The 72,089-nt window shown below is 35.2% G+C and overlaps 1 protein-coding gene across 1 annotated transcript; it reads right to left on the bottom strand.

Annotated features, from left to right (window-relative positions):
* Positions 1-56,922: 56,922 nt before the first annotated feature.
* On the bottom strand, positions 56,923-63,280 carry LOC149544460 (potassium transporter 26-like). Its single transcript, XM_089796406.1, has 7 exons — positions 62,340-63,280; positions 61,981-62,214; positions 59,253-59,303; positions 58,873-59,133; positions 58,685-58,737; positions 58,228-58,597; positions 56,923-57,865 (listed from the first exon to the last, which is right to left on the bottom strand). The coding sequence occupies exons 1-7, from the start codon at positions 62,602-62,604 to the stop codon at positions 56,994-56,996; spliced, it is 2,106 nt and encodes a 701-aa protein (XP_089652532.1). The 5' UTR covers positions 62,605-63,280; the 3' UTR covers positions 56,923-56,993.
* Positions 63,281-72,089: the final 8,809 nt, after the last annotated feature.

Below are 72,089 nucleotides of genomic sequence, written 5' to 3'. Positions count from 1 at the left end.
GACCCTTATATAATTAGGGAACCTATTGTCAAGCCACAGGGTGAGCATGTCATTATTCCTTCAATTGTAAAGGAAAATGTAGAGACTACTTCTCTAGGGACTATCAATACTTTGACACAGACCCTCATTCATTACTCCAATCCATTAGTTGAGGAGGATACTTCTTTGTGCCATGGTCATGTGTGCACGTAATGTGGATCCTTATGCACGTTTGGTAGTCACATTGGAGACACTATGGATTATGGGCTAGTCATTGATGACTTCCTGATTGAGACATTTGGCATTGACACACAAGTAAATTACAACTATAAAAAACTAATTCGCTCACATTTTCTTATGTACAATGAACGACTAATAAATTAGCATGTCTTGACATTGTTCAAAATTCAAGGTAAGAGTGTTGATAGCCTTAGTACAAATTCCCTAATCCCATTTTACATCTTGTCAATGAGTTGGCAGGTATGTATAAATTTAATCATTTAAATTAAAATATATATCTATTAAGTAATCATATAAAGGATTGACAAAAAATTTATCCATGTGCATTTGTTCTCTACTAGACCATCGACATTCACAAGTGACTCTGAGCCTAGGCATGATATGAGCTTCGTAAAGGTACATTTGCTTCATGTTAATTTAATTTATTTGATTACATTATATTCTTTAAAAAAACATGTAAATTGTATTATATGATTTGTAGTTGTTGACATCAAAGGCTCCTCATCTTCATCAGTCTGGAACCGATTGTGGAGTTTTTGCCACGATGGCTAGTTCAGAGCCATTGACTGAGGCATGAAAGAGCTTTCATATTTTTAATTGTTATTTATAATAGTTAGTATTGAAATTTCAAATGGTATTTATAAGTATGATTTAGTTATTATATTGATTGAATTGTTGTAGGGCCTTGTTACTCCCGATCATCCGCGAACCTTTGAGGTGGATGTACAGAGTGACTATTTGATGGGGGTAAGAAAATAATTAATTTTGTGTGTCCATATATTTGATTTCAATGTATAATAATTATTTATTCATATATACTTTTTTTTTACCAGCTCCAATTAGAGAGGAGCCTAAATAAGAGGATGAGCGAGTGTATGAGGAAGACCACATCATCCCCATCATCTCCTCCCATGCAATGACCGAAGACCTCTAGGGATTTTTTTTCTTCCCCTCATGGGAAGGAGAAGATATAGGGATACACACATGTATAGGCATTAGTGGACATATATCTTGGATTTTATTTTAGTGGACATATTTGGCATACATTTGATGTATTTATGACATTTTTTATTTGATATATTATGTATATTTGATACATGAAATTATCAGACTTACAACTTTAATGCATTGGTTTGTTCATGTATGAAATTAATGGTTATCATGATATATATCTTGTTTTTATTTTTTACATTTTATGTATTTTATGTATTTCATTTTAATATAATTTGCATCCAAAATAATGGTAGGAATCATTATAATAAGCTTTGATAGTATCTTTTGACATGTGAATAAGGCTATGATATTAATTTATATTTAGATAGTACAAGTTATGAGTACTTTTGATTATGAGTAATTTAATTAGAGTTTTTGTTGGGATGAGAACAGTGAAACTTGAATTCTTATTACTATTATACAATTAACATTGAAGTTTGACTCTTGAGTGTTGTCACTTAGGTTTGCACCCTTGTCCAAGGCCTATGCGCGAGGACAACCTAGTGAAACATGGAAACAACCTCCAAGCTGTGGGACTTGAACTATGAGGTATAGTCTCCGGAGAAGGCCGGCTTCCTCTTACTGTCAGGGCACACCTATCTATTCTCAAAAGGGAAAGGGAGAAAGAGAGCGTTAAAGCAAATCTACCTAGTCTAATCTAAGGCGGTGATGCACCAAAACAGAGTGTTCAGACTCATTCCTGCCCATATATGCACTACAGAACTAGGGTAACATACAAAATTCATACACGTCCAGACTTATATTGATCAATAATCACATACAGATCAGAAAACCAACTGAATGACACTAGGAAAAGAAGATTTCACTTGTATATTATCCAATAGGCCAAAGATAGATACAGTATGTGGACCACTACTCTCAATAATGCATCAATGAGAGGAAAAATGAAGCACATACACATTGACCACTAAAGAGAATGACATAGGATGCTATGTAGCTTAGAGACACAGGGATTCTACACTGCAAGTCTGCAAGCAGTAGCAGAGAAAATCAAGAAGAGTCCCCCTAAGAACAAGTCACCAAATTGCCTTTATAGATTAGGCATAATTAAAGATTTTTGTGTCACACTCACTTCTTACCTACTGGCATTAACTTCCCATCTTGAGAATCCTATCGAAGATCTGATTGAATCCTGGCCTGCATACCAAGAAATCTCATATCTTTCTGAGAAAGAGCCTGGAGAAGATAGAAACGGCGCCACAACATTCCCTGACATGGTAGATGGATCGACTGGATAGATGGAGTGTCCCTCTGCACCTGATATTCACTCTGAGTTGGTGGCAACTGATTATGAAATTAGATCCACGACAAAAATAAATAAATGATTTCTATCCTTTCAGGTTCACGAAACAGCAGGGTCAAAAAGGTCAACCAGGTCCACATGCTGATTGGGCCACGCGGGGCAATCACTTTCCTCCCCTTTGCCACCCTGGCAGTCCTCTTCACGTGCTGACCACACCTTTATGTTTGACTGGGCGCTATGTCGCTATGGGTGCCATGCCCTGAAGTTCCTAATAGTGACATAGCACCCAACAGTTATCTCTATCCGTGGTGGTACCAAACTGTGACTGCGATGCCCCAACCAGACTGTATCATTGACTTGGCAACTTAACTGTCAATCGTAACTGTGATGTTTACTACGCATCCAAATCTAGGCCCACGAGGCCATGCGGCGCATGGGCGTTGAAGATCTAGTGCCACCTCATGTCTATGTTCTGATCTGGCATTTGTGGCAGTCCTTCATTGGCCTGACGTAGCACCATTCTAGCGAATTCCCTAACACTTGGCCCCACTGACCTGGCACATGGTACTAAGGCGCTATGTCGCTATGGGAAAATTGAGGCAACCTTCCCATAGTGAGATAGCACCCAACTGCCATATCACCCTTTGATGCAAACGTGGTGTATTCTAAAATGCCACCATGGTAGATGAGGTACCACCCTGACCAATCACAAGGCCACGATGTTAGATAGCTCATCCCACCTATCCCGTCCTTCGGTCCCACCAAGCCTAAGAGTCCATCATGATCAGTTTTCCGTTTGGGCACTATGTCGCCAATGGAAAACTCATGAGTTTTTCGAAGCCGCCATGGCGCCCCACCAGCATTTCTAAACTTTCTAGCTACCTGACCTCTTCCCACCGCAAAACTGGCCCGTCGTAAACTTGCTTGCCGTCACACTTCTCGGTCGGGTGCTATGTCGCCAACATAACCTTCGCACATCTCTACCATAGCGCGATGGCACCTACCGTCGATCGGCCTCGATCCAACGATCATGGAGTTCCGCAACTCCCTTCCCTTGTAAGTCACTGGACCCACGACACATGTGGCACTTCCCTATTGTTCCGACGATCACTTAATCCTTACCGTGCCAGCTGCGTGAAACCTGGTTCCATCAAGACACGTGGCGCCTGGGTGCTATGTCACCAACGTTAACTCTCGGGCAGTTCTTGATGGCGAGATAGCGCCAGCCATAGATCCCTGCAGATCCGATGATCGTGAAGACTCGCCATTCCTCCTGAAACTACTGGGCCTACTGAACGCATGTCGGCATTTGATTCATTCTCCTAACGCCGATGGGTAAGACCTGATTCCCGACGACACGTGGCGGATGGTGGCTATGTCGCCATGTTAAAACCTATGCATCTCTACCATAGCAAGATGGCGCCATTCGCTGATCTGGATCGATTTGATGGTGGAGATCCTACCCATCCATGTACTGGTGACGCTGACTGAACTCTGACTTGGAGGACGTGGTCGCTCCCTGGTCTGACAAAGCACCAACTCGGAGGGTCCATATCGCCTTGACCCCATTGATGAATACGTGGCTACATCACATTCACCATCTTGATGCCAGGCTGGCAAATTGCATTGCAGAGTACCGACGGGACCCATTTGTCTGACCCTTCCTCGCCACGTTGGATTTTCTGGTTGGGAGCTATGTTGCCATCAAAAAATGCATTGGTTTTCGATTGGCACCATGGCACCTTGCCGTGTTTTAAAATTTCCGGTCCGTGGAAACGTGTCGCCCACTGACGTGAGCATCTCCACTGGGCGCTATGTCACCATGGATATTTTTCGGCCAGCGTGCGATAGCGACATAGCACCTGCGGTGCCGAAAAACTTTCTTGACCCGCCCTTCGTTGTAGCCCGCTCGTCGGACCCACTAGACACGTGTCAAATGGGCGCGATGTCGCTGATGCTAACTCTCAGGCAGTTCTTCATGGTGAGATCGCACCGACCGTCGATCTTGCTAAAATTTGACGGAGAAGATCCTGCGGGCTGCGAAATAAATCATAAGGTCCGATCTTGGCATTAAAAATAATATTTCCGCAGCTAGCCATTGGATGAGCTGAGCATTTAAAATTTAAACCTTTGGCGGGTGAGTGAAAGGTAACATTGAGTTAGCTGCATTATGTAAATGTCTAATCTTGAATCTTAGTGTCATCATAAACATGTCAAGAGTTTATAAATGCTTTATCTTTAGAACACGAGAAGACTTGAAATAGATTTTTTAATTTATACATGGAATTTGTTATCAATATTGATTTCTTCTACATCTCTTCGAGAGCTTCATTCATGGAAACACATTATATGCTCTTCTTATGATTCCTATAGCTATAGTTGTTGCATTTTTTCTTGGATGTATTTTTTCTATGATTATCCTAGTGTAGGGCACCTAACAACCCTTGTTTTGGCTTTGTTTGTGTTGTTTCTTTGAGGCTTGTTGTGATTCTAGCCAAGTTAAGGTGGCGTGTTGGTGTTCTTAGATCAAGTTGGTTTGACTAAGCCTTGTTTAGGTATGTGCAAGCTAATAAATACTAAGGGGGACACTAGGTGGTCAAAGTGGGTCAAAGTCTATACTTGTCATTCGTAAGTGGGATATGACCCAAATAGGTCCTAAATAGTGATTTTGCATCTTCTTCAAGTGTTTGGAACTCATAAAATGTTATGTTGCTTGATTAGGATCCCAAATGCCAAAAGTTGCTAAGTTGTCAAGAAGTTGTTCAAATGGGACTAGGGGAAAAAAAGAGGCATATTGGTTACCAAGGGGCCACATTATATCTAAAAAAATTTATTGAACCTGTTTGGTTCCATTCAAAAAGGTTTGAAGGGTCTAGAAGTCAAAAATGCAAAAATTGCAATTTGGTCAGCAACTTCTAAAAGTTGCTCCACAACATTTTGTGCAACTTTTTAGTTATGGCATGGAAGGAAGGAAAGATGGTTGGGTTAACTAAATGCACACCTTGGGAGGTCCTATAAGACCTTGAAGAAGACAAATCTACTAGTTGGATGTTGGAAGAGTTCATTCTTGAATTTTAATACAAGTATTTTGTTACATTTCTTTTAACAGTTTTTGGATTTTGTAAAGCAAGTTTTCCAATAACATTTTTGTCTTTAGGTCTTGGCACTAGGGTACAAGTATTGTTCTTCTTAATCTATTCAATTTCCTCATTCATTTCCTAGATCCAATCTTCATTGTCTACAGAATCCTTTACTAATTTGGGCTCAAATTCACAAAGTAATCATGTATCATCTTTGAGTCTTTCTTTTTTCATAACACTTGATTCAACATCACGAATGATTTGTTTAGGTTTGTGATGTCTTCTCACAAATTTTGCTAGCATAGGTGGTTTCCTTCTCTGTTCTTCAATAGGTTCATCTTGAAAAATAATGTCAAGCTCATTTCCTCTTTCTTGTTCACGTTTTGGTCCAATTTTTGCATACTCAGCATACTCTCTTTGATGGTCGGCATTGCTTGTCTGTGACTTGGCATATCCATTCTATTTCTCGACACCCACTATCTACTGCTTCGAAACTTGTTGCACAAGTCATCATTTCCCATCTTCTAGGAAAATGCAACTTGGCTTGCTTGTTCATTTGGAGTTCTAGGAGCACCATCTTCAACATAGATGAATGTACTATAATCTTCAACTTCTTCATTGAATGTAATGTCACTTCTTTTTATAAACTTGTCAACTTTCACATTTTCACTTTCCACAACTTTTTTAGTGTTATAATTTAAACACTTGTAAGCTTTACTCTTGGTGAAATACCCTAGGAATATACCTTCATCACTCTTTGCATCAAGTTTTCCATTCCTATTATCTTTGAATATATAACATTTTCTTCCAAAGATTTTGAAATATTTCACATTATGAGCATATCCATACCATACTTCATAGGGTGTAGCATTTGTACCTTTTTTGACTTGTACTCTATTTAGGGTATAGACAACAATACTTACATCTTCTCTATAGTACTTCTTTGATACATTCTTGAACTCCATCATCAATGTTCTTGCACAATCCATTATTGATCAATTTCTTCTTTCAACTATTCCATTATGAGGAGGGGTCCTTGCTACTGACATCTACCTTTTGATTCCTCTATCATTGTAGAATGTATAGAACTCATTGGAAATGAATTCACCACCTCTGTCAAATCTCAGACACTTCAGACTCTTCCATGTTTCTTTTTCAACTCTGGCTAAATACCACTTGAATAACTAAAAAGCATTTGATTTAGCTTTAAGTAAAATCACAATCATCATCCTAGAATAGTCATCAACAAATAGAATTAAATACTTATCTTCACACTAGCTTTGAATATCAATAGGTCCATAGAGGTTAGTATGAACCAATTCCAAAATATCACTAGAAGTGTATGTTTTTCACTAGAATCTAGACTTGGTCATTTTTCCTAATTGACATTGTTTAGACATAGCATTTTTCAGGTTTCTTCAATTTAGGAAACCCTCTTACTTTCTTCATTTTACTAATGTTTATCAAATTGTCAAAATTCACATGACATAGCCTCTAGTGCCATAATTAAATATCTTCTTGCTGTGCAAACAAACATGTCTCATTAGATAAATCTAAATAGAACAAGTTACCTCTTTTCTGATCACCACTTCCAATTAGCTTACCATCAACATCATATATCTTGGCTTTCCTAAGATGGAATTAAACTATGTATTCTGATTTTTTCAGCTATTAAACACTCAACATATTATAGTTAAGTCCTTCAGCCCAGTAGACATTGTGACATTTGATCTTGCCAATCAATTGAACAATACACCTTTACCTTTTACAACACATGCAATATCACTACCAAATTTAACACATCTACCTTTGTAAGGACCAATATCATCAAATTTATCTCTATCACCAGTCATATGATTAGAACAACCACTATCAATTATCCATCTATCAATCTTGTTCACTTATGAGACTAATGCAGTTTTTTCATCTTCATCAGAATCTTCTTTTATAGAAACTTAGGAAACTTCATCATCATTACTTTCAGATTCAATGTCAATTTCTTCTTCATCAATGTAACAAGATTTGTTGCCTTTTCCATCCTTGTTTATCTTGTAGTCTTGGTCATCTCTTCTTCCTTTGTACTTGCTTTCCTTTCTCTCATCCTTGTCTTCTCTGTCAGGACACCTAGCATCAATATGACCAACTTTGTTGCATGAAAAATAAATAATAGGTAATTTACCTTTTCCTCTTCCAAATATTTTGCAATAAAAGCTTCAAGTTCATCAAGCTCGTCATCAAAGTTGTCACCGTCACTCTTCGCATGTTTTTCCTTCCTTTTTCTAAGAACTAGTTGTGACTTAAAAGCATATTCAATAGTAGTAGGTGTGTAGTTATCAAAGTTAGACATCTCAAAAGAAGCAAGTCTACTAATTACACCTTCCAAAGTCAAAGTCTTACCTAGAGTACATCGTAGTTCTTGAATTGCATAAACTCTAAGGGCCTATTTGATTCATGGATTTGAATAAGAATTGGCATTTGCAATACTAAAAAAAATTTAATCCACTGTTTGGGTGCATAAAATAAGAATTGGAATTGGAAAAATTCAGAATTTGGTATTCCCATTTATCCTCATATCCATGATTTGGTATTCCATCCAAATAGGTGGAATTGCTCCAATTCCCACTCTAATTCCAATTTGACAAAAAAAGAGTATTGGATATTAATTAAAATCAAAAAAAATTGAAGCCTTCTTTTAATCTTGAGAAGGTCAAGGTTCAATCTTGGGACGATTGGGGAGAAGGGATTCATACTGGGTGTCGATCTTCATTTTAGGTGATTGGGTTTTTCTTCTTTCATTTGAAGTGATTTCCTATTCTCTCAATATCATTATTAAAATTACTTTGTTTCACCTTTTCATGGATTTTTATTTTGAGTGGAAGTTGAGCATTCTGAAGACCGTGTGTAAAGCTCTAAAATGCATTCCTCAACTGCTCAGTGAAATTGAAAAACTATGCAGGAAATGCAAAAAATTGTTGATTATTAAATGAATTTCTAAGGCCTCAATGGTCATGTCAATTTTGAAAACAAGTAGCAATCATTTACATTTATATTTAAATGGTGGTTTCATGTGCTTTCCTCCCAATTTTTCTGTCAACTATGCAGCTACCCAATACTCAAAAGTGTTATGACAATTGATGCATGGAGAGATGCTCTTTTGGAGTATTCATTGGTATGGATAGTTCTTCATTTCTTTATCCCCACATAATTATAGAGGGTTAGTTTAAATCTATGTGCATTACTAATTGGGACAATTAAATTGTAGCTACAAAAATGGGTTCTTTCAAAACTTAGAAGAAAATAGTATGGTTAGATTTACTTGAACACCTGATGGTGAGAAAGCTTGAATTCCTTCTAGTAGACTGTTGCTTTCTTTTAAGGATTTTTTGTAGGGGATGGAATAATCTTTTGGAATGATTGGAGGAGTGGAAGGATGGTCTCCTACCTGAGTATTATTGGTTTTCACTCTATGACAAAGCAGCTTTATCTTTTTAGAAATACTATCTTGGATGTTTGAACTGTTCAGCTTTTTTTGGGTTTCAACCAAACATGTCTTGAATAAGAAATTCAGAATATCAATTTTTTTTGGGTTGGAACCAAATTATCCCAAATCAAATTCTCAAAACTGTAATCTAGATTTTAACTTCTAGAATCCCAAATCTAGGATTCTAAATGCCAATTCTCAAATTATTTTCCAATAACCAAAAGGGCCCTAATGACATATATATGGAGTAGAGTACTCAATACCTTTCTTATCACTATTGCATCTTCAATTGTTCCTTTTGCACCTCGAATAGCATTGACAACTTTCTTGATTCTTGTGTAGTATTGTACTATATTCTCACATTCCATCATTCTCATTTCACAAAAATCACCTCTTAGGCTCTCTGATTTGGCTCTCAAGATATTGTCATCACCTCCTTATAAAGTCTTTATTTTTTCCCACATTTTCTTTTCACTATAACATTCTTTTATATCATTAAACTTGACATAGCTTAGGGATGAGGCAATCTCCAACATTGCTTGATTGTGTTTTCTTTTTTGTTTCAGTTGTTCAGTTGTCAGAGGAGTAGTCATTACTTTCACATACTCATTGTCCACATAAATGATAGCAACATCACCTATACTACATATATGAAACCTCATCAAGGTTTTCCATGCAGAAAATTTCTCTTTGTTTAACTTTAGCGCCTCTCTTTTGTGAGTTGTGATCTTTAGCTTCAAGTACCTTCAAAATTTTCTCTATAAGCAACTAGCTCTGATACCAATTGTTAGAAATGTTTACAATAACTAAGAGCGGGGGGGGGGGGGGGGGGGGGGGGGGGGGGGAGGGGGGGGTGAATCAATTACTCAAGGTCCATAAGTACCATTTGAATATTTAAACATCAAAATATTCATTGTTCTACTTATCATGTTGTTGCTTGATCTCTACTGGACTAATCAAAAATTATTGTCCTAAGCATAACATACTATGCTGAATTAAACATCATCAAATATAAAACATATAAAAAAATTCAACCCAATTTGGGAAAAACTACCAACAACATGTCACCACTTTTTCACTCTTTCTAAGTGAGCTCTATTATGAGCCAACCTTGCTAAAGGTTACAATACACACTATTAAATGTGAGCTATTTAGAGGATTTAATCACCCTATTAGGAGTGGCCTTGTTAGAGGACTTTGATAATTCCATTTAGAATGTCACCTTCCTAAATGGATTTACATAGACTGTTAAGTCCTTCAAATGACTATTGAGTAAAGCTCTATTAAATGGATTTCAATACAAACTATTTACAATGATTAGAAAGAAAATAGTAGGGTTTTGATATGTATGTTTACAACTCACTTTTGGAGGTTTAGTTCATGTGGTAATTCACTGATAAGTCCCCGTTGTCATCTTTGTTCTTAATTCACTTGAAAACTCTTCAAGTAGTCACCCCCCTTAAAATGAAAACTTAATCCTTCTACTCAGATTCACTTATCAACTTCAACAACATATGGGCAAGCAATTCCTTTTTCTTTGTTCTCACTCTTACACACTTGTGTTCACCCTTGCGCATCTCTTTTCCACCTTTCTCTTTGCACATGTACCCCTTAAAGTCTTTCTCTATACTACCTTAAATAGGTAATTCTCTCTTTTCTATTTTCCATGATCATTATAGAGCTTAGAGTTTACAATCTAGTTCATCTAGAAACTCTAGATGAATTTAGTTTGTGAAACCACACTAGACACAAACAACCAAACCTAACCAACAAGGATAACAAAAAGGTTTTTGGCTCTGATAACACTTGAGGAAATGCCTTCCTAATGCAAATTTACAAGGGAAATAATAAAGAGTTTGAATCTACTTCAACATATTGATATAAGCAGAAGAAAGAAGTACATAGAAAATAACAAGCACACAAAATAAATACAAGAGACCAAATTTATATGGGAAACCCTTTTGGTAAAAACCTACCACCAAAAAGTCTGAATGTCTTCCTTGCAATACAATAACCAATGTTTCATAAAACAACAATGTATTTTTGCATAGGCTCATATTGCATTATAATTACCCTAATGTTACACTACTTTGACACTTTTCTCTTCACCACTTCAACCTATCATTTCTAAAAATTCCCAAAAACATTTATAGACTATGAAATTTGTTATGGAATTCAGTATGTCAAATGGTCAACCAACTATGGCTCACACCTTACCTCAAGTGTCACCATACCATAATTGCTATTTGAAACTAGCATCATACCAGAACTGCCACTATGCTAACATCATACTAGAAAATATCAATGTACTGTAACTATCATTGTACCAAAATTGTTACTATACCATACATACTAGTGTTGACATTGTACTTGTTTCAACATACTAGATTCATTGTACTAGTTCAACCCTCATCATACTGACCTTACCTTAGTACTATACCATCCTACCAATGTTTCCATACTGCTTCATTTTACTAATATAGAGCCATCATGCCCAACATCATATGGTCATACAAGGCAAGTATTGTACGATGTACCTTGTATAGGGTTTGGTAGACTCACCATACGATAGACTCTACCATAATTAAGCACCCAAAATACTATGCATTTTGATAGGGCCTGCATATCCTTTTACCATGTTTATTTTGTTTTATTAGTTGTCTACAAGAACCTTAAACTAATATCCCTATGAATCATAATTAAGAAAACCTTTCATGCCCATAACATTAGCTATGTCATCTACTAAAACTAGGGAAAGACAATACAATGTCACTAGAAACCTTTTTTTTCATGCATTCAACCATCTACATATGATAACCCATTATAAAAGTAAAAAACTAGATGCAAATTGACTCCTACTTCCCTGATAACCAAAAGAAGAGAACCCACCTTAGTAGGGTCTGACTCCATATCACTAGGAGTCATATAGAGAAGAAACTAGGAGAATAAAAACACCCCTATTGGAAGAGGTATATGAAACCACCAATAAACCATTGAATCCCACCAAGAGAGGGCAATAGGAAACCCCCAAATCTACAATCAAAGTTAGAAAGTGGCTAGCTAGCCAAAACTTTCATGTAAAACCCACCAAAGTCGCTAAAAAATATAGAGCTAAAAAGAGATAGGGACTCAACGAGTTAAGAGGAAGAAATATCCACCCCCAACCACCATTACTCACTATAAGAGAAGATTGTTGAGATCTATAAAGAAAATCTTGCAAATAAGCAAGAGAAATAAGAGTTGAGACAAAGAAGCATATAACTCAACTCCAAATGAGTACTAGACTAGAACCTCCTGCCCCACATGAAAATCAACAAAGAAGAGGAAATGACTTCACCCACCCTCCCCACAGCCTGCACAAAACCAATAGAACATATAGGATAAATACTACCACCAATAAAATGTAAAACCTAGTCATATTGTCACAAGGAAGAAGAGGAAATGACCCTAAGGTGGCAAGAAAAAAAGGTTCTAAAAAGTGGGGCCAACACTCAGCCACCATATTCCCTAGATCCAACAACCCACATAGTAAGAGCAGAAAACTAGAAGCATAAAAAAAAGGCCCTCCTCCTACAATGTACTAGAAGGACTCCAAAAAAGCTTGAGGAGGATAGAAAGGGAACTCATCCTCCCAAACACCTATTTGTATGGAAAAAAAGGAGTACCTACTCCACTTCTTCACACAAGCCAAGGCTCCAAACTCTACCCCAATTCCAAGTTTACAACAACAACCCAAGGCAGAAGAAACTAAACCCTCGCGAAAAGCACTACTCTCTTAAGTGAAAGGAAACCTCTCTCCATAGACTTTGAGTATGTTAAAGAAGTAATTGGCTTGAGTTTTTATTACAAAAATAATAAATTAATTTTATCTTGCATTTAATGTTTTACATATTCCCATTTCAATATCATGTAGACCCATCTAAATTATGATAGTTTGGTTTATATCATTTTCATGTTACATAAGACTAAGAATGATTAGATATGAATTTGGTCAATTGATGCATATAGGTGTAACCTAACATTCAAAACAACTTTTTCATTTCAGCTTTGATATGTGATGAAAACTAAATTGCATCTCATCTTTGTGCAAGACTTTATCACTACTTTGTAGTAAGGGAATTCATGTTACTAATTCTCATTTAGTAGGTGAGAAATTAGTGAGACTTATTCAATGTCATTTATAGGTAAAGAATTTATAAAAGATTTTAATTTTTTTTATTTAATGGAGGCCCCGCAGAAATTTATAAAAGATCTTGATTTGACTTAGGATAAAAATGGGATTTATGAGGTTGTTGAAATAGTTGAGTTACTATTCTGATTCTATTTATATAATGACTATGATAAGTTCTATTATTCTTTTTCAACTAAATCTACAATTAAATTGAATTGAATGTTCTAATATAGCACTCCAAAATAATTTTCTTTAACTAGAGAGATACATTTTTTTCCAAAATTATTATTTTATTTGAAATAATAAATTAGAAAAACTCAACTAATTCTAAATCCCAATTATTAAAAACAATTTAAGAAAATAAATGTTATAATTTAATCCCTTTCAAATATATATTTTTCATTAATTACTTATTTATTGATATAGAATTTGGGATTCATCTTGTGCTTAAATATCCCACTTGAAGAAGAAAACCCATTCTATTCAAAAAGATATAAATGTGGGCTGCATATCTTGTTATGTATATTATTCGTTAGAAAGTTTACAGAATGAGTGACAGGAATTTACGCTAGCCAAATACTAATAAAACCCTCCATACAATAGTATTACTTTCATCTATTCCCTCTTACTTACATATCTAATTATATTGCATATTATTCATTGAATTATTTACAGGATCAGAGGCAGGAATTCGCAGTAGCGGTATACTAATTAAACCCTCTACTTTCACCTAGGCCCTTTAATAAACATATCAACAGTTCAAATCATAGCATCATAAACACTGAAGACTCTCTTTCTGACCTCGCTATTGAATGTCAATATTCCAATCACAGTAGCGAATCCCAAACCATAACTCAATCCAAGTCCAACTGCCCATCCCACCATTTCATCATCTGAATTCTCAGTTTCACCATTTGTCTCAATACTGGTGCAGTTTCCATAATCAGCAAAGTTGTTGCAGAATGTTGCATTGCTAAATGGAATCCCACTTAGCTTAGGATTGCCAAAGTAGGATGACTGCCCAAAGGTTAGGAACTTCCCTCCAAGGGGTACTTTTCCTTCTAACATGTTGTAAGATAGATTCAATATCTCCAAATAGCTAAGCAACTGAAGTTCTAAAGGGACTTTTCCATTCAACCTGTTTAGCGAGAGGTCAAGAGACTCTAGCTGCTCCATGCCTCCCAATGTTTTGGGGATTTGATCGCTTAGATGATTCCTTGAAAGGTTAAGAGTTATCAAGCCTCGAAGAGATCCCATTTGGGAAGGAATGGTTCCTGATAAGTTGTTGCTGGAGAGATCAATACATTTAAGAATGAAAAGGATTTTGACGAAATCAGCATCTCGACCTTTCCAGGAAATATCAATCTTATTTATATACATTGTATTTACTATAAATACCTTTGAAGTATCTTCTTCAAGAAGGTTTGGATCACTCTGTGATGCATTGACTATTGCAACCAAGTTTGTAAGATTACTTAGAATGGGCCCTGAAAAGTTGTTTCTAGAAAGGTCCAGAATCTGAAGATTCCTTAGACCAGTTACTTGGGGTGGGATACTTCCATGAAATTTATTGGACCTCAGAATCAAGACGTGCAGCTATGATAACTTTCCAATCCAGCGGGGGATAGTTAACTTTCCAATATGCTGAAGATGTTCACCAATATCAGTGGGAATAGAACCATTGAACTGATTCATGCTCACGTCCAGCATCTTAACACCAGCAACAGGAAGAGGATAGTACTTGTCATTGCAAATTATAGTGATGGTTCAAGGAGAGCTTTAATATGTAATTATTAGACGAGAACTTTAATCTGTAATTTTTCAATGAGTGTTTTAGTCTAAACTTAATAATATTATAGTTACATTAATTACGAAAGTGATAACAATTTTTTTGATAATAAATATAATTATAATAATCATATTAATTGTAGTCTTAACCATAAAATATTATTATGTATGTTGTAAATAAGTATACTTTATTAAGATTTATAATTATAATTCTATTTTTATGATTGCAAGAATGAATTAATAATATGTAAATACTAAATCTATTTCTATTACCAAACTTAGTTAGACATGATTTATCTTATCATAAATTCATAATTGATTTTGTTGATAAAAGTTTTTTTTTTTTTAATAGGATGGAATGTGTTGCTTATGTTTCAAAATTAAGTATGGTAGAATATGTGCAATATTATAATTAATTTTATTGTTCTTGTTGATTTTATTTGTTAAAATTAATCAATAAGTATTTTATTAATCTATTCAACCATTAATCAAAATAATCTAAGTATATTTCAATATTTCAATTTTTATATTTAACAATTATTAGAGTCATTCTCTTTTGTGCATCCAACAAGGTTTGATTTTTCTTAAATGTAAACTAGTTTGCATAAAAGGTAATGTGAAATTTGAAAGATTATTGAAAAATTCTAAATTGTTAAATTTCATCAAAGTATCAATACAAATTCTTCCAAATCTAGCACTCTCAATGCAATCGCATTTAAAATCAATTTAAATATATAAAGAATCATACAATAAAAGTCCATAGCCTAAATTTTGAATAAATAAACAAAAACGAGTCTTTATTTTTTATTTAATTATTTAATTTGTTTGAATACTTTATTTTTCTAAATTAGTTTCTCATGTCACATTTTCTACTTATCAAATAAATGTTTCTATTATTGCCATTATTATTATTATGAAAATAAAATTTTCTCTTTAAAATGAATGATAAATCCATTTCTATTACCACATGATTTATCTTATTATATTCACATTCTCCTTTTACCAAATTAATTTCCACCCATTAAAGATAACTATTTTTGGATCATTTAAATTTTTGTAAATTTTATTTATTTATTTATCAATTTTACATGTTAAAGACATTATTTTCCTAAAATTTAATTGGTTGATATGATTTGGTCTTATAAGACCCCCTTTTCCTCAAGCTTCCTCCATCTTGATTTTCTTTAGGCAAGATTTTGAGGTAAATATTAGTTTAGGTTTTCCTTTTCTACTTTGATATTAATATTGATTTTATAAATATTAGTATAAAAAATCTATAAGATTAAAATTAATCTCCTAATATCTCTCAAATTCAACCAATGAAGCATTTTTTAGAATTTTGGTAGAATTAAAGAGGCAACAACAAATCTATTATTATTAAACTTTTGTGGTGAACTTAACATTTAAAAACCATATCAAATTTAAACCATGCCATAAATGAATTTGGTAAACCTTCTTTTAATCTATTTTTTTAATCCAACATTTATCCTAATAAGATATTTAGACTATTTCGTATGATAATTCTTGTACTAAGGTATTATAGAATGTATTTCAAGATGTTTATGTTTCACTTCAACCAATATCTATTTAATCTATTAGAATTAATTTAGAATTTTTTTTAAATTATTACAAAGACATAATATTATAACAAAAATACTAAATGTATTATTTATATTCTAATATTCAATTACTATAAAAATGATAACATCAAATACATGACACTATTTGGCATTTGTCATACATTCATAATTGATTTTGTTCATAAAGTTCAATTATTTAGTATGATGCAATGTGTTACTTATATTTTAAAACTATATATATATATATATATATATATATATATATATATATATATATATATATATATATATATAGTAAATTAAAGTCATGATATCTATAGACTTTCTCTATGTATATTATGTGACTTATAATATATATAGCTAGTAGCATCTAAGATAAGTGACTCCCAAAAATTAAAATTATAATTCATTATATAAATTTATTTTATTTTATTATAAATTATAAGTCTCTATCAATCAAAATTTATTTTCATGTTCTGATAAGATTTCATTTATGTTTAGAGCAATAAAGGATATTTTGGTAATGTTATATTTAGTTTGATGGTTAGGTTTAGATTATAATTTATCTTAATATTCAATTTTGAAAAGGGGTAGACTTCCTTTACATTTTCATGGTCATGTTTTGATAAAATTTAGGTTTTATTAAGATTTTTATTCAATGGAGTTTAGTTTAGGGTTGTGTTTAATTTTTAGTCAGGTCTAGAGAAACCTTCCATTTTAGTACTTAATGAGAATTGGATTTGTGCATAAGAGTGAATTGGATTCAATTTGTTTCAATGATATGGTCAAGATTAAGCTTTGGTTATCCTATATATCTTCTCTATGATGGTTAGCATTATGTTTGAATTGAATGCATGGATTGACTAAGTCAACCATAGTAGCTATCATATTGTCTCATCATTTGTTGCCATTTATTTACCCTCTCATTCCACCTCTCGTGTCTCACTCTCTCCTCCTTTTCCCAATCCTTCCAACAATATTTTATTGCGTGTGTGATAAAGGGTAAGTTAGTTTAGTATAAAGTTAATCTTAACATAAGAGTTCAGTTTGGTTTAATTCAATGTTATGAGTATAGTTTAATTTTGTTTAATTTTTTAAATATACGTTATTGGGTATTTGATAAAGGGTAAGTTACTTTAGTTTAAAGTCAATGTTAACATTAGATTTAAATTTGGTTTAATTCAATGTTAGGATTATACTTAAATTTTGTTTACTTTTTAATAAATAACTCTCTCTCTCTCTCTCTCTCTCTCTCTCTCTCTCTCTCTCTCTCTCTCTCTCTCTCTCTCTCTCTCTCTCTCTCTCTATCTATCTATCTATCTATCTATCTATCTATCTATCTATCTATCTATCTATCTATCTATCTATCTATCTATCTATCTATCTATCTATCTATCTATCTATCTATATATATATATATATATATATATATATATATATATATATATATATATATATATATATATATACATACATACATACATGTGTGTGCGTGCATGCACACGTGTGTGTGTGTGTGTGTGTGTGTGTGCGCGTGCGTTTATCTTGAACCCTAATTATCCATTATTGTTAGCTATATGTCATATCTCCATCACTTCTAATGTTTTCTCTACCTCGTCTATTCCCTGTCACTTCACCCTTTATTATGAGGTTATGAGAGAAGGGTGAAAGTTTGTAACTCTCTCTCTCTCTCTCTCTCTCTCTCTCTCTCTCTCTCTCTCTCTCTCTCTCTCTCTCCCTCCCTCTTTGTGTGTGTGTGTGTGAAACAATGTATCTAGTATTCAATTAAATTTAGTATTAGAGTTTGTTAGAATTATTAATCTTTCCTTGGATGTATTTATTTAATTTGGTATAAACCAAGGTATCCTTCATGTATTTTTTCCTTTAGTACACATGTGAGGACATGTCATTTACTTGTCCTCTTGTCTATGTGTGAGGACAATTCATTTTTTGTAATTCCTTTTACAAGGAAATTGATTTATCCTCCTTAAGAGGATCATGACACTTTGCAAACACTTATATTGAATGGTGGCATTCATAGAAATGAGAGTTACACATGCAACCACATACAACTCCTTTCTCATCTTTATAAAAGAGATGCCTCTCTCTCATTCTTTTACACATCACTTTTATGTTATTGTAATGAGCTATTTGCTCTACTTCTCTCTCTCTTTTCCATAGGCTTTAGCCTCATTCATAATATTACACAAGGGGTTATTCTTTACTTTTCCCCTTTCAAAATCCTTCTTTCCTCTTGTTGATTCTTTGGAGGTTGTTCATTGGAGTTTTCTTATTCCATTATCTCTTTGGTGAAAAGTTTTATGGTAACTATTTTTCATTTCAAACTCACTTGGATTATTTCATTGCTCTTCATTTTTTTCACTTTACTTCATGGTATAAGAGCTTCCTAATCCTTGTTTTGAGTTTGTGTGAAGGTTACCACTTTGGAGACACTCTTGAGAGGTGCCTTTATTATTATTATTTTCTAACACTTTGTGTGTGCGGATTTTTTAGTTTTCTTCATTCTCTAACCCCCTTTGGAAAGCTTGCTGCCAAAGAGCTATTTTATTGCAAAAAAAATACATGTATATATTTTTCTCTTATTTTAGAAAGCTGCCAAAACAAGGGACCCTTAGAACTATTTTGCTAAACTAATCTTATTGGTTTTATTGAAATATCAAAATTAAGTTTGCTCATGCAAATTTCTCATTATATTTTCATTTCTTTTATTTCTTTTATTTTCAAGTAGTATCTTTATACTCATCAAAAATTTGATATTCCTTTAACCTTGCTATAACAGGTTTATTATTTTTTCATTACAATAAAAGTTTTTTATCAAATTTAACTTCTCAAGTTCTATTGCACTTTTTGAAATTGAATCTTATCATTAAACTCATACCATTAAAAGCTCTGTAATAATATTCCGTATTTTCTGGCTAATCTAAATCAACAAGGCTCTCTCTTTATTTATCTACTGCTCTATCTTTAATACAAATCTAACAATTAAAATAATTCTTTATGTATTTGCCTTCACAATTCTTTCCATATAATCTAAAAGTTGAATTTGGTTTCATTCTGGTTTCATTTACATAGTTATATTTATATCTCTTCCTTTTTATAGCATTTTTCTGCATCATCTCCTTAGGTAGCGTGTAGCGTTCCTTCTCATCTTGCAAGTAAGGGACCCTTACGCAGCTTCCAATCTTTGTGCCCAGTCTCCTTTGCAATTTTTACTGATACCCCCGTGTCTCCTTCCAAATTCGCTTCCTTTTCATGCATAGACTGTCGAGTTCACTCAAACTGTTGTCTTTTTTAAATTTTCCAGTGCTGCTTGTCAAACAACTCTTTGCATTTTGTAAGTTTTTGTGAATAAGCGCTAACTCATATTAAAGTTGTCTTTGTTGCATTGTCTCTGTTCTTTGTCTTGAAGGCCCAAGTTTGCTCATATAGCTGCGACTATTCACCCTTTCTCAAGCATTGTCATCTCTTATCTATTTTTTTTTTTGCAAAAAGAGGGGTAAAAATTTATTAAGACAGAAAGGAATACAACAAGGAGCTCGATCCTGAGCAACAAGATCATCAAATTCTTGCACCATATCAAAGGACAGTTGCCTCCTATCCCTAATATTCCAACCCGGATCATGACTAGATGCCCATTTGGCTAAACAATCAGCAGTTCTATTCCATTCACGAGGAATATGCATGAACCTAATGAACTGAAAAGATGAAGAGACTAAGCTCTCTGTCGAGTCTATGGTCCAACATACCTCTAGTATTTGGTCTCGTGGCCAATGCCAGTGTGTTGGGGCAACAGGTAGTGCAAGCAGTTTAGCTATATTTTGGGATCCTCAAAAAAATTCTCCTCTTGGCTGGATGTAATACCCGGGCAGCAGTAGAAAGTCATCTATGAGTCCAATGATTTACCTTATCCTGAAGCTTGTTAATCAAATTTTTTCAGAAGAGACGTGGCTTCCTGCAAACAACAATAGGGATGCCAAGATAAGTCAAAGGAAGTGATCCTATCTGAAACCGTAGGATACCAACAATCCTGTGCTAAAAAGAATATGTTTTACCATCGTGCACTCCTACAATTATCTTTATCTATTTAGTGCCATGTGTGTTTCAGCACATTCCTACTAGCTTCTTTTCAACCATGCATAGTGGAAGGTCTTTATTCAAAGATATCTGCAATTTATTTTGTTTGGGACTTACCCCACTTCACTAATCTCTTGTGCATCCTCCTTTTGAGGTGCACAAGATTTCTTTTGGTGCTCCCTTAACTTTACCAACTGTCTGATCTTTTTTTTAGTAGCGTTGTTGGAGAGTATCTCTGTCAAGCATTTCTTATTATTGCTTGGCCTCTCATATATCTGTTTTTGTGAGTTACTTTCTTTTTTTCAGTTTTTTAGTTATTCTCTCGCATCGTAACTATCTCTAAAATGGTTGTAATTTGTACACCTTTCTCAACATTTGTCTTCTTGGAAAAACCTTATCTCCACCAAATTATCACAGAGGATTATTCCTTCTTATGAGCGTTCTTGTAACATCTCTACTGCAGCTTGTATCTACATAGTTTAATCTTATTTTTAAATCTATCTTTAGAATACATCAGCATAGGTTTAGACTCTACCCTTCTCAGTCTATCATTCATTTCATTCTGCTATTTTTTAACTAAAATAATAATAAGGTTTTTAATATTTTATCTATAATGTTGTTTTGTTAAAAATATTATAATAAGTTGTAACATTTCAAAACCACGCACCTTCGGAAGGTTTGGTATTGGGCCTCGGTTAGCTTAGCTATTTAGATGGATGGCAAGGCATGTTACATAAATAGATCAATATGGTGTCACCTGGGTGGTTGGTTTACCTAGTTCAGGTTTGAATCCTGTTTGATCAGAATAGGCATAGAGCGAATGTGATTCCCAATGATGAATGGTTGTGCTAGTCTAGGGATAGTTCTATGCCGGTCTCTCCATTCAAATATCAATTTTTGGTGGAGCAATTCCTACTATACTCAGACCTATAGTTGGTATACGGTTGATGGGACCCATGGCTCTAGCCTGGCCTATAGATAGCATATTGATAAGTCCTAAAAGGGCTTTTAAACTGCTATATTTAGTCTATTCTAGGGCTAGAGGTGACCAGCACCTATACTCAGGGACTAAGATAGTAGGTGGAAATATTGCAAACAAATGGGGAATGGGGGGAACATAATTCTTTCTATAGAATTACCGTAATGGGGAAAAATTGTCCTCCCCATTACCTAGGTCAATACATAACAATCGTATCTCCCCCACATTGACTAGTTCAAAGTGGATTCATGCCAGTGGAGTGGAAGTGATGAGCAGTCGGAGTGAATATTGCCAAGTTCCAACCTATTCCCACTACTATAACTAACAGCAGGTAGGTACACCATTGAGATTATGGAAAACCCAAAATCGAGATATTGGATTGGACACACTTGGTTTCATTTAATAATGCCATGCATGGGATATTTATATCGCAAATAAAGTAAGTTATGATATGATTTCTCAAGAATAAAGGCCCTTTAGTTTAGTTTTGTCCCTACCACCGAGGGATGGGTATAGAATTATGAAAGGGGGGTTGGATTGGCTATAAGGTGGGGAAGTGGGAACTCAAACAAGGAATGCTTGATTGTTCATTGAAAGGATGGATCTCATCAATCTCAATAACTTGCCTCCATTACCGAGTGCCCCACACTATTATAGAGTAGACTTTTCCACCACCCAATAATCTAGTTCCAACGGATGGACCTTAATTCATGAGAAACGGACTTACACTACTCATTGGTTTTTTCTAGCAAGAATCTTCCACTGCTCTCGATGGTGGTAAACTAGTATCCTCCTCTTTCCCATCCTAAAATTAGGTTGGCGAGATAATAGTTCTAGAAGGGTAATGTCTCCATGCAGTGTGTTACTTCCCCATGTGCTAGATCATGCCTATTCCTCGTAGCACTACCATGGTGAAGGGATATAGGTGGAGAATAGTTCGGCCTATTCGTCGGGAAGTTGTAATTGCAATCATAAATGATGGATCTCCAGTGAGTGGTTTACCTCCCCTGCCTTTCCCTTGGCACGAATGGTGCGAAAATGTCTAATAGTAGCCAATTCTGCACTTATCCTCTTATCCCAAAGTTGTTGTGGTTCCTAATTGCTAAATTGTGGCAGGTCCCCTCTCTCGTTCCTACAGTATCACCAACAAAGCTTGGCCCTAGGGAAATTACGGGGCTATGAAGGTGAAGCACCTAGCTTAAAGATCTTTTTTGGCTTGCAAGTTTAATTGGCTCCCTATCTAGCCTCCAATCACCAAGATAGTTGATGGGCGGCACCTCATAATACACATGTTTGCTGGACCACCCATGCGAATTTGCTCCACACTGATTATAGGAGTTCACTTTGACTAACAAACTGCTTAGTTACTCATTCAAGTCAGGTTAGTTATTCAAAGGGAACTACCCTCCCAAGAAAGGCCCACTGGGACTTATAGTCAGTGTTAGGGCTTAGATCGAGAGAACAATTAGGTCCCATCCATGTGGCACATTATTGACTACCTTAGCCCTATGTGTATAGGGCTAAGGTCTACCTTCTATTTCATCAACACTAGCACTACCATTCGTTCGGGCTTCTCTTACCCCTACCACTCGGGCTGCCCACTGGGTTGCTTTCTCACGAGGTCCTAAGGTTAGGTACAGGGAAACCATATTAGAGACCAATAGTGCACTAGAAATAGGTGGACATCAAAAAGAGTGTTAGGGAACTGAGGTGATGACCTAGCCTAATTTTAGGCTAGCTACTAATCCCAAGCCCTCCCTTCCTTAATAGCATCCAAGACCGCTCTTAACTAACTTGAATAGTATTCATATACATAACACACCCACCCACCAGGAATTCAATTAGGCTAGCCTACCCTAACCTCACCTCACCTAAATTAGGTTGGTTAATAGATCCGATCTATTATTGAAATGTAATTAGAACTGGTTTCATGTGCAACTGAGATAAAGGGGTGTTATGTAAATATCAAGTTCCAAATTTATTAGTAAAAAATAGAGGGGCACTAGCAGAAGCAAAATAGATAGAGTTGTGGGATGGACCATTCCTTTGTGAAGAGGCTAGTTGGGGCTTCCCCATTCCCCTACCTCTTTTTCATTCATTTCATCACATTGGGGCCCTACCCCTACTATTTATTTAGACCATACCAAACCCTACCCTTACTATTTATTTAGACCCTACCCCTACTCTGATGAACAGATGCATGCATCGATTCAGCAGAGAATTGATGCCATTTTCCTGAACGGATATCGATTTGGAAACTTAACGAGATGGGATGAGTGTTATGTTAAGACATAGTTCCGGATTTATGAGTAAAAAATGAAGGGGCATGAGTCAAAACATTGGGGGCTCCGGCTTAGGATCTCTCATTCCTTTGCTTCGAGGATAGGTGGGGCGAGCCCCTCCCACTACCTAACCTACCTCAATGGCCCCACCTCTTTGGGTAAGGTTTGGGGCCCTACCCCTACTATTTATTCTTTGATCCCACCCCTCCCTTAGTAGGAAGGAGCATAGCAATCCATCCTAGCATTAGAATGGAATGGAATGGAATTCTAGTAGGAGTGTAGTGATCCTACCTTTCTACCTAGCACTATAAAGCCAAAAATAGGTGTAAAGCCGAAGCGCACGCATAGGGCTTGATTCCTACCAAACCTCATTGATTTCTCCCACCCCCAAGAATTTATTAGGTAGGCCCTTAACAACTTCAGGTGATTATTTCCCTCTAATATATTGTTCCCTAGCTTGGGTTGGGGATGGGATTCCTACATTTTCTTTCTACTTGGTTGGGTTAGGGCTGGGTGGCCTTCCCCTCATCTTAAGGTTCGGGCCTCTCTTGGGAGAGTCCCTAACCATTAAGCCTTTAGGGAAGTTGGCCTTTTATCATTCATTTATTTTGACTAGCCTATCCTTCCTCTATAGCTCGCATTGGGCTCTCTTCGCTTTTGGGGTATGAGTCCCATCACTCCTCAGAGGTAGGCTAGGCGAGTTAATAAACAATGAACTTGCCTTCCCCTCATCTTAAGGTTCAATTTTTCACTTTCATAATAACCACGCATGAAAATTTAATCTTCAAAAAGAAGAGTTTGACTTTTCTTTATAAACCCTTTAAATCTTAAGCTTTAAAAAAAAAAAACTTTTTATGTGATTTTTTAACACTTACAAAAGGTTTTATATATATTTGGTAACAACTTTATAACAAATATTGTATGCTAAAAAAATTTAAAGGTTCCAAAAAAATATAGTATCTTTTGTAAGTGTTACCAAATGCTTACCATATAGATATATATATATATATATATATATATATATATACCTTTTGTAAGTGTTAAAAAATCACATAAAAAGTTTTTTTTTTAAAGCTTAAGATTTAAAGGCTTTATAAAGAAAAGTCAAACTCTTCTTTTTGAAGATTAAATTTTCATATATATATATATATATATATATATATATAAGTAATAACTTATAAGTTCTTTTAAATAACAATAAAAATGTAGTTGTTCCTTAATTTTTTATTTTTTTTAGTTTTTAAATAATTTATTTTTTAAGACTATTATACAAAAAGGAGTTAACTTTTTTAAAATATTTTTTCTCTCAAGTATTTGTTTTTCATTCATTTAATCAAGGAGGTTATTTGTTTTCTCTCTAATCATGTCTACTCTAATTCCTAAAATTAAGTTGAGTAACTCTAACTATCATGCTTGGAAAACACATCTTTCATTTATTTTCTGATTCAAGCATTTTTTTATGTTGCTACTAACCCTTCTTCAGTTCTCGTTGCCTTGGATACGCAAGATGAGAAAGATGCATGGGACACTAAAAAAGAGGAATCCATTGGCCTCATTGGTATATTTCTTAACCTTGATTTGTATGTTCTAATTGCTCAATGCACTACTGCCCACGAAGCTTGGGATATTTTGAAGCAAACGTATGATAGGCCTATTGAATCATGCAAGATAGCATAGAAGACCTAAGGTATACTGATTTCAAATCTATGGATATATTTTTATTTAAATTTGATTCAAGTCAATTAATTGGTCTAGGTGTTACCCTAACTGATATTAGATTAATTACCATTATTTTAAAGAAATGTATTCCTAGACAATTTCAACCATTTATTAGTAATGTTCATTCTCAACTTTCTATTCCTACTTTGTCTACTCAATTAACTTAAATTATTTTTCAAATTTTGTTACGTCAAGAGGAAGATAAATTGTTGCAATTTGGTACTCATAGATCTAATAAACATGCTTTTGTATCTAAGAATCAAAATCAAAATTTTAAATCATTGAGCATCATAATAATTCTCCAAATAATCATAATAATCATAATAATCATAACTTTAACAATAATTATAATTACAATAATAGATTTAATTCTAGGTTTTCTTTTAACAACAATAATAATCAAAATACAAATCATAATAATAACCATCCCAATCAATATAATAGTCCTAATAAAAAACTCCATTTTACTTATTATGGGAAAGATGGTCATTTAACTAATAATTATTTTAAAAGAAAAATGATAAGAAACCTATGAATAATCATCAAACTAATCAAAAAATCTCATGGCAATCAAAATTGTCATGCTTTCACTATTAGTTACAATGTTTATAAACGATTAGAATGGATTGTTGATAGTGGTGCTTCTCAACATGTTACATCTTATAGATAGGTGCTTGATTCTTTGCAACTTGAACCTTCAAATATTCCAATTCAATGAGCTGATAATCATACTTGCAAAGTTGAAGGATTTGGTGATGTTGTTAGAATTTCTAAAAATAAATTTGAATCTAGAATCTATTGAAAGAGTTAGATTAAACAAAAAGAAATGAAATTGACATTAGGGCGAATGCACCAACTTGTGGTGCCAAAAATATGACACACATCTTATTTTTTCAAATTTTCAAAAGTGGGTGTGGGCTTTTTAGAATACTTATTTATGGGTTGCAACCCATAGCCCATCTCATTTTTTGGGTTTTCTTTTGTTGGTTTCTTTCTCTGCCACCAATAGCATGCACACATTTTGTAGAAGGTGAAATCTTTTCTTGTTATCCTCCTCAAAATGACTCCTCATCACCGAAGATCAAGATCAGATTCATCATGTATGTTTTCTAATCTTGTTTTTGTATTGTTTTGTATGTTTTAGCATTGTTTTGTATGTTTTTTAAGTTTTTCTTCAAGTTTTTTTATTTATTTAAAATGCAATTAGTTTCTTATCAGGAAATGTGAATAATCTACCTCCAAATCCCCAGCCTAATCAACAAAATCAAAATAAAAACCCTCCACAAGATCAAAATGAAAACCCTCATGAGGAAGAGCAAGAACCTCCACTAATTGAAAGACCTCCTCCTGGCACCCAAGACAATATAATGAATGAAATAGAAAGAGGGATAAATGAAGTATAAGAAATCATTGGTAGGTTAAAAGCTTGCAGGAAAACTAATCCTATGAGAGCACAATTGGAATCCTCCCTTGAGTCCATTATGAGCCAGGTAGATTTTGTTAGTGGTTAGTTGGATATTTGACATGTTAAGAGAGAAGAACAAAGAAGATACTATGCAAAAAAATTATCCTATAAAGATGTAAACTAAAAGGACATGACAAAAGGTAACATATGTGCATTGTTTAAAAATCCAAGAGAACAAGACACTATTAAACCTACAACTCAAAGGTTTCCCGTGCACTAGTGCATCCATGATGATATTAGAAATAACTTTTGGGATAGATGGTGGATGGTCTTTGATGGCCCTCCCTGCAATAATCATGAGGTTCCAATTTATTTCTTAAAGAAATTATATTGTGAATTTTTCCTCGGGGAGATCCCCAATTATTTTGACATGTTAGATTCTCGAGGTAGAGGTGGGGGGTCATCATTTGAGAGGTCAGGGGCACACTATGGCCCTTATATAATTAGGGCACCTGTTGTCAAGCCACAGGGTGAGCATGTCATTATTCCTTCAATTGTAAAGGAAAATGTAGAGACTAGTACTCTAGGGACTATCAATGCTTTGACACAGAACCTCATTCATTACTCCAATCCATTAGTTGAGGAGGATTCTTCTTTGTGCCATGGTCATGTGTGCACGTCATGTGGATCCTTATGCACATTTGGCAATCACATTGGAGACACTATGGATTATGGGCTAGTCATTGATGACTTCCTGATTGAGACATTTGGCATTGACACACAAGTAAATTACAACTATAACAAACTAATTTGATCACATTTTCTTATGTACAATGAACAACTAATAAATTAGCATGTCTTGACATTGTTCAAAATTCAAGGTAAGAGTGTTGATGGCCTTAGTACAAATTCTCTGATCCCATTTTACGTATTGTCAATGAGTTGGCAGGTATGTATAAATTTAATCATTTAAATTAAAATATATATTTATTAAGTAATCATATAAAGGATTGACAAAAAATTTATCCATGTGCATTTGTTCTCTACTGGACCATCGACATTCACAAGTGACTCTGAGCCTAGGCATGATATGAGCTTCGTAGAGGTACATTTGCTTCATGTTAATTTAATTTATTTGATTATATTATATTCTATAAAAAAACATGTAAATTTTATTATATGACTTGTAGTTGTTGACATCAAAGGCTCCTCATCTTCATCAATCTGGAACCGATTGTGGAGTTTTTGCCACGATGGCTAGTTCAGAGCCATTGACCGAGGCATGAAAGAGCTTTCATATTTTTAATTGTTATTTATAATAGTTAGTATTGAAATTTCAAATGGTATTTATAAGTATGATTTAGTGATTATATTGATTGAATTGTTGTAGGGCCTTGTTACTCCCGATCATCCACGAACCTTTGAGGTGGATGTACAGAGTGATTATTTGATTGCGGTAAGAAAATAATTAATTTTGTGTGTCCATATATTTGATTTCAATGTATAATAATTATTGATTCATATATACTTTTTTTGTACCAACTCCAATTAGAGAGGAGCCTAAATAAGAGGATGAGCGAGTGTATGAGGAAGACCGCATCATCCCCATCATCTCCTCCCATGCAATGACCGAAGACATCTAGGGATTTTTTTTCTTCCCCTCATGGGAAGGAGAAGATATAGGGATACACACATGTATAGGCATTAGTGGACATATATCTTGGATTTTATTTTAGTGGACATATTCGTCATACATTTGATGTATTTATGACATTTTTTATTTGATGTATTATATATATTTGATACATGAAATTATTAGACTTACAACTTTAATTCATTGGTTTGTCCATGTATGAAATTAATGGTTATCATGATATATATCTTTTTTTTATTGTTTACATTTTATGTATTTTATGTATTTCATTTTAATATAATTTGCATCCAAAATAAGGGTAGGAATCATTATAATAAGCTTTGATAGTATCTTTTGACATGTGAATAAGGCTATGATATTAATTTATATTTAGATAGTACAAGTTATGAGTACTTTTGATTATGAGGAATTTAATTGGAGTTTTTGTTGGCATGAGAACAATGAAACTTGAATTCTTATTACTATTATACAATTAACATTGAAGTTTGACTCTTAAGTTAGCTGCATTATGTAAATGTCTAATCTTGAATCTTAGTGTCATCATAAACATATCAAGAGTTTATAAATGCTTTATCTTCAGAACACGAGAAGACCTGAAATAGATTTTTTAATTTATACATGGAATTTGTTATCAATATTGATTTCTTCTACATATCTTCGAGAGCTTCATTCATGGAAACACATTATATGGTCTTCTTATGATTCCTATAGCTATAGTTGTTGCATTTTTTCTTGGATGTATTTTTTCTATCATTGTCCTAGTGTAGGGCACCTAACAACCCTTGTTTTGGCTTTGTAGATAAGTTAAGGTGGCGTGTTGGTGTTCTTAGATCAAGTTGGTTTGACTAAGCCTTGTTTAGGTATGTGCAAGCTAATAATTACTAGGGGGGACACTAGGTGGTCAAAGTGGGTCAAAGTGTATACTTGTCATTCGTAAGTGGGATATGACCCAACTAGTTCCTAAATAGTGATTTTGCATCTTCTTCAATTGTTTGGAACTCATAAAATGTTATGTTGGTTGATTAGGATCCCAAATGCCAAAAGTTGCTAAGTTGTCAAGAAGTTGTTCAAATGGGACTAGGCAAAAAAAAGAGGCATATTGGTTACCAGGGGGCCACATTATGTCTAAAAAAATTTATTGAACCTGTTTGGTTCCATTCAAAAAGGTTTCAAGGGTCTAGAAGTCAAAAATGCAAAAATTGCAATTTGGTCAGCAACTTCTAAAAGTTGCTCCACAACATTTTGTGCAACTTTTTAGTTATGGCATGGAAGGAAGGAAATATGGTTGGTTTAACTAAATGCACACCTTGGGAGGTCCTATAAGACCTTGAAGAAGACAAATCTACTAGGTGGATGTTGGAAGAGTTCATTCTTGAATTTTAATACAAGCATTTTGTTACATTTCTTTTAACAGTTTTTGGATTTTGTAAAGCAAGTTTTCCAATAACATTTTTGTCTTTAGGTCTTGGCACTAGGGTACAAGTATTGTTCTTCTTAATCTATTCAATTTCCTCATTCATTTCCTAGATCCAATCTTCATTGTCTAGAGAATCCTTTACTAATTTGGGCTCAAATTCACAAAGTAATCATGTATCATCTTTGAGTCTTTCTTTTTTCATAACACTTGATTCAACATCACGAATGATTTGTTTAGGTTTGTGATGTCTTCTCACAAATTTTGCTAGCAAAGGTGGTTTCCTTCTCTATTCTTCAATAGGTTAATCTTGAAAAGTAATGTCAAGCTCATTTCCTCTTTCTTGTTCAGGTTTTGGTCCAATTTTTGCATACTCAACATACTCTCTTTGATGGTCGGCATTTCTTGTCTGTGACTTGGCATATCCATTCTAGTTCTCGACACCCACTATCTACTACTTGGAAACTTGTTGCACAAGTCATCATTTCCCATCTTCTAGGAAAATGCAACTTGGCTTGCTTGTTCATTTGGAGTTCTAGGAGCACCATCTTCAACATAGATGAATGTACTATAATCTTCAACTTCTTCATTGAATGTAATGTCACTTCTTTTTATAAACTTTTCAACTTTCACATTTTCACTTTCCACAACTTTTTTAGTGTTATAATTTAAACACTTGTAAGCTTTACTCTTGGTGAAATACCCTAGGAATATACCTTCATCACTCTTTGCATCAAGTTTTCCATTCCTATTATCTCTGAATATATAAACTTTTCTTCCAAAGATTTTGAAATATTTCACATTACAAGCATATCCATACCCTACTTCATAAGGTGTAGCATTTGTACCTTTTTTGACTTGTACTCTATTTAGGGTATAGACAACAATACTTAAATCTTCTCTCCAGTACTTCTTTGATACATTCTTGAACTCCATCATCAATGTTCTTGCACAATCCATTATTGATCAATTTCTTCTTTCAACTATTCCATTATGAGGAGGGGTCCTTGGTGCTAACATCTACCTTTTGATTCCTCTATCATTGTAGAATGTATTGAACTCATTACAAATGAATTCACCACCTCTGTCAGATCTAAGACACTTCAGACTCTTCCATGTTTCTTTTTCAACTCTGGCTAAATACCACTTGAATAACTAAAACGAATTTGATTTAGCTTTAAGTAAAATCACAATCATCATCCTAGAATAGTCATCAACAAATAGAATGAAATACTTATCTTCACACTAGCTTTGAACATCAATAGGTCCATAGAGGTTAGTATGAACCAATTCCAAAATATCACTAGAAGTGTATGTTTTTCTCTAGAAACTAGACTTGGTCATTTTTCCTAATTGACATTGTTTAGACATAGCATTTTTCAGGTTTCTTCAATTTAGGAAACCCTCTTACTTTCTTCATTTTACTAATTTTTATCAAATTGTCAAAATTCACATGACATAGCCTCTAGTGCCATAATTAAATATCTTCTTGGTGTGCAAACAAACATGTCTCATTAGATAAATCTAGATAGAACATGTTACCTCTTTTCTGATCACCACTTCCAATTAGCTTACAATCAACATCATATATCTTGGCTTTATTAACATGGAATTAAACTATGTATCCTAATTTTTTCAGCTATTAAACACTCAACATATTATAGTTAAGTCCTTCAGCCCAGTAAACATTGTGACATTTTATCTTGCCAATCAATTGAACAATACACCTTTACCTTTTACAACACATGCAATATCACTACCAAATTTAACACATCTACCTTTGTAATGACCAATATCATCAAATTTATCTCTATCACCAGTCATATGATTAGAACAACCACTATCAATTATCCATCTATCAATCTTGTTCACTTATGAGACTAATGCAGTTTTTTCATCTTCATCAGAATCTTCTTTTATAGAAACTTAGGAAACTTCATCATCATTACTTTCAGATTCAATGTCAATTTCTTCTTCATCAATGTAACAAGATTTTTTACCTTTTCCATACTTGTTTATCTTGTAGTCTTGGTCATCTCTTCTTCCTTTGTACTTGCTTTCCTTTCTCTCATCCTTGTCTTCTCTGTCAGGACACCTAGCATCAATATGACCAACTTTGTTGCATGAAAAATAAATAATAGGTAATTTACCTTTTCCTCTTCCAAATATTTTTGCAATAAAAGCTTCAAGTTCATCAAGCTCATCATCGAATTTTTCATTGTCACTCTTCGCATGTTTTTCTTTCCTTTTTCTAAGAACTAGTTGTGACTTAAAAGCATATTCAATAGTAGTAGGTGTGTAGTTATCAAAGTTAGACATCTCAAAAGAAGCAAGTCTACTAATTACACCTTCCAAAGTCAAAGTCTTACCTAGAGTACATCATAGTTCTTGAATTGCATAAACTCTAAGGGCCTATTTGATTCATGGATTTGAATAAGAATTGGCATTTGCAATACTAAAAAAAAATTAATCCACAGTTTGGGTGCATAAAATAAGAATTGGAATTGGAAAAATTTAGAATTTGGTATTCCCATTTATCCTCATATCCATGATTTGGTATTCCATCCAAATAGGTGGAATTGCTCCAATTCCCACTCTAATTCCAATTTGACACAAAAAGAGTATTGGATATTAATTAAAAACAAAAAAAAATTGAAGCCTTCTTTTAATCTTGAGAAGGTCAAGGTTCAATCTTGGGACGATTGGGGAGAAGGGATTCATACTGGGTGTCGATCTTCATTTTAGGTGATTGGGTTTTTCTTCTTTCATTTGAAGTGACTTCCTATTCTCTCAATATCATTATAAAAATTACTTTGTTTCACCTTTTCATGGATTTTTATTTTGAGTGGAAGTTGAGCATTCTAAAGACCGTGTGTAAAGCTCTAAAATGCATTCCTCAACTGCTCAGTGAAATTGAAAAACTATGCAAGAAATGCAAAAAATTGTTGATTATTAAATGAATTTCTAAGGCCTCAATGGTCATGTCAATTTTGAAAACAAGTAGCAATCATTTACATTTATATTCAAATGGTGGTTTCATGTGCTTTCCTCCCAATTTTTCTGTCAACTATGCAGCTACCCAGTACTCAAAAGTGTTATGACAATTGATGCATGGAGAGATGCTCTTTTGGAGTATTCATTGGTATGGATAGTTCTTCATTTCTTTATCCCCACATAATTATAGAGGGTTAGTATAAATCTATGTGCATTTCTAATTGGGACAATTGATTGTAGCTACAAAAATGGGTTCTTTCAGAACTTAGAAGAAAATAGTATGGCTAGATTTACTTGAACACCTGATGGTGAGAAAGCTTGAATTCCTTCCAGTAGACTGTTGCTTTATTTTAAGGATTTTTTGCAGGGGATGGAATGATCTGTTGGAATTATTGGAGGAGTGGAAGGATGATCTCCTACCTGAGTATTATTGGTTTTCACTCTATGACAAAGCAGCTTTATCTTTTTAGAAATACTATCTTGGATGTTTGAACTGTTCAGCTTTTTTTGGGTTTCAACCAAACATGTCTTGAATAAGAAATTCAAAATATCAAATTTTTTTGGGTTTGAACCAAATTATCCCAAATCAAATTCTCAAAACTGTAATCTAGATTCTAACTTCTAGAATCCCAAATCTAGGATTCTAAATGCCAATTCTCAAATTATTTTCCAATAACCAAAAGGGCCCTAATGAGATATATAGGGAGTACAGTAATCAATACCTTTCTTATCACTATTTCATCTTCAATTGTTCCTTTTGCACCTCGAATAGCATTGACAACTTTCTTGATTCTTGTGTATTATTGTACTATATTCTCACCTTCCATCATTCTCATTTCACCAAATTCACCTCTTAGGCTCTCTAATTTGGCTCTCAAGATATTGTCATCACGTCCCTATAAAGTCTTTAGTTTTTCCCACATTTTCTTTTCACTGTAACATTCTTTTATATCATTAAACTTTACATAGCTTAGGGATGAGGCACTCTCCAACATTGCTTGATTGTGTTTTTGTTTTTGGTTCAGTTGTTCAGTTGTCAGAGGAGTAGTCATTACTTTCACATGCTCATTGTCCACAGAAATGATAGCAACATCACCTATACTACATATATGCAACCTCATCAAGGTTTTCCATGCAGAAAAGTTCTCTTTGTTTAACTTTGGCACCTCTCTTTTGTGAGTTGTGATCTTTAGCTTTAAGTACCTTCAAAATTTTCTCTATAAGCAACTAGCTCTGATACCAATTGTTAGAAATGTTTACAATAACTAAGAGCGGGGGGGGAGGGTGGGTGAATCAATTACTCAAGGTCCATAAGTACCATTTGAATATTTAAACATCAAAAGATTCATTGTTCTACTTATCATGTTGTTGCTCGATCTCTACTAAACTAATAAAAAATTATTGTCCTAAGCATAACATACTTTGCTGAATTAAACATCATCAAATATAAAACATATAAAAAAATTCAACCCAATTTGGAAAAAACTACCAACAACATGTCACCACTTTTTCACTCTTTCTAAGTGAGCTCTATTATGAGCCAACCTTGTTAAAGGTTACAATACACACTATTAAATGTGAGCTAGTTAGAGGATTTAATCACCCTATTAGGAGTGGCCTTGTTAGAGGACTTTGATAATTCCATTTAGAATGTCACCTTCCTAAATGGATTTACATAGACTGTTAAGTCCTTCAAATGACTATTGAGTAAAGCTCTATTAAAAGGATTTCAATACAAACTATTTACAATGATTAGAAAGAAAATAGTAGGGTTTTGATATGTATGTTTACAACTCACTTTTGGAGGTTTAGTTCATGTGGTAATTCATTGATAAGTCCCTGTTGTCATCTTTGTTCTTAATTCACTTGAAAACTCTTCAAGTAGTCACCCCCCTTAAAATCAAAACTTAATCGTTCTACTCAGATTCACTTATCAACTTCAACAACATATGGGCAAGCAATTCCTTTTTCTTTGTTCTCACTCTTACACACTTGTGTTCACCCTTGTGCATCTCTTTTCCACCTTTCTCTTTGCACATGTACCCCTTAAAGTTTTTCTCTATACTTCCTTAAATAGGTAATTCTCTCTTTTCTATTTTCCATGATCACTATAGAGCTTAGAGTTTACAATCCGGTTCATCTAGAAACTCTAAATTAGTTATATTTTGAAAAGGTTATCTTGAAATTTGTTTTATCTTTATGGTTATTAATGTGATGAACCTAAAATTGATAGTTTTCATCTCCCACCACATTTTTCAAAACAAATCTATTCTAACCAAGAGAAGAACTATACATTCTAGAAGAGGACTCTCTCCTCTAGAATGTTATATAATTTTTAGATTTTTCGATATGATTTAATATTTTTTTCTTTCTCAAAATTGACATCTTTCCGAGTGTTAAAATACATGGTTGTGGAGTTTTTTAATTATAATATACTATATCTAATTAAAACACTATAAACTCTACATGAGAATATTCTTGACTCTAAGCTCTATAAAATGGTTTTTATATGTTATTAAAAAAATATCATAAAAAATAGTAAGAGTTATTTAAACATCTAAAATAATTTTATTTCTTTAGTAATTTGATACAAACTAGTATAAAACATGCATTTAATAGACATTTCCAATTGGAAAAGTGTGAGACAATCTTATACTTAAAACATTTATCAACCTTAGACAATCTTATCCATTCAACCAAAGTAAATAGAAACCATAACAAGATGCACATAGACAATTACACCAAATATGTTAACTAGGGAAACCCTTGATTAGAGGGAAAACCCCAGTGGGAATGATGCCCACAAGATGATGTACTAATATAAAAATTCATTGTTAGAGGATGGACCCTATTAGGAGTCTATTATAACATTTAGTACATACAGTCCTTGTTAGGAGACTTTGAATCATTTTTAGAAGATTCCAACCATGTTAGGAGTTGTAGAAGACAAAAGGACCCATTTTCCAAATAGCTTTTGGGGTAAGACTACTGAACTCACTATCCAAATGATCTCTCAACTATTCCTTGTAGAATAATTGTGTACTGAACTTTATCCTCTTTCCTCTATCCTATCAACTAGACCAATTATTTTTCAGACCTTGTAGACCAGGTCACAAACCTTGGATTCAAATATCAAACCTCAGATCATAGAATAAAACCTCAGCAATGAAGTCTCCTTCACTTCCACTCTGCTCTGCTAATCTTTGCATTCCTCTCTTTTGGTACTTACAATCAGTTCTCTTGCATACTCATGATAAAGGAAAATTTCCTTCCTTTATACCGAATCCATAAAATAATTCCCTTAGTCAGTTGTTACACCTTCTCAATTAATTATTATAGGACCACAATAAGTACATGTTACACTTAGTGAAAACATTAATCTTTCACCTTGCAACTTGAATAACTTTTTGTACGTGCAATATTATGATGAGCGAGCTTAGCCATATCATCACCTACATGTCTTCTTCACATCCTCAACCTCAATTCTCAGAATAACAATTCTACTAAGAGATATAACAAGTTTACCAGAACATGCTTCTATAAACTCTATCTCAGAATAGACATCACCAAAACTTACATAACTTCTTCCAAACTTAATATTTCTTCACCCAACATTAACTACATATACTAGCTACTTAGAAGTATCTCCCATAACCTTGCTTAGTGAAAATACTCAACTAGCCATCGGTACCAACTTGATCTTTATCTCTGTTCTTCTGTTAAATACCACAGAAGACTGCTATGTTGACATCAATGACAAACTCAGTCATGAATGTAACATATCATCATCTACAATATTCCCCTATAGGAATACCATCAGCATTCATGCTTCCAACAATCTCCTCCTTTGGCATTGATGGCAACAAAGATTAAAAACATCTAGTTCCAAGAATAACAACTGTAAAAGACTGTTAATCTTTCAAATCCTCTTTATCAATCATTCTCTCCAATTGATATACCTCAATGTGCTTACATCAAACTGTCTTTCCATGCTGAACTTCTTTCGAACATGATGTACTTGTTAATGCTTTTTTTTCCAACTTGTTTTTCATGCTCAACTTCTCCCCCATTGACATCAATGTCAAAGGTCCAAAGACACTATTCAAAAACAACATCCAACATGAGCCCTAGATGACTCTATCCATCACAAATACTCCCCCATATAGGAAGCATAAGCGTTTAGTCCAAATAAAAAATAGTGCTCTATTACACTAGACTGACGCATTCTTGCATCTTCTACTCTAATGTAGGAAGGGGCATAACACCTAGTATAACCTCTCTTTGGGAAGAGGCTTAGTTAAAATATTTGCAATCTGCTCTTTAGTGCTCACATACTCTAATCTAATTTCCTTTTCTGCAACTTTCTCTCTCAACATGTGATACTTCATAGACATGTGCTTGGTCTTAGAATGTGACACTAGATTCTTAGACACATTTATTGTGCTTGTGTTGTCACAATGCAGAGTGCAAGTATTTGTGAGGTATACTAGGGGTTATGCCCCTTCCTACATTAGAGTAGAAGATGCAAGAATGCATCATTCCAGTGTAATAGAGCATTGTTGTTTGTTTGGACTAAATGTTGATGCTTCCTATATGGGGGAGTATCTATGATGGACAGAGTCATCTAGGACTCTTGTTGGATGTTGTTTTTGAATAGTCTCTTTGGACATTTGAGCTACTAAGAATTAGTTGTTGCAAAGTTTCATGGTTGCTGAAACCTTTGACATTGATGTCAATAGGGGAGAAGTTCAGCATGAAAAACAAGTTGGAAAAAAAAGCAAGAACAAGTACAACATTTTCAGAAGAAGTTCAGTAGCATAGAAAGATAGTTTGATGAAAGAACATTGAGGTATATCAATGGGGGAGAATGATTGATGAAGAGGATTTGAAAGATTAACAGTATTTTGCAGTTGGTATTCTTGGAACTAGATGTTTTTCATTTATGTTGTCATCGATGCCAAAGGGGGAGATTTTTAGAAGCATGAATGCTTATGGTATTCCTATGGGGGAATATTGTAGATGATGATATGTTACATTCATGACTAATTTTTTCATTGATGTCAACATAGCAGTCTTCTATGGTATCTGATAGAAGAACAAAGATAAAGATCAAGTTGGTACGGATGGCTAGTTGAGTATTTTCACTAAGTGAGGTTATGGGAGATAATTCTATGTATCTAGTATGTGCATTTAACGTTAGGTGAAGAAATATTAAGTCTGGAAGAAGTTATGTAAGTTTTAGTTATGTAATTATTCTACAAGGAATAGTTGAGAGATCATTTAGATAGTGAGTTTAGTGGTCTTGCCCTAGAAGCTATTTGGACAGTGGGTCCTTTTGTCTTCTACAACTCCTAACAGGGTTGGCATAACTCCTAACAAGGTTGGAATCTTCTAACAAGAATTCAAAGTCTCCTAATAGGGACTCTATGTACTAAATGTTGTAATAGACTCCTAACAGGGTCCATCCTCTAATAAGGAATATTTATATTAGCACATCATCTTGTGGGCATCATTCCCACAGGGGTTTTCCCTCTGATCAAGGGTTTCCCTAGTTAACATATCTAGTGTAATTGTCTATGTACATCTTGTTATGGTTGTTGTTTACTTTGGTTGAATGGATAACATTTTTTAAGGTTGATAATTGTTTTAATTATTGGATAAATGATTCACCCCCACCCCACCCCCTCTCAGTTATCCTAGTGGACTATTGTTTCTAACAATTGGTATCAAAGCACTAATTTTTGTCTAGACTAAATGTTGATGCTTCCTATATGGGGCAGTATCTATGATGGATAGATTCATCTAGGACTCTTGTTGGATGTTGTTTTTCAATAGTGTATTTGGACACTTGAGCTAGTAAGAATCAATTGTTGTAGAGTTTGATTGTTGTTGAAACCTTTGATATTGATATCAATGTGAGGAAAGTTCAGCATGAAAAACAAGTTGGAAAAACAAGCAAGAACAAGTACAACATGTTCGGAAGAAGTTCAACATGGAAAGATAGTTTGATATAAGAACATTGAGGTATATCAATTAGGGAGAATGATTGATGAAGAGGATTTGAAAAGAAAGATTAACAGTCTTTTGCAGTTGGTATTCTTGGAACTAGATGTTTTTCATCTATGTTGCCATCAATGCCAAAGGGGGAGGTTTTTGGAAGAATGAATGTTGATGGTATTCCTATGGGGGAATATTTTAGATGATGATATGTTACATTCATGAATGATTTTTTCATTAATGTCAACATAGCATTCTTCTGTGGTATCTGATAGAAGAACACAAATAAAGATCAAGTTGGTATGGATGACTAGTTGAGTATTTTCACTAAGCAAGGTTATGCGAGATACTTTTGAGTATCTAGTATATGTAGTTAACATCAGGTGAAGAAATATTAAGTCTAGAAGAAGTTATGTAATTTTTGGTGATGTCTATTCTGAGATAGAGTTTATAGAAGCATGTTATGGTAAACTTATTATATCTCTTAGTTGAATTGTTATTTTTAGAATTGAGGTTGAGGATGTGAAGAAGACATGTTGATGATGATGTGGCTAAGCTCTCTCATCATAATAATGCATGTATGAAAATTTATTCAAGTTGCAAGGCAAAAGATTAATGTTATCACTAAGTGTAATGTGTTCTTGATGTGGTCCTATAATAATTAATTTAGGTGTAACAACCAACTCAGGGAATTTTTTTATGGATTCAGTATAAAGGAAGGACATTTTCCTTTATCATGAGTATGCAAGAGAGGTGATAGTAAGAAGCACAAAGAGTGAAATGCAAAGATAAGAAGAGCAAAGAGGAAGTGAAGGAAACTTCATTGCCAAGGTTTTATTGTGTGATTTGATGTTTGATATTTGGATCTAAGGTTCATGACCTAGTCTACAAGGTCTGATAGTGATTGGTCTGGTTGACAGGACAGAGGAAAGAAGATAAAGTTTAGTACACACAATTATTCTACAAGAAATAGTTGAGACATTATTTAGATAGTGAGTTCAATGGTCTTGCCCCAGAAGCTATTTGGACATTGGGTCCTTCTATCTTCTACAACTCCTAATGGGCTTAGCACAACTTATAACAAGGTTGGAATCTTCTAACAAGGATTCAAAGTCTCCTAACAGGGACTCTATGTACTAAATCTTGTAATAGACTCCTAATAGGGTCCATCCTCTAACAAGGAATATTTATATTAGTATATCATCTTGTGGGCATCATTCCCACTAAGGTTTTCCCTCTGATCAAGGGTTTCCCTAGTTAACATATTTGGTGTAATTTTCTATGTGCATCTTGTTATGGTTGTTGTTTACTTTGGTTGAATGGATAAAATTTTTTAAGGTTGATAAATATTTTAATTATTGGATAACTAAATCACACCCCCCCCCCCCACCCTCTCAATTATCTTGGTGGACTATTGTTTCTAACAATTGGTATCAATTGTTAGAAATAGGAATTACTGAGAGGGGGGTGAATCGGTAATTTACAAACTTTAGTCACCAACTGAATATTATTTTTTACTTTGAACCATACATAAGAAAGTAAACAAGTAATGCTGAACAATAACAGTAACCATGTAGAAAGATAACTCATAACACCATATTTTGTTAACTAGGGAAACCTTGGCCAATGGAAAACCCCGGTGGGGATGATACCCACTAGATAATATACTGATATATATGTTCCTTGTTAGAGGATGGACCTTGTTAGGATTCAATGAGAAAATTTAGTATAGAGAGTCCCTATTAGGAGACTTTGAATCCCTATTAGGAGATCCCAATCTTGTTAGGAGTTGTAGTACAGAAGATGTAAGATGAGCCCATTGCCCAAACATGCACTTCCAATTACAAGAAGAGCTCATTGCCCAAACAAGTAATTTGTCCTCTGGTAAATAGGTGTTGTAACTTATTTCTTGATTGATCTTTGACCTCAGCTAGATCTCGGATCACAAAGTTAGGTTCTCAAACCTTTGCATATATCGCTTCACAAAAATTCGCATATCACTTAATACAATACAATAGCACACTTATTTTCGCAAGTTTTCATTTCCATAAATACCATGCCTTTTCCCAAATTGTTGCTAGGTTGACGAAGACCATAATATACTTTTCCAACTTAGAGTAAACATATAGGATGTTGGCCCTAATTGGTCAAGTAATTATTTTGTAAACAAAATAATTCCTTTACCTTTAATTATGTTGTCCTATTTTACTAGTAAAACATGAATATCTCTTTTTCGTATAGTTCTTACTAAAGTTTGAGGTTACGTACCCCATCATTAACATGTATAGTATCTCTAACTAACCTCGCTAGTCATAATACGATGTCAATAACAAGTTACATACAAAATGATACACTATTGTAAACCAATTTCATACTGAGACAATTTTCTTGGTACCAAAAGCTAAGTATCTTATTTTCAAGGTTTCCTACAAGCATGTACATCATTTTTTGCCATAAGTGAAAAAAATTACATATCTTCATTATCCTATTTTCAACAATCTCTCCCTTTGGCATTGATGGCAACAAAATAGGGAAAATTGGCTAAGTATCAAAAACTTTGAAAAACATTACAATATCAATACATTAATCATCTATTACAACTTATCCATCATACATATGCTCCCCCTTTAAATATAATTTCATACCTTACCTTATTTAAAATTTTCTTATACATCTTGTCCCTCTTTGACATCAATGACAAATGTCAGAATGTCAAAAAAAATGTCAAAAATTGTCCATCTATTGTCAGAACTTTGTTTATCTACCTTAAACTGATAATATCTTCATAGAGTCATCAAAATTTTCCTTGAGACTGGTTAAACCTTTTATCCATGTATCCTTGGCTATTTTAGTAGAGGTGAGAATTGCACATAGGGCATATGATGCAATCTCAACTACATTAAGATCATAGTATAATAAATTTGGATAAGTATCCTTGGCTTTGACACACTCCTCCAACTATCTCTCAATAATAGATACCTTCAGAGAAATAGACTCTCTAAATTCTGATAATCTCTTCAAAATGTGTTCTTTCTGAAGTTCTAATTTCATGGTATCATTATGAATACTAGCCACTTGTCCTTCAAAGTCATCAACTTTGGTAGAAGGTTACTGTATCTAGTTTGATAGAGCTTCTAGCTTACTCAGCTTTCCTTCAATCTTACTGTCAAAATCCTTGGTCAACTTATGAGATAAAGTACACTTGATGTACAATACCTTTCCATCCTATCAATTGACATTTCTAAAGTTCCTTGATAGAAGTATCAAGACTTAGCAAATCACTCTTGATGTTTTGACAAATGGTGCTAAACAGATTAGCATCATGTGAAATCTGGGCCTTTGAGTTTGCAACATTCAACAAATTTGATGATATCAAATCAATGGTTGAGATTAAAACATCTTGTTTAACTAACTTGTGTGTTGCCTTTTCTCTTATGAAAAAATGGATGGCCATGATCTCCTCTAATCCTTTTAATTTTGGCCCAAGACACGACTAGGGCCATTCAATCTTTGTTGATCGAACGGTGTGTAACTATAATTGGGTGGGCCCACCCTTTATGAAAAAATGAGACTAACGAATCCCTATCATAATAGATGTGACATCAAGTATGCCACATGTCCTCCTAGAGACTTTTTGAATACAAGATTAATGTTTCCCAAACTTGGCCCAAAATTTATTCAAAGTCGTTGATCTAAACTCTATTGGATGGTCAAGATGCATTGCTAGACTGGGCCCATAGCCTTATGGTTAAGTGAAGATCAATAGCTCCTATGATGCTATGAGAATTAAAGACCTCGCATGTGATCTATGTGAGGTGATGGGAACTGTCATATGTGCCTGATTGATAATGCTTTACTAAGGGCACTTATAATTCCATCTTAAAATATCGTTTGTCGATTTGATCCCCATTTGATAGTCATGACATGTTCTCTGGAGCATTTGACTTTTCAACTTGTAAATGTGGATGCTTAGATTTAATCTATACCATTAATTACATTTCAATAGGGTCTTTTGCCACTTTTGAACATGTTTTTCCACCATTGCTAGATATTTTAGCTCTTCTTCTGCATCGGATTCGAATGCTCTTCCTTGTAACCTATTTCCATGATCTACATCATATCCTCTAGCCTTGATCTCAATGGTCTCTACTAATTTTTTCTCTAAATATAAGTCTAATCTACTTTTTGAAAGCATCTTTTCTTCACCATGAATACTTGATCAAAGCATTAGGTTTTTAGAACAACTTCCCTCTCATCTAGGAAATGCATAGACTTACCCTCCCTTTCCTAATCACCTAATATAAATGAATGCATTAAATATTTCTTTTGAATGTCCACCTAGGTGCACACAGAGGGATACATGAGAAGAGAAGTTCCTTAAGAGCAATATAGACATAGACATGGCATCACATTGACTCAACACTAATCCTAGAAGTTTAAAAAATAGGGAAACTAAAATCATGGAAACAAATCTCTATGGTTGGATTTTCATGGCCTCCTAAGGAATGCTAATTAGTAGGGTCCTTTGAATTATTATAGGGTTTCAAGACTAGAGAAGAAGTTTTGTTATTTTTCCTAACAAGCCCTAGGTCAAGTACCTGAGAGGATTTGACCTTTTAGACTTGTTGTTTGGAGTATGACAGGAGTTAGAGAGCTATTGGAGGGCTAAGAATTTGGGAACAAGTTAAAATAAAATTGTTAGTCATTCTTGATCATTGGGTGTGTTTTCATGAACCCATTTCCTCTATGTTGCTTTGTAAACCAAGCCTAACTTAATCAATTAGGTTTGCATTGTCTAGTGAAGGAAAGGGAGTGTTGGAGTGGAACTAGAACTTGGTGCTTTGGGATTTGCTACAAATCTAAAAAGGGTATCCAAAACCATGATTTTTTTTTGGTCTTGTTTGGGACTTTGAGAAGTTAGATCCTAAAAACCTATTAAGGAGTGCTAATAGGAGCTCATAGGGTTACTAGGTGAAATTGGGGTTTGAGACATTATGCAAGTGTGGGAATCAAACTATTGGTGTAGTTTATGTTGTCTAAGTGCCCTAAGTCCATTCCATACCTTAGAACCCTTGGGAAAAACCTTCATGTTTTTTTTCTAGTATTGACCTAGTTGTGAGAAATAGGTCCTAAAACCATAAATTGGGTGAACTTGGTTCTTTGTCCTTGGATTCTTGGTGAAGTTGGATGTCTTGTTTCTTTGACCAATTGGAGGGTTGAGACTTGCTGAAACCTTGTGAGAAGGATGGAGATTTGGTAGTTTTTTGGTTGGCTGAAAGAGTGGGAAAGTCCATTTGAAGCTACCAAGTTGTGCACTCTACATCAGAAAAGGTGAGAGAGATTAGTGTAGGTGTCGATAATACAACCCTGTAGCACCTGACATTGCATCCATACCTCACACAAGCTCTGAGATACACCCCGTCAAAGTTCTCTACCCTGTGGAATTTAGTGACTCTCAGGGCCTCAAGTATATAAATGTTACATCAAATATTTTTATAATTATATTCAATCTAATGAACCAACTGGATCTACTCTACATTTTAATGTCTCAAGTATTGCCTTGTGGTCTAACTCGTGAACCTTCCAAAGAGTCTTCTTATGTGGTTTTCCTCCATATTTTATCAAGTGGACATTTGATGTGACAACAAGGTTTGAATAATGAAGAATCTTCCTCTCTATTTTCCAATCCTCAAATAACCACAAGTTAGGGTTCTTCATAGAATATCATCTAATCCATGTACTGGTTACAACCACTGCACCTATATGGCACTTTAAACCTTCACTATATGTAACTGAGTGATCCAAAAAAAATTTCACCTGTACACAATGATACAAATAATAGTTTGTCCCTTCTTCATTGTCTTCAGGTGCAATAACAGCAAAAACATGGCCCGTAGTGATAAATGTACATAGGGTAAGTGAACAAAGTTGTGGTGCGACAAGGGGATTATAAGTGGCCACATTTTTTCTGAAATCAACAATTTCTAAACTTTGACAAGAATTTGAAGATAGTTACGCTCACAATTTAAGATATAACAAAAACAAAAGTAGTAGTCCTTTGAATCTAGTTTCTAAACTACTATTTTTTTTTCAAAATAGTTTAGTTTTAGGTCCTCAAAAAAGGGGGCCATAGAAAGTGGTATTGTTTATTTAGAAAAAACATAACATAGTGCCAAGTATGGCCCCCCTAAAATTCTAACTTTTTTTTAAAAATTATTTAATCACTCTGGTCAAAAGTTACCTAACACTGTGTAGTTTATCCCAAATTTTTTTGGGTAATTTTAAAATGTGTATTTTTCAATGAATTTTTTAATTGGACATGTCCCAAAAAATAAAATATATGTGTGCTCCCCCTAGAAATGATTGAAAACTAATCTAAAGTCAAAACTTCTTTTGTTCAAAGTGTGTAGAATGGAGTCTAGTTTCTAAAAAACTAAGTTGTTGCAAAATTTGATGAACAAGAAAAAATCTATAGCCCAATTAGTACGTTTTTGAAGAAAAATGGACATACATTCAAAAGAAATTATAGTTGAAAGGATTTAAATAGTTCCAATAAAAAATAAATTATATGGTTATATAGCTAACACAGAGATCTATAATGTCATGTAACCTAATTTTATCGATGCTCAACCACAAGGAAACTTGAAGGAGAGCACACAAGAAAAATCAATCATTTTTTGTATGTTTGCAACAAAACACATCTCAAAATAGTTTAGAGACTCCAAACCTTTGGGTTGGATCCCCAATGCAAAACCAAGCCTTTAAATAGCTTTAAATAGCGTGTGCACACTATTTAAAGTATTTTTCAATTTAGGCTTTAATAGCACGTATGTGATTTAGTGTGCATGCACTCTTAAAGCCTAAATTTGAATAGAGAGGGAAGGAGAGAGGGAGATAGGGTAGAGAATGAGAGAGATTAGAGGATGGGGAAAGAGTAGGAGGTGGGATAGGGAGAGAGGGAGGGAGAAATAGAGAGAGAGAGAGAGAGAGAGAGAGAGAGAGAGAGAGAGAGAGTAGGGGATCAGAGAAGGTGGGATAGGGAGAGGGGGAGGGAGGGATGGAGAGAGAGAGAGAGAGAGAGAGAGAGAGAGAGAGAGAGAGAGAGAGTAGGGTGATGGGAGAGAGAGTAGGGGTGAGAGAGAGAGAGTAGGGGATGGGAGGGAGAGAGAGAGAGAGAGAGAGAGAGAGAGAGAGTAGGGGATGGGAGAGAAGAGAGAGAGGGATGGGAGTGTGTGTGAGAGAGAGAGTAGGGGTGGTAGTGAGAGAGACTAGGGGATGGGAGAGAGAGAGAGAGAGTTATTATGTGTGTGTGAGAGAGAGAGAGTATGGGGTGGGAGAAATAGAGCGAGAGTACAGGATGGGAGAGAGAGAGAGAGAGAGTAGGCGGTGGGAGAGGGGGTGTGAGAGGGAGTGCGAGAGAGAAAGAGAGTAGGGGGTGTGAGAGAGAGATAAGAATGGGAGTGTGTGTGAGAGAGAGATAGTAGGGGATGGGAGAGAGAGAGTGTGTGAGAGAGAGGGAGAGAGTAGGGGGTGGAAAATAGAGAGAGATAATATTGTATGCCAAAAATAGTAGGGGGTTCTGCAATTTTGTATGTTGCGGAAAATATAGCAACCATCCCAATAACTAATGGAATATCTAGTCTGCTATGAACAACATATTGCATTTTATCAATCATTGATCTATATTGTGCCTGGTTTGCATGAGTAGAATTATCATTCTTAGATAATTTGTGTTTAGCAACCATAGCTGTACCTATTCATTTGGAGTCTTCCATCCCAAAAGTTTTAGTATCTCATTTATATATTTGGACTAAGTAATGGAGATACCTTGCTTCATTTGATATACTTGTAAATCAACAAAGAATTTGATCTCACCAAACATTGACATTTCAAATTCCTTCTTCATTTCATCAAAAAACATTTTGTTTAATGCTTCCTTTCCTCCAAATACAAACTTCCTACGGAAAATCATAAGATGGAAGTAAAGAGAATATTGAGATATCTAAAAGGAACATAAGACTATGGATTGTATTACAAGAAGAAGGATAAGTTTGAACTAAAGGTATTTACAAATTTTGATTGAGTAGGAAATGTTGATGAAAAGAAGAGCACAAGTGGTGGTATATTCTTTCTAGGAAAGAGACTAGTTTCATGGTTAAGCAAGAAGAAGAACTGCATTTCCCAATCAATAGTTGAAGTTGAGTATGTGGCAACAATAGTAAATTTTTCAAATATCATTTGGATCAAACAATTGTTGAAAGGTATGAAGGAAGAGATTTCTGATCTAGTGGTTGTCCATTATGATAACACAAGTTCTATTAATATCTCAAAGAACCCTATTATGTATACAAAAACAAAATACATTGTTATCATGTATCATTACTTGAGAGAGCTCGTTCAATACAAAATAATGAAATTGGAATATGTGAACACAAAGGAGAAAATTGTTGACATATTCACTAAAGCTTTACCTAAGGATGCTTATGAATATCTTAGAGGTAAACTAGAGGTTATTCGCCTAGACAAAGCTACTTAAGCTATAGAGAAGCATTGCATCAATTGTGTTTATTAGACTTTCTTACACATTGATGCAGATAGATCTACTTTAGGAGTTGCCTAAGGTAGTAGTGAAGAAGAAGAACTGCATAAAAAATCAATCATATGAAGGTGAGAGATGAAGAATTCAGACCTAACATACAAATATCTACATAATCAAGATGTATGAAGAAAATGAAGCAAAGAGATAGTGCCTTTGGCATTGTTGTCAAAGAGGGAGAGATTTCATAAGATTGCACAAAATACTAAAGGGGGAGATTAAAATCCTAGAGGGAGAAATTGCAATATGGGAGAGATTATCTTCAAAGAGGGAGATCATTCAAGAAAGAGAAATTGATTACTTAGAGGGAGTTTAGAATGAAACTAAGGATATTATAAAAAGATTTGATACATTGAGAGTGTTACTCGAAGTCTATACATTTCTGGATTGCATGGTAACCTGAATTATTTCTGCAATTATTTTGTTGAGATGTTGAGGTGTTTCAATCAATGCCAAAGAGGGGGATTGTTGGAAACTACAATTGAAACAATTTTTGTGTTGTCATTGATGTCAAATATAGATGATTTTCTATCTGATCAAAATGTCATATCTATTTGATTGATGAAGAGGATTTTAGAAGTTGTTCATAACAAAAGCATCTAGAGGAAACATTGAGTTATGAAGAAGAAACTGCAAATGGGCATTTGATTAGTTAGACTTTGACAAGACAAAGTGATTATTTAAATCATGTTGATAGAGGAGAAGACATTAAAGTTCAAGTATTGATAGTGTAAGCAGAGATAGGTCACTTATGTAAGCTTGAATGAGTTATAGAGTAAAAGACCAAGGAATGTTGATGTATATGTTAAGTGATGCTAGTGACAACCAAGCCATAGTATGTGCCGAGAAAATTCACTATTGACTGAGCATCAGTATTGACTGAGTGATAGTGTTGATGTCGAGCAAGAATTTCTCTAGCGATCGAGCAACTCAGTGATGACCGAGTGTCAAAACTTAGTGTTGGCTGAGGAACAACATTTTAATTGTTTATGAGAAATCATAATTTCTAGCCAACTAAGATGATTTCTTAGGATATGGAAAATATGTTGAAGATAAGGATCAATGATTTAGATCATTTAATTCTAGGAGAGGATTAGATAAATGACCTAAGAGATAAATTCAAGGAGAATTTTCTAGAAAATAAGAGAGAAATGGAATGGCGATTAGATACATTGTATCTGATGGATCGAATCATGAACCCTAAGATCTACGGTGTTGATTAAGTGGAAAAATATCAAAACTACCTATTTAAAGAGGTACAGAGGAAAACTTACAATAAGATGTTGAGTGTGTATTGTGTATGTACATGTGAAGGAGTTTCAGACAGTTGGAGATGTTACTGATGTTGTTGAGTGGAAAAATCTAAGCAAAAGGTTTAATTGAGAAGAAGTGAAGAGTGATTGCTTGAAGGATTTCCAAGTGAATCTGATATTGAAGATGACAATGGATGTTAGATAGTGAATTAGTGTTGGGAACTGAACAGAGATCTGAACATGTAAAGAGAGTTGTACTAAACAGATCAAACCTATTGTTACTTTCTAACCATTGTGAGCAATATTTGAATAGTCATAAGGGCCTAACAGTCTATGTAAGTCTTTTAACCGGGTGACATTATAATGGAATGTTCTAAAGTCCTCTAAAAAGGTCACCCCTAATAGGGTGATTAAATCCCTTAACAAGGTCACATTTAATAGTGTGTATTGTAACCTTTAATTGGGTTGGCTCCTAACAGAGCTCACTTCAAAAGAGTGAAAATTGGTGACATGTTGCTGATGGTTTTTTCCAAATTGCATTTCCACATAAAATCATTGTGTCAAACGTTTTTGAATGTTATTATTATGATTTATTCATTTAAGTTTACATTATGCAAGTCTGTTATTTATCGAACAGTGGATAGCTAGTTAATGTTGTAAATAGTTTACAATAGAGGTCGAGCAATAGAATGAAAACATCTAAAATTGTTTAAGTGTGTGTTCGTTCAATTGGTACATCTAAACCTTGGATAACTAATTCACCCCCTCCCCCTCTTAGTTATTCTAAATATTCTAACACAAGACATAGGAAAGATATTCTTGTTGTTGAACCAGAAGATAAATCATCTTCTAAAGAAATAGCAGAGACTTCTTGTGAAGGCTCTGAGGTGCATCGATTCATTTTACTCAACTTTATCTTTGATTTTTATCATGTAGAAAAATTCAATGATGGGTTTGTGTGTGTATGTCAAGAATAGGAGGAAGAAGAGTCTAAAATTAAGCCAAGGGTGCATCACCATGAGAAACAAGAAAACCTATGGCAATATTCTTCTCGAATGGCCAAACAAATTATTGGAGCTCTTGTCAAGATGAAAGAAAAATTGATGCTTGACATTAATAGATAATTTAGTATAGATATTGAAACAATGAAATATATTGATAAGCACTCTAGTGAATGTATGGATATAATTCTAGAGGTTCCCCAATTTTCAGCCTCTCTCTCTCTCAATTTGAAACAAGAGAGATAATTTATTTTTCATGGCATTATATTAGTTGGATGTGTCATCTTCATCAAAAGTATTCCATGAAAGTCTAGTAGTTGTAGGTGTCATCTTCATCACAAGTTTTCCATGGCAGTCTTGTAGTTGCTATTGTCATCTTCATCACAAGTTTTCCATGATAGTCTAGTAGTTGCAGGTGTCATCTTCATCACAATTTTTCCATGAGAAACTAGTAGTTGGAGATTGCATCTTCATCACAATTTTTCCAAGACAATCTAGTAGTTGAAGGTGTCATCTTCATCACAAGTTTTCTATGACATTCCACTAGTTGCAAGTGCCAGCTTCATCACAAGTTTTCCATGAAAATCTAGTATTTGCAAGTGTCATCTTCATCACAAGTTTTCCATGATAGACTAGTAGTTGGAGGTTTCATCTTCATCACAAGTTTTCCATGAGAGTATAGTAGTTGTAGTTTTTATCTTCATCACAAGTTTTCTATGACAGTCTAATAGTTACAAGTTTCAGCTTCATCACAAGTTTTCAATGGCACCCTAGTAGTTGTAGGTGCCATCTTCCCAAGAAAAATATTTGATATGATCTTACATGCATCTAAAATCAAATTCCTACACATTTATGGTCTATGTGTGTCCAAAAGATTATTTTTTTGTTCAAGAAGAATGTGTGTTTAATAAATTAAATTTTGCATCATGATCTTTAGTTGTTGTAGCAACATTAGAAGCCATCTTCAACACAATATGATCACTAGAAAAGTTTGTACGTCACCTCTACGATGGGATGTTTTCTTTCTTGTTTTATAAAGTTGGGTGATCCTTAGAATCCATATTGCATATATTACCATAGGTATTGGGTATCATGAGTTAAATGCAACCAAGGTGAATGTTAAATAGGACTTTCCAATCTCAAGAATCATCATAAGATCTCTTAAGATATTGTTTCTTATGTGCATGTGCATTGAAGACCTTCTATCATTACTTGAGCTACTAGTAGATGGTGAGTATTCATCATCATCATTTGACATCTAGGCTCACATGAATATCACATGTTAAATGTAACCAAGGCGAATGTTAACTATGTCTCCCCAGTCTCAAAAATCTCAGGAATCATCAAAGTATATCAATGTATGAGACTCTTGGAGCTCAAAAACTATCACAAGCAGTAGATAAAAAGGAGGTGTTTGTTTCAAGTGTCATCTATTTGCACATGCTTCTAGTAGGAGAAGGTATGTATATGATTATCCTTGGATATCTTGCCTATCCATCATTCAAATTATTATTGATAGATAGAAGGCATCAAATTGTTAAAGGTCTTTTGGAGTCTATAGATTGTGAAGCCAATAAACCCTTCACAAGTATGCATACTCTGAAAATAATAATTGAAGATGATAAGATGAAGGACATTACAATGGCTGTACATTCCCATGTATGTTGGGAAAAAGACATCAAGAGGATTTTGATACTAAAAACTAATCCACACAACCAAAAGGAAAAGATGTTCTTGGAAATTGAATTTTCTGAGGTAGTTTTAAGAGGTCTATTATCAAAACATCCAACTCCTTTTGTAGGTTTATGTGAGATGTTAAAGGTTAGGTGTGTCATAGGATTTGATACTGATGCAATCAATTATATGCTCCAGCATAAGAACCTCCATTTTTTTTAAGAAGATGAGAGTTTCCTTTCAGGATATTTCCCAATTGAAGAGTCCCTTGGGTAATATCAACCAAAAAGAAATCAGATATCAAGAAGGAAAAGGTCTAGGATGTCAGCTGGGCAAGCTAGGGCACCACATAGTTATAAGAAATTAGCTCAGCCAGCTACATCACCACATAATTTTAAGACATAAGCTAGGAAATATACGTTAGCATGGTAGTTTTCACTAGATTTTGTGGATAGATGGGACAATAGATTGCAAAGTTTTAGGGAAGGATTTGAAAACATGAAAGAAGGCTCACCCAGTTCTTTGAAGATTGATCTGGTAAGCATGTTATTCCCTTTAGAATCATTGGATAAAGAACAACCAGAAAACAATTCAAGCCTTCATCTTATGAGGATGATGGGAGATGCATGCCTTAGTGCCAATGAAAACTGTCAAATGGTGTCATTCAAACTTGAAAATTTACTGTGTGGTGAAGTTTTAAAATTGGAGATCTAATACTATTTTTCTACTAGATCTAGATTTCAACTCTTTTGTGGATCTATAGGCTCAATCATATGCCTAAAGGATTAGTCAAGAGAAAATTGTGATAGTATATCAATTGATTACAAAATATTTAGTTGAGGAGAAACTATTGCAGTGATCAAGAAGAAAACTAGCTATGGAGAATGTGATTATGAATTCTATTAAGAATGAAACTATTAGCCAATTACTCAGGATTAAGAGAAAATCCCACCTGGTTAATGGAAAAGAGTGGGAAGAGCTTCTTGGACCCATGATAGAATTTACTGATAATGACTTCAAGAGCTAGAAAGGGGAAAGCGGCAAAGGAAAGAAGTAAGATGTGCATGTGAGCCTATGTAAGATGATGATGATGATGATGATGATGATGAATATTCACCATCTACAAGTAGCTCAAGTAGTGACTGAAGGTCTTAAGTGCACATGCACTCAAAAACAAAATTTTCAGATAGAGAAGTGACAAGTGTTGTGCAATTATCCATAGAGCAATGTGAACTCTCTCTCTCTCTCTCTCTCTCTCTCTCTCTCTCTCTCTCTCTCTCTCTCACACACACACACACACACTTCTTCCTTGTATCTCCTTCACTCCCCCCCTCCTCTATATATCTCACTCTCATTGTTTATGGTTCTTCATAACCCAATGGAATTATAGAGAACTAGAAGCATTGCTTCTAGTTCTTAATAACATGAATGCATTTTGTTAAGCATAGTGCGATCATGTTTATAACGTGGTCGTATTATTTTGAAGTTCAAATTTTTTTTTTAAATATTCCTAGCTTGATAACAAGCCAAGACCCATTTTGAAATTTGATCAAAAGTGCACTTTATGTGATCGTGTTATGTGCACTTTTAACCTTTTTTTCATGGTGTCCACTTTTTTGCACACCATTTTGGTGCATATGCCCAACATAACCTTACAAATCTGAGATTTTTTTTTTATCTTCACCCTTGGAACATGCTCACATCCACCAACTTGACATGGTTACCTTATTGCATATAGACTTGTGTCATGTCTCTTAACCCTTCCTTCATCAGAACTTGATGGTATACCTACAAATAAATATTTACATCTTGTCTCTTGAAATATCTTTCTCATTATCTCCATTGCACACTTGAACCTCCCCCATTGTCCTTGCCAAGCATCCACTTTCACTTCATTCTCTATCTTCACACTCACTTTTAAGTCCTCTATCCTTAGAACACTTATAGAATCCATTTTTGAAACCTCTATTGTATTAGTCTATGACTTCCTACCAACCTCTCTTTTCCTCGTTGGACATATCATTGTCCCATCCATACTTTCATGACACTTCTCCAACTCACTTGGAGTCTTCTCAAACACTATCTTAGGCCTTCTCTTGGCCTTTATTTGTCAACTTCACATCCTTATTACCTTCCAACACTTATACCTTCTCCCAACTCTCCATTTTGTCATCTTCACCTCTTAGGGTGACTATAACCTTTCTTTGTACCTTATCTTCCATCTCTTAACTTTGACTTATCACTCTTTTGTATTTGGAACTCTACCTCAAGGACCTTTGTCTTATCTTCATCTTCACTCTTCAACCTTGCATAATTTATTACACTTGTTGCATCAACATTTTCTTTTCTTGTAGTTGATGCACCTTCTCTATTTTTGTCTTACACATGCTTTAGAAACTACTTGCCTGTCATGATCACCCTTTCCATCCTATCTTGCCCCTTGTCATCCTCCTACAATGGTGTTGCAAAAAAAATTTCCCCATCTTTCTTAATTTGAATTGTTATTTAGTTCCCATCATGCAGAGCATATCTCTCAAATTACCATGACCTTTCTAGAATTAAGTGGTGAAAATTCATTGGGAAAACATCATAAAGAATGTTATCTTTATATGCACCAATCTAAAACTTAACTAAAGTTTATTTTTTCACCAATCTAGCACTAATCACTCTTCAACCAAGATACTCTGTATGGCGTTTCATGTAAAATTATTTCCAAATTCAACTTATAAGTCATTTCACTTGAAACCAAGTTATCCATAGAACATGAATATATTACCAAATTCAATACCCTTTTTTGCATTTACATCTTGTCCTGAATACTTCCTTCCTTTGTGTCACCTCCTTCATTTTAGCATCTCTCTTTGGATTCTTTGACTTCTTTTGCCATGTTATCTTATGGATGCATTATGACTCTTCAACATCCAAACTTCAACCAATCGCCTTCAAGGATTTACTTCCTCACTCTGATACCAATTTGATGCAGAGGAATCAGAGGCATTTTCCACATTTAGACAATTCACTTTCAATTAGCTAAAAGGATGAAACACATGGAGAAACACAAAGACTAGACAACAAGGCAACAAGAGGCTAATCCATTAAGGCTACAAAGGGAATAACACAAAAATACCCTTCCATAGCATAAGATCACGAATCTTAGCTTGGTTCCAACATCAAGGGACTCCAAACATCTAACAAAAACAATTGTAACATACCCAAAACAACTTTCAATTATACTTCCTTCGATATGCTCATTTAGGCCTACTAGCCCTTCCTAGGAAGTTTTTAAGCAATAGCTTTTTGGGTACTGGGTTTTGGCACAAACTGAGAGTTGTTTTGGAGCAAATAGGTTAATGTTTTCTAATTTTCCAAATTTTAAGTGTCAATTAGCACCCACTTGAAATATCCACCCAACTTCTCAAACAGTAACTTGGAAACAGTATAAACAACCTCAACCCACCATATTAACCATCTTTGGGCACCCACACACTTGGGCTTATTACAAACTTCAATATTTCTCAAAACTGCCATAGGTTTGGAAATTTTTCATACGAAAATCAGCACTAGGGCCTCCATTTTCTCCCATCAAACATGATCATCTTGCTCTGGAACCACATAAATCTTCAAAAGAGCATCATAATCTAACATTCCTCACAATTGTAGCCTTTTCCCATGGTTTAATTCAAAGCTATTCAAGTTTTAAACTTACAAATTTCTCTAAGTGGGGGTTTCAAAATAGTTTTTATAAAAATGGTCATAAGATGCTCAAATCTAAACAAACACTGATGAGACCAAGTGTAATGGAATGTAATTCATTTATCTATCCAACCATGCAATTTTAGTACCACCATAAGGTTGTACATGCTCGTACAATTTTTTGCAACCATACTGTTATAGGAAAATCTTAGAAGTCGCAATCATTAGAACAGGCATAGGGGAGAAGACCTAGTACTTGAACGGGTTCCAATGGTTGTTATAGAAATTGTTTACTTGATGCCTACACTTACTTGTCCTTTTTTTTTGACAACATTGCACCAATACTTGTGACTTTAAAGTTGTTGATACAATGATTATTACCAAAAATTGAATGAAAATGTACCCTTTGTTCTGAAAAGTATCCAGTGATGTGATGCCACATCAGCTGTGCAAGTATGGGTACCCTTTTCGCACGACCAATGGTCTCACTTTTTATTTGGGTTGTTTTGGACAACTTGGCAAAAAATATGCTGATGTGGCATCATAATTGATCATGTGGATTTGAAACCTTAGTTATAAGTAGACGACTCGCCAAATAAACTATTGTAGAAAATTGATAGTGATTTGAAATTTCTACATAAAATTTTGATAAGCGCAAAATTAGGATGTTCAAGTAGTAGGTCCTCTCCCCTAACTCCTTGAAATCTACATAAAATTTAATGATATGAAGAAAAAATGAAAGATATTTCAATATATTGTAATATGATTTTATCCCCAATCATTGCCCCAGCATTATCTATCCATAAACGCCTGTGACAAGAAAAGTAACATGACTGTTATACGTACATATTGATTGGAAAACAGAGGTTTTTATTGCTTCTCCCCACCCCCCCCAACTCCTCCTCGACGATACAAATATTATTCAAGGTTTCCCAATCAATTGTAACCATTCTTAACAAATTTTCAAATTCATAACTCTTTATGACACTTTATGCTAAGATAATGTCTAAAGTTGCTTGTCAACGGGCAACTTTGACAGCATTTTGTACTCACCCGCTAGATCACCCCTACTGACCTAAGAATGACTCGAAGACACTTAAAATCGTCAGTAAAGACCTTACTACATTAAAATAAGATTAAAAAACACCAGAATCCTATCACTAGACCTCACTTGACCACATTTGCATAAAATGAACTTGGTGCCCTGCACCACTATCCCCGTACCATTTTCATTCTCATCGAGCATTTTGAGCTCCCTTGACAAGTTGAAATCATGATAACGGATCAGATCGTTATTCAAAAGACATATCTTTGCAACAAAGGAGCTTTGGTTTGTGTTTATTTGCATGCTTTTTATACTTCTAGCTTTTATAATGTCTAATTGAATGTTAAGATTTTTTGTGCTGTTTTCAATTGATTTTTTTCTTATTTTCAGTCTATTTAAGAATACACAACTCACTTCACGCAAATTAAAACCCTAAAATATCATTCATATTTTAATGTAAATGAAACTATAAGTAAAAAGAACAAATGCTTTGTCTTCAAATAAATTAGATTAGAAAATATATGCACACATGCACTTTTATAAAGTATATGCAAATCGTGATTCTTCTGATTAGTTAAACAAGGAAAACATAGGCTTGCTACATTAAAATCCTTATCTAAATTTCATAAAACATTCCAACTTGAAGAAGAGTAGACGGTGAGATGTTCAGGATGTCTAAAAACGATCTACTGTTGTTCTCCAGAAATCTATACATATAATCCATCACCATTCTCTCAATCCACGTGCTTTTCACGCTCACTGTCAATGAGGTTTTTCCAATTACAAACACCGTCGTACAATTTCCAGCTATATCAATCACGTCCAAATCATGAGTACAAATTTCTTTTGAACTTGAATTCTTAAAATTACCCATAGTTCCTTGAGATCCTAAAGAACGGGTGTGGAATCTCAAACTTCTAATGATACCATTAATAAATTCTTCTCCTTCCATGCACAATTCATCACCAAAACCATACTGCACCAAGCATGTATAAATCCCTGTTGGCCCTAGTATTCTCCCAACAAAACGCTCTTCAAGAGGAATAGTACTCACAGGGAGAAGCTTTATTGTTACCATTATTACAACTCGATGAAGAGAATTTACAGTTTTAATATAATGGAGAAAGATTGGAGGTAGGTCATCTGTATGACTTGTATAAAAGAAGCAAATTCCTTGAGGACGGTGGATTCTTGCCAGGAATGCACTCAGAGTATCTACGCTCATCTTGTTTTCCAATTCATATTTATGCTTCTTCTGCCTTCCATGGTACCACGAAATCATGATGACCAACAAAAAAGATGAAATCCGAAAAGGAACCCAACCTCCTTTTGATACCTTGTCCATGGCTGCTACCATGAAAACTCCTTCAACGAATCCAAATACCAATAAAAAGGCAAGAACCAATAGGAAATGTATGTTCCAGATTACAATCATAACCAGGGCCACTAGAAAGGTGGTCATAAGCATTACCCATATCACAACAACTCCTGCAAGCCAAAAAAACACTAGTTAGATCATTGCAATTATAATCCAATTATTTTTAGCCTTAATGGATCATGATTTAGCTGTTTTCTGGATTAAAAGATGTACAACATTTTTGCATCAATTTTTTTATCACGTTTCAAAATTATTAATTTTTATACAATTTCTCATAATTTAAAATATTGATGCAAAATTTCTAGACACAATTTAATTCAGAAACATCTATATCTTAATACCATAATTTGTAAAAAACTCTAATCATTGATTAATGGAACATTTTCTCATTTAAAAAATTGAAGCATAGTTTGGAGTTGTTAAAAGCATAATCTAGTGCATGAGGAAGAACAGTTGAAGATTTAGGCATTACCATATGCATTCCCAATTTTCTCTTGGCTTCTGAAGCCTAGGAGAATAGCTAAACACACAACCATGAGAGAGTAATTGACAACTGGGCTGTAAATTTGCCCCTCTTGAACTTTAGATGTATGGACTATTTTAACGGGTGGGAAGCAACCCAATGAAACTGACTGCCTTATGATTGAAAATGTTGCTGTTATCATTCCTTGACTGGTAGCTATGGATGCCAAAGTTGAAACCACGAACATTGGCCAAAAAAGAGCTTTTGGAGTTGATTTATAAAATGCGTCGTTTATGTCTTCTGGATGCTTTATCAGGTAAGCTGCTTGTCCAGCATAAGTTATGACTAAAGCAGGGTATACAGCCGCAGTGAAACCAAGCTGCAAAATAAAGTGGACTGCTCATAACTGTAAGGATAAAAGTGTCATTACCATCTTGAATCATTAATGTCACAAGAGACAATAAACCTGAATCGATATCTTATCGAAATGGCCCAAGTCAGCAAACATAGCTTCAAGCCCTGTTTAAAACAGAGAAAACAGTCAATTTGACTTATAATATCTTGATCTGTATCAATAAATTTTCACGTCATCATTTTGTTTTCGTGTGTTTTTGTATGAGAACGTTAAATATAAAAAAAATTGCAGTGTTGTACCTGTTAAGGATAAGAAAACAGCTCCAAACATTTCCCATCCTAATCTTTGGCTCTTCCCAAAGAAATGAAATAGGTAAAAAGGTGATAATCCCTTGAGTACGTTGGGATAATATACAAATATGTTATATGCACCGATTATGCCAGTTAGAAGAAACCAGGCAACCATTATAGGTGAGAACATAAACCCCACTTTACTTGTACCAAACTTTTGCATCAGGAATAACATGATCAAAATCAGAGTTGATATGAATACAACAAAATCTGTGAAAGAGAAAAAATCAGCCAAGTATCAGAAATTCAAGCTCTCAAAGGCAATTATTTCCACTAACTTGGCCTCTTGTGTAGTTCAATCAACTTGCCAAACTGTAGTTATTGCTAACCTGTGCTCATTTGAGGGTTCCTTGATTGGATTCCTTGAATGGCTGAAAGAACTGTAAAGCAATAAATAGCTTTAAGTCAGTCTTGATTTAAATAGCTTCAACAGTTAATTGTGTGTTGATGATTAAAAATGGAAATATTTGTAAGGATTTTCATCACAAATTGTGTATGCAGAGATCAGATTGTATCCTTGATGTATTTATTAATTAATTTCAAAATCAGAATACAACCATTTTCAATTAACTGAAAAATATGATTGAGATGCATTATAACCCCTGCATTAAAAAAGCATCAATTTACTAAATCAAAGATTAGATAAGCTCAGCCGAATGGAATGGACAATTGGATAAATTTCACATATGAATAAATATGATGGATCAGACACTCAAAGCATGAGAGGATGCTAGGATTCAAGATAATGTGAACAAACCAGGGCTGGAGTAGTCTTATATGCTGACTCGTTGTCTGAAATTGTCTAGGCCAAAACAAAATGTGAATGAATCCTAATCGAGTAACATTAAAATTCTCAAATCTGCAGTGGATGATCAGAATGTCAATATAAGCCAGATAGAAGATAACATTCAATTCTCTTTAGAACTAAAAGTCTTTATTTAGGATAAATCTTCAGATATTTTCAATCTGTGGCACATACTGAATTTACGTATTTGGTTGTTCCAACTAGGAGTACGTCCACAGAAATTAAAAATATTTAGTGGATGAATGGAATACATGAACCTTCCAAGACTATTATCTATTGCTGAAATTTAAAGAGGATAGCCATGAAAATCCTCTTTCTATGTTGGAGAAAGGAAGGCTGTCATTCTAACCAGTTCCCAGACATTACAACAAAGAAAAAGAACATTCCTATAGTAGATGAAGGATGCGTAATGAAAATCTATGCAAGATTGAAGAGATAGATGTGGACATTAAATAAGAGATGCAGTTTTATGGAAGGTTCTAGTATCTGTTATTTAGGGGGTTTTAAGAGAGAAAATTCTTTCAGGATGCATTGAATTTTTTTCTTCAGAATAGATGCACCTAATCTTTATATGTTGATTTTTATTCAGTCTTTGTAGGGTGAGGCTGAATGTCTTTTTTTATTATTTTAAGAGAATTGTTTTGTCAAATTTTACGTATCTATGATTTTTTTTAGCATTTAATTATTGTTCAAAAAATTCAACTAAAATATTTAATACAAGCTGTTTAGAAAACCCCCTGCATAAGCTTTGTGGAGGCTAAGGATAAAGATGGGGAGTGGTCTCGGACTATTGTGAATGACTGTGTTTGGGAGGCAGCTAACAAACTTGCTATGAAATTCGACAATCAGGACATTGTAGAGTATCGAGTTCATGAATTGAGGGGCATGATTCTCTCTATAGAAGAGAAACAGTAAAAATTGTCGGCTTTGGCCAATGCTAAATCTACTCAAAATCAGGTGAACAAAAAACTTGAACTAATTGTCACTTTCAACAAGGACATGGTGGAAAAGATGGGAGCTTGCTGTATACCCCTCAACACGAGCTGGAGTGTAGGAAAGCGAAAAAGAGAGAGGCAGCTACTCTGCATCAGTGAGTTTGCAAGAGTTTTCAACTTTTCTGAGATGGCGAAAGATGGCCCCTCTACTTCGGCCGCAATTCAATATTAGTGCAGAAAGAGCTCATTTTTGGAAACTCTGAATGAGCTAAATAAAAAATAACTGCATCCATTTAGTTTTCTGTATCTTTTCAGTTTCTGTTCTTGGTTTTTGTTTGTCTCTTGCTGGTTCTTTTGGGGGTCTTTCGTTTGCCTTAGTTTTCTGGTTGAACTCATTTGTTCTGAATTTCTTTTAAGCTGCTTTTGGACTATAGAATCCACTGGAGGCGGTTAAATCATGTCACAAATTCCACAAGAGACATTGGCATGCTGCCAACAATCCCTTAGTATCACCCGTCGCAAGCCCGCGTCACTCACGGTGGAGACTCAAACCTATTGTGAAGCTCTGATACCACTTGTTACAAGTGTGGTTGTTGCTGCTCCAAAAGACCACCCTGTCAATACTCGATACTACAACTTGACATATAGAATCCACCTAAAGCAGTTAAACCATGTCACAAATTTCACGAGGGACACTAATGCACTGCCTACATTGCATAAGTTTCTAAATCATCTTAGATCAATGTTTTTTCTTATGAGATTTTCTGATTCAAAAAATAGTTCATTAAACAGATCTATGAAATCCTTTCTTGACTTTTTAATAAATCTAAGAAGACTAGAAAATGAAGAAATGTTTTCCAAACTATAATGGTTCCAATCCAACATACCATAAATGATAAGATCTTTTAGGAAGATCTAATAGAGAAAAGTTGTGCTTTTTACAAAATTGAGATGAACAGACAGGAAATCAGAAATAGAATGTCTTTACTTGAACTTCAAAAACAAGTTTCTTTACAAGAGAGCTTTTAAATTCTTGATGATAGAAATTATCTATTCAACAAGCAGAATGTACTTTTGATCTTATTATTTAACTAACTAAAAATAAAAAATAATACTATTTGAATTTTCAATAGTAAGTGTATTTTAATTACCATTATGTCTGCTGCCTTATATTCAAAACTAACAACCTCAGTTTTACTATCTAAAACTTTAGCAGCTTCTTCACCCACCCTATCATAAAAATAGAAGTACAAATGAAGTGAACTTTAAGGCTATCAGCAATATAATTTTCAAGGCTATCAGTAAATGTAATGTAACCTGAAATGGCAGGATTGAGGACACCATCACCAATAACCATGGATGTACCGACCATTACAAAGATTATTAGAAATTTCTGAACAGTCCTATTTTTCTCCAGCAGATTCCTGGCAAACCGTTGAACACTTCCCTTGGGCTGATGAGCTAATTGATACTCATCTAACTGATGACTGCTACTTGCCTGGCTGAGATTTAGGTGCCTACATAAAAGACTATAGACTGCAAATGTACCACCTGATTAAACAGCAAAACATATGTCATGTAATTTGCATCTCTCCCAATAGAACTATGACCATGATTCAAGTCACAAGTGCATATTAATTTGCTTCAGCTAATAAATGAAAGATTTCAATTTATACCTTCACCATTATCATCTGCTTGCAGTGCAATAAATGCATATTTGATGAGTCCAATCAATGTAAGCCCCCAGAATATGAGACTAAAGATTCCCAGAATGTCATCTTCATTTGGGTGTGTGATATTTGTGGGCGAAAACACATAAAGAGATGAAGTTCCTAAGTCCCCATAGACCACCCCCAATGTTTGGTAAGCCATTAGTATAGTCTGCCATCTACTAAAGCTCTGGCTCTTCTTCATCAATTTCTCCTCAAGAGTGCTCTCCATCTTAACAACGTTTGCAATGTCCCTTAACAACTTGTACTATATATAACACACATCAAAGCTTGTACTCACAATAATCTTATCCCAAGATATTCCGTACTCTTGAATCCCATTCAAGAAAGTATTTATTGTAGTGGAATTTACTCAGTCAGAATAGTTAAATGTTTCAATGGTGCTCGGACTATTTAGATGTGGTTTGCGCTCTGGGTTAACATTGAATGTGGACTATATGAATGATATGTTGGGCATTCTAATGGTTTTAAGGAATAATCTCGTGCTTGTGACAACTTCCTTAAACCTTATGAATCTCGACGTTTATATAATTTTTGACTCTGAGGCTTTTTTGGGGAATAATCTCACTTTAAGGCTACCTTGAAGAGTTATCTGATTCGAGAATTTTAAAATTGCATATCCAATCAAGGAAACAGTGTACGTGTCCCTTAAGTTTGCCACTAGATACTTGCTATTTATGGATTGCTTTGAGTGGATGAGTAGTAGTGAATTGTACTCCTATGCATGACCCCCACCATGTGACACAGAAAAACGTCTGCCAGTTTCGCAGCTTTTTGGCTTGGGATCTTATACACGACAAGCTGCAAAGCAAATTGATTCCATGAGTGAAAGTACCGACCCTACCTTCAAATCTGTCTCTCCTAAACTTTGGATGGAATGAATGATTGTTTGTTAGTCTTCGCCTATATATAGGCCACAATTAACGTTGCCATCTCAATTATTAGCATTACTTCGCAAGTTTCCTGTTCGAAAATGGTGACGGCTGTTTTAAACTATAGTTTGTAAAGATATGTATATCAAATTTAACTTTTTCTTACTTTCTGATTGGCTTCTCCAATTTCAATAGGGATTTAATTGGTCTAATAAGTGTAAATATTTTCCACAACAAGCGAAATATTGCTTACAGCGTGTCTCTGCATACAGTGCAAGGTCATGGGTTGCATCAAGCAAATCAGTTAAACATATAACTGTGAAAAGTTTAAAAATAACCGTCACTTACCTTTTCCCATTTTCATTGGTGAAAGTATTTTTGTTTGAGAGGCCTCTAAATGTTTTCAGGGTTTTACCTTTCTCTTGTATGCTAAGAGAATTGGTGGTAGGCAGTTACTCTGCTCTCTAGATGATGCCATGCTTCCTAGTCATGGAATTGAAGTAGAATACCCCTTCATTCCCAAGGCCTGCATGACTTCACGGAGTGAGCGCACCAATAACGGTGAACTCATTTTGTTTGATACCTGTTTGTAGCATTTGTTCAAACAGAATTGTAGGGCTTCTTTGCCCTCTCCATGTCAAGTACGCCCTACAATAATGGAAGTCCGTGAGATCATAGTTCTTTTATTTGGGTTATTTCACAAAACACTTTGCAGACATCCTCTATATTTCCGTATTTCTTTTACATTTTGATAAGGGCGTTCCCTGTAACTATACGTGATCCCACTGTAGCTTTGGTAATGAGAGCATCGACCTGCTTTTAACAATCAATATGTACTAAGCACCAAGAGCACTACCAAAGCTGAACTCATCAAGCTGCCTACCCATAAAGAACCGGATTTCCCAGTCCCGGTGTCCTGTCGCGTGCAGAATCTATGCTGCAATTATCTACATTCCATGAGACTGTGTCCGGTTCTGGCATTTGATGAATGAGTTCCACTGCCATCTCAAATTGCTCGTTCTGAGTAAAACAAGCTACCATCGCATTCAACTAAAACAAGTTTAGTATGATCATTTTGTCAAAAAAGTTTCGTGCATCCCTCGTGCAACCACATTTCCCATACATATCAACAATCTCAGTAGAGACTGTAGCATCAGAATCAAAGGCAACCCTAACAATGTGGCAATGGACTTCCTTTGGGTGACTTTGATCGCCTAGCTTTACAACTCGTCTTCACTTATACCAAGCCTTCACATTTGACAAAAAGGTTTCCAGGCTTCTTTCCCGTCTGTGGTATGTGCATACTCTGCAATCATCGCGCCCACTTCAGACATTTAGAAAAACATCTTACAAGCCTCATCAAGGTATTTATTGCTGGCACACTTCTGTAGATATGAGCATGCATTGCTGCCACACTTTGTGTAGATATATTGGGAGAAATAGTTGTGTAGATATACATTTTTTATCTGATGAATAGTCTTTTTCTATTAATAAATAATATGCTAATATTATAATTCACAAAAAAGGGATCAAAGTCGAAAACATTAACAATTCATTAAAAAAAAACATATAAAGCAACCCTCAGATGGCTAAAACAGTGCTTGCTGAGGGAGGTGGCTCATCTCTATCATGAAAACCCCAATCATACTTGGGATTGGGAGGCGGACTCGGAATAGTCCAACCATCAGCAGCAACATCAATGGCTTAGTTAGCATCCTTCATATCAAATCGAGGAGGTGAAATGGCCAGTTCCAAGCGAAAAGGCTATTTCCCAGAAACCACTCGCCAAGTGCCAGGACGAGGAGTCGAGGACCAACCAGTGCCATGACGGGGTGGGGTAACTGAGCAATGCCTCCATCCATCATTGCTACTGCTGGGAGAGCGGTGGCGAGAAGCCTAGGAACACGGAGTATACGAGCAGTGGCTTGAAAAGTTGCACCTCTGGTGATGGCCTCTAGGCGTTGAGGTATCAACCGAGGCATTTGGAGGCACCCTGGCAACAGTACAAGGGGCATTGCCCCAATGATTGAGAAGCTCTTGAAGTTGGGCCACCTCCAAGGCCACCTTGTTTGCTTGTACTTGAATCTGCATCATTGTATTATTACAAATGCACGCTTTAATGTCCATAACAATATTAATATCAAGAAAACTGAGTGAAAAGAACAGCATTTCTATCTTTCCACAGAGTGAACAAAATCTCCATCCTGCGGGTATGTCAGATCTAGGTAAATTTTCGAGGGATCCTGGGGAAATCACCCAAAATAGCCATGTGCCAAGAAAAGGGTTCAAGCTGAAATGGCTTTAAAAAATCATGAATCCAGTGCCAATAAATTTGAGCACGTCTAGAAAACTAGAAAGTATGCAGGAAGGACTCTGGTTGGCCACAAAAAGGACACCTAGGATCTGGAACCCCAATATGCTTGAGTTGAGGCCCAAGGGGAAGACCTTGAAAAAATAAGCACCAAGCAAAATGGGCAATCTTGGGTTCTGTAATAGCACTCCAAATAGTGTCAAAGCACTTTCTCCATTGAGAAAAAGAAGATTGTAAATGCCACCTCTGATTGAACGTATCCACCATTGGCAGATGGGGAGAAAGCCATCTATAACCTAGACTTGGTTTGTAACTAGTGAAAGGAGTGGCAGGGTACCACTTCCAATTAGTCCACCAAAGTCTAATAGTTTGAATACCCACTTTATGAATTAAGTGCTTTGGAATTGCAAAAAGTAGTAAGTCAAAAGTTTGTCGATCTGAACGAGCAAGACGGTATTGGACTTGCATATCTTCCCAAGATTTGAAACTCATGGAAACCCTAGAGAAAAGATATTTAGGAACCTTTATGCCTCGTTTGAGAAAATGCAGAGCACTAGCACCTTGAGTCTTGGCAAGAGGAATAGCCTAGATGGAAAATAGAGGAGACCACCAAATGTTCTGCTAGTTCAAAGAGAGCCCATTGCAAAACTCATCACCAGACCAACAAAGCCAAGGCTTGATAGCTTCCCAAGCTTTCCATATGCTCTTGATAACAAAAGAACCCTGTATGAGCACAGGTTCTCGCATGATGAGAAGGGTGTGAAAGTCAATCCCCTTCCATGCAGGCCTATTGACGAGAAATCCGAAAGAAATGCAATGTCAAATCAAAATCTTCTAGGCTTCATCTCAAGTAATGGCACAAATAATCCATTTGGCACACAGAGCAAGGCCTTGGTTCTGTGTGGAGAGAAGGCCAAGGCCTCCAAACTCTTTTGGGAGACAACAAAAATCCCAAGCAACTCTGTGAAAGCCATGATGATCATAACCAAAGGCCCAGTGAAAATCACGGAGCAATCTCTCTAATTTTTTATAGGAGGCTTTTGAAGGAGCCCAACAAGAAGAATAATAGACATGTGTAGCTGCAAGGACTTTCGAGCAAATCTGGAATTTTCTCACAAGAGAAAGTGGTTTTGTAAGCCAATAATCCAGCTTCTTAGTAATCTTAGCAAGCATTGCATTCCACAAATCCACTGGCGATGCTTTAAAGGAAAAAGGAATGCCTAGAAAGCAAGTTTAGCCAAGGTGGCGCTAGCAAAAAAAGACTGGTGATAACAGAACGTTTTATGCCATTGAATAGTAGAGCCAGAGGCTTGACAAAATGTGTCAAGGCAATTTAAGGCATTATTGATGTTTTCTTCATCCTCCAAAAGAGTTAGAAAGGAATCACCAGCAAAATGACCACTGACCAACTGGGAAGAGGATTCTGGCAAAGAAATGTCATGAACCAAACCAGCAGACATGGAGTGGGCTAGCAAATAGCCAAACCCTTAAGCGGCAAGAACACAAAGCACTGGAGCAAGAAGGAAACCTTGCCTAATGGAATGAAAAAGCCCAAAGGTGTCAGATTGGGAGCTATTGATGGTAATGCAAGCATTAGCATCTCCACAGAGCATCTCCAAAGAGCATAGCCAAAATGAAAGGCCATTCAATCCGGTCATAGGCTTTCACAAAATCAATTTTCAAAAAAATAGCTAGCTGCTTGGACTTGTGAACCCACTCCATTCCTTCCTAGACAACAATAATGTTTTCACGAATATATCTAGACTTAATAAAGCCAATTTACTCAAATCGCACAATTAAAGGCAAGAGGTGGGAAATTTTGAAAGAAATTGCCTTAGCCATAATCTTATATGACACATTCAAAAGGGTAATAGGCCGCCAATTGAAAATATCCTTTGGATCTCCAGCTTTAGGTATGAATTTAATGTTTCCTTTGTTGATAATAGCTCCTAGACTTTTAGAATGATAGGCTTCAAGATAAACTTAGTGCAAATCAAGACGAATATATTCCCAGAGGTGTTTGTAAAATTCACAAGGGAACCCATCACACCCGGAGGACTTATCATCTACCATGGAGAAAATTGCCTCTTTAAGGTCTCGAAGGGTAAGAAGTTGCTCACAGAAACCACATTGCTCAACTGCTAGGCAGTTTGGAGTAAAAGACATATACTTTTTGAAAGCTTCCTCCTGAGTAACTGAATTTCCCTGCGAAGAAAAAACATTCTCATAGTGATGAACAAATGCTTGCAGGATGTTAAGGAGACTGGAGAGAACATAAGTGCCTTGTTTGATTTTTTTAATCCCAGAATTGGTATGATGGGCTCGAAGAGCTTGGAAGATCTCCTTCAAAGCTTTATCACCAACCTCTAACCAATGGATGTGAGCTTTGATTGGGGCTCCCCGAGCGGCAAAATTATTCGCAGCTTGTTTGTCATGGCAAAGTTTGCCAAGTTGAATTTTCAAATCAACATCAAAAGGATTAAGGGTGAGAGCCTCAAAAAAAATTTGAGCGCAAAAGTAGTGGATTCATAAGACCGCCTTCTGAAAAACCACTAATTTCCATCCATAGATGCGCAGAAAATGAGCAATTCTAGTAAAGGCATCATTCCACCACTGAATCCACCCTATCTGGGAATGTGGACGTGGCTCCATATTCCAAATACGTAGGATATGAGCAATAGTGGAAGCATGCATTAGTACAGATGTGTTGAGGAAGAATTGTGACATGCCAACTTTCTGGACAGTTGTTTTCCATGAAATGGAAAAATAAATGGGATAGTGGTCAGCTAACATCACATCCGACAAGAAAATGACAGGTAAATCTCGATCCTTAGAAAATGAGAAAAAAGATTGCACAGTAATCATGGCATGATCGAGACACTTTAAAATGCGATTAGAGCCAGCTCAAAAGTTGGACCAAGTGTACCAAACCCCACTATGTTGGTGGCGATTAGTATTGGGATCAAAAAGGCCCAATTTATTGTACATGTAGTACCAGGCTTCCCTTTCCCCAGCTATCCAGCGAAAAGGCATAATGCCATCTTTGTCAGAGGCCAACTCAACCATATTGAAGTCACCACACATAACCCAAGTAGTTGGAGGCATGTTGTCAACTAGCCAGCCCCATGATTGAGATCTTTCCACAACATCATTAGGAGCATAAACATTAATGACTCCAAAAGAATGATTGTTAATGGAAAGAAAAAGCCAAATGCTTCTGTGCATGGGTTCAGAACCGTGTGAAATAATAGTAGAATGAAGATGAGGTTACAAGAGAGTAACTACACCACCTCTACCAGCATCATGTTGAGAGGAAAACATAATGCCATCTAGCCAAATGACACAACATGCAGAAGAAAGCATGAAACTAGAGATCTTAACTTCTTGCATACAGAGAAAATCTAAATTTCCAAGTCTATGACGGGTATCCCTAACATAGTACTTTCTGGAGAGGTCTGTGAGACCTCACACATTCCATGATAAAAAATTCATGAAAATTCTTCCATATCTTCCTTGTCCTTGAGAGAGGAGTAACTATTCTGCAAAAAGGTAGAAACTGAGTTAAAGCCAAAAAGAAAATCCTTAGGATTGATGGCTCATCATTTCTCCTTTGGTTTCTTAGCACGTCCAGGAGGACTACGAGAACGCCATACATTTTGAGTCGCTATGGAAGAAGCAACAAGAGGGGTATGAATCAAAATCGAGGCATTAGCCTTGGCAGCCACCTTAATCCCCTATGAAACACCAGGGTTTGAAACTTGTGAAACATTAGGGTTTGGTTCCAAAAAATTGCTTGCGTCCCTAAATCAGTTGGGGTTTGTGCTCCTTTTGAAATAGGAGGAACCAAAATGACTACCACATATGACTATTTAGTAGCCAAGGGAGCCTTGCCCTTGCACCCAACAGTAGTCCATTCTTCTTTTTTACCTTCTGTTGGTTTGGCAGGAACCTCTTTAGGCGAGGTTTTAACCCTAGGCACAACCAAAGGGCAATCTCTAATCTTGTGTTCCACAAATTGGTACCTATAGCAGGTGTTAGGAATGTTCAAATAAAGCACCTTTTGAGAAAAGGTTTGAGCCCCAATCTGTAATTCTATAGCATTCTTAAGATCCTTGGAAAGATCAACCTCTACACAAACGCATTTTTGAGGGCGAGTGTTGAAAAATTTCTCATGTTCCTTTGTGATAACTTTTCCAAGAGTATTAGCAATGGACTCACTAAAAGGCCAACATGGCAAGGGTAAACCTAGGAACTCTACCCACATAGGAACCCTAAGCTTTTTGTCATCAGAGACAATGAAGTCTCTCTACCACCTTTGAATAATAAGCAGGGAGGAATGCACAAACCAAGAACCATTGCTAAAAATTGCATCTCCCTTTGACGGGTTGGTGAAGCAAAATAAAAAAAAAACCTTTGGTAAGGTTTTGCACAGTGTTAAGGTGGACTCCATGAGGAGTCCAGCTCTTGTTAACCCCTTCTCGGAGTATAGCTTCAGGAGGAGTCCTACCTACAAAATACCCTATCAAGGTATGTTTTTTTAACCAATCATAAGCAGCATCCAATTCTTGCAAAGGAAGGATAATATCAGGATTACCTCGTGAAAAACCTTTGAGACGAATTTGCGAGGACATTTGTTCAATGGAGGTGCCATGGCTTTCTAAAGCAGCAGCGTGAACACTGTAGACACCTAAATCTGATTACACAAATAGGTAATCCTATTTAGTCATCTCCTAGGATATTATTGATTAAATATTTATTATTTAATTAATTAATCATCATCCCCTAGTTAATTAATTAATTTAATTAACTATAGTCCAATTCATAAAATCAAATGATAACCCAAAATCAACTTATCAATTAAATCCCTATTCCTTTATTAAATTAAATAAATCCTCAAATCTATTTTATTTAATCTCACATCACCTATTTATTAAATAAAACATTTAATAAATTATTCCTAACTCCTAGAACATCCTTAAACCCTTTCATTACCCCTAATCCAACCCATTCACCCATACTAACCTCACTTAGCCACCTACCTAAACCATCCCATCAAAGCTAAGCCACTTGCCCCCCTAACCCCCTTCCTAAGCTAAGTCTAATCCCCCTCCTAAACATATGCACAACTTTAAGCAAGGGTTAAGACTTGCTAACCCAAGCCAAATTCAAAAAGTCTCCCTTATCCTCTTACATCACTTTTAATGACTCTTACATCCCTCTTTATGACTCTTGCATGTCTCTTACACACTCAACCTCCCTCAATACTCCCTTTGACCAAACCTTATCCCATCCCCCCACACTCATCCTCCTTGTGACAAGTGGCACTTCCCTATTGGCTCCAAACAAGCACAATCCATGTGCTTCCCTTTCAAAGCATCTTAGCCCTCCCTCACCATTCTTCCATCCTTGCATCCTTACCATCCATTTGTCTACCCCTAAGCCTATAAATGAAACCCTCTCCCTTCACAAATATCAATCCACTTTTATGCAACCTTATAATGCTCCACTAACTACTCCATCATAGCCATTTTACACCATCACCATGCTAAAATAGATCCATACCTCCATTGTTGAAACCCTCACCCATATACACACTTGGTGAACCCCCCACTCTTTGGAAGCTTAAGCACAATGTAAGCATACATCCACTATCCATCAGGGACATAGCTTCGTTATCATAGGTTATGCCCAAGGAGCTTACCGTTTTTGGTTTGCCTTTCTTTTGGTGATAAACTCATCCTATGATAAGTGCTTACTTATTTGGTTATTTTGAATGCTTTTGTTAGTATTAGTATTCTTTTTACACTAACTAAATTAGGCGATACATTTTGGCACGCCTGATGGGACCCTGCATTTGGGTCACTATAATCTTGTTTTTATTTGTTATATGTTAAACTAACCAAACTGACATTTTGTGTTTATATGTGTATGCAGGTGGTTTTCTAATATTTTTGTAGGTACACAGGTCTCTTGTTAAGAAATGCACTCCTAGCCATAAAATCAATTTCCACCTTAATCCACTTCCTTACAAGCTTTGTTCGCAATCCCGACACCCCAAAATCATGAACCCGTGGTCGCGGGATCGCAACCATCAACCAGCGGGAACGTGAACCCGCAAGAGCGAGATTATTTTCTGCCTCAAACCACCACCATCATGTGTCATTATAACACCCCCTGCATCCTCGCCGACCTTATTCCTATGGGAATGCTAGTTTTTACCAACAAGATCGCTGGAAAAGACCCATGGGAATGCTTAGCCCAACTAGTTAACCCTAGTACTCCACTTCTTTTGTCTTTAGTCAAACCTGTCGACCCATCAATCCATGGGAACGCTTCCCCAAAAACCCATGGAATCATTGTTTCGTAGGATTGCTCTATCACTTTTATCCTGTGGCCCATTTTTCTGTGTGTTTCACGAATTCCGTGCACCGACCAGTGTCAAATTTTAAAATTTCTCTATTGCAGGTATCTTTTGGAGTAGACTCCAAATTGGTTTCTGCAAGTTTTCTTAGG

Source organism: Cupressus sempervirens, chromosome 8 (assembly GCF_028749045.1).
Source record: "Cupressus sempervirens isolate cs-2001-9-10 chromosome 8, ASM2874904v1, whole genome shotgun sequence".
Classification (NCBI taxonomy): Eukaryota; Viridiplantae; Streptophyta; class Pinopsida; order Cupressales; family Cupressaceae; genus Cupressus; species Cupressus sempervirens.
This window is presented reverse-complemented; position numbering and strand designations above follow the sequence as displayed.

Bases quoted from the DNA above. Each gene is read 5' to 3' on its own strand.
- LOC149544460 (XM_089796406.1), bottom strand. From the start codon at position 62,604: ATGGAGAGCACTCTTGAGGAGAAATTGATGAAGAAGAGCCAGAGCTTT. The intron at 59,304-61,980 runs GTTACATTACAT...ATTGCTTTACAG, and splicing joins CCTCAATCCTGCCATTTCAG to TTCTTTCAGCCATTCAAGGA. The intron at 58,598-58,684 runs GTTTATTGTCTC...TTTATTTTGCAG, and splicing joins TCGATAAGATATCGATTCAG to CTTGGTTTCACTGCGGCTGT.